Source organism: Helianthus annuus, chromosome 4 (assembly GCF_002127325.2).
Source record: "Helianthus annuus cultivar XRQ/B chromosome 4, HanXRQr2.0-SUNRISE, whole genome shotgun sequence".
NCBI classification, from domain to species: domain Eukaryota; kingdom Viridiplantae; phylum Streptophyta; class Magnoliopsida; order Asterales; family Asteraceae; genus Helianthus; species Helianthus annuus.
In genome coordinates, this window is record NC_035436.2 from 161,653,436 (window position 1) to 161,725,524 (window position 72,089).

General features: G+C 39.0%; 3 protein-coding genes across 3 annotated transcripts; 2 read left to right on the top strand and 1 right to left on the bottom strand.

Moving 5' to 3' along the window:
- Nucleotides 1–5,563: 5,563 nt before the first annotated feature.
- On the top strand, nucleotides 5,564–6,046 carry LOC110933865. The gene is made up of 2 exons (XM_022177066.1): nucleotides 5,564–5,754; nucleotides 5,800–6,046. Exons 1-2 carry the CDS (start codon nucleotides 5,564–5,566, stop codon nucleotides 6,044–6,046), a joined length of 438 nt encoding a protein of 145 aa, XP_022032758.1.
- A 14,783-nt stretch (nucleotides 6,047–20,829) lies between these two features.
- Nucleotides 20,830–21,891, top strand: LOC110933864 (putative F-box protein At3g23260). The gene has a single exon (XM_022177065.1). It carries the CDS (start codon nucleotides 20,830–20,832, stop codon nucleotides 21,889–21,891), a length of 1,062 nt encoding a protein of 353 aa, XP_022032757.1.
- Nucleotides 21,892–22,457: 566 nt separating this feature from the next.
- On the bottom strand, nucleotides 22,458–42,404 carry LOC110933863 (B3 domain-containing protein At4g34400-like). Its single transcript, XM_022177064.1, has 7 exons — nucleotides 42,359–42,404; nucleotides 42,192–42,262; nucleotides 33,592–33,918; nucleotides 33,474–33,518; nucleotides 33,336–33,398; nucleotides 22,807–22,938; nucleotides 22,458–22,718 (listed from the first exon to the last, which is right to left on the bottom strand). Exons 1-7 carry the CDS (start codon nucleotides 42,402–42,404, stop codon nucleotides 22,458–22,460), a joined length of 945 nt encoding a protein of 314 aa, XP_022032756.1.
- Nucleotides 42,405–72,089: the final 29,685 nt, after the last annotated feature.

Genomic DNA, 72,089 nt, shown 5'->3' on the forward strand with positions numbered 1-72,089 from the left:
ATTATTCCTCCTTTTAGTTAGAAGTTATATAATTTGTTTTGGTTCTGTTTTTATTGTTCCCAAGTACTCACTTTATTTATATAATTTATTTGTTTTATTTTGTTTTTAGAAATTATTATTTTTTTCATATTATTTTTTGTTTCGTAATGTGAATTCATTCTATTGTTGATATACACTGGTGTGCAACTGCTTTTTGTTTATATCTGTTTACCTAAATTTTATGATTTATGAGTCCGTATAAAATATTGATCGATGTACACAATTACCACCGTATAACTGTTTGTTACAGTTTATATATGAATCTTGATTGATTAAATATTACTTAACATGTGATCCAACATACCAACTCCTTAATGTAACACTTTTTTTTTAATTCTCAGCAATGCCTGAACGACCAAAGATTGATTCCGTATACAATGACATTGATAAAGAAAACACTCAGGATGGTAAGTTATTTAAAGTTTTACAGTTTTTTTCCTGCTCAATCCTAAAAAACAATAACTTTAAAATTAGCGGGCACATGATAACTAGTTTAACAACTATTTGATTATATATATATATATATATATATATATATATATATATATATATATATATATATATATATATATATATATATTTATGCGCAGTTCACCGAAATGGAAACACATCCACCGACATTGTTAACGGTATAACAATAATTCTTTCATTGTCTATTTCGATTATTTTACGCCTACTTAGTTAGCTAACTATTATGCTCAAATTGTTTATCAATTCTTCCATTTTTTTATTTATGTCTCTTCAAAGTTCGACGAGGCAGAAGACCTTTATCAAGCATAACGAATGGTATTATTTTAACTATATATTTTTATAACAAAATAAAAATTATCCTTTCTTTATGTACAACTAACTATTTTGTTTTGTTTTTGTTTGTTGATTATAATTTTTGTCAATATGTCTACGATTTTCTGTTAGCTGTCCTCCCAATTGTTACTCGAGACGAGGCATCTCATAGAAGGAAATTAAGGAAATTATACTTGGATAATAAGAGATCAAATGGAGGAACTACATCGTCATCCTTGAATATTGTATCCACCAATATTAATTCCACTTCCACTCCGTGTGTTACACAACATCGTCTAGTTTCACCTGATGGTATGTTATTTTAGAGGCTATACATTGGTTTAATTTTTTATATATTATTTTAATTACGTTTAGAAATAATTAACTTTTGTATAAATACGTGACAATGAATTTATTTGGGGTGCTTTAATATTTTCTATTAGTGACTCTGATTCTACAAAACAAGGATAGAGATAGCATGCGATTACCTAGATCTATTATTGACAAAAGAAGATCTACTACCATAGGTGTTACATCCGATAACATAGTCAATGTTATTGGTTGTCACAATTTTGAATCCACTCCTGATGTGGATAATAATGTTACTCCAAGTCCGTCAAGTATGGTAACAAGTAAGTAATTTATTAATTTAATGTTTATATATTTTTTTATGTTTGTATTGTTTTGCATCGATATTTTTGAGTATGCTTTTTGTCAATTGTACTAGGTAACATTAGTTGTAGTACCAGCAATCAGAAAACCAGAGAAAATGGTTTTCGAATTAATATTTCAACTGGCATCACATCAACCACCCGCACATCATCATTGAACTGTAATTTGCCAAGGCTATCATCTGGGAAACGTAAGTTGGTATCCAAACCACGTATTTCATCTCCTATACCAATGATCGACTTGACCAAAGAGGAAACCGTAGAACGAGATCCTTATAAAGTGTTTCTACAGGTTAGGTTTGGTGATAAGTAGTGCTACATAGTGTAAAAATACCCAGTCTTAAATATGTATATCTTATTATTGTAATGAATGTTATATATATATAACTCTAATGTTGTATGTTTTAACAGATTATTTGGATCATGGTGATCAAGTTATTACTTGTGAAGTTTGTTATGCAAAGTTATGGGATGCAGAGAAAGGAAGCGGAAGAAAAGAGGGTGGCAAAATATGTCATATGTTATGTTGTGGTTATGCCAAAGTTGTGTTACTTGATTACAAATCTGCGACACCTTACTATAAAAGTCTATCCATATCCAATGACAATGAAAGCAGGCACTTTTTGAAGAACATTCGACGTTACAATTCTATGTTCGCGTTTACGTCAGTGGGTGGTAAGGTTGACCAGACCATTAATACTGGTAATGCTCCTTTTTACTACAGAATTAGTGGTGAAAATTATCATTCTATTGGTAGTCTTGTGCCAGAAAACGGAGGGAAACCTAAATTTTGTCAGTTATACATATACGATACTGAAAATGAGTTGGCAAACAGGCAATCAGTTTTTAGGTACCATGCGTAAACTAATTTTTTTTTAATAACATTTATTTTAAGTATATATTTACTTACTATTTCAATTTTATGAAACAGGTCTTCAGACGATGCTTCCTCATCAAACTCTTCAGACGAAACTGATAATAAGCTGATACAACAAATCAAAGCAATGTTGGATGCCAACAATGTGCTTGTGAAAATTTATAGGATGGTTAGAGATTGCTTCCAACAGAATCCTAATACTACTTTAAAGCTTCGCCTTATTGGGAAAAGAGAACAAGATGGTCGGACTTATAACTTACCTACTTCCTCCGAGGTTGCTGCTCTTATTGTTGGAGATATTGATAACGCTCTCGAGAATAGAGATATCGTTGTCGAGACACAAACAGGGTCATTAAAAAGAATAAGTGAGTTGCATCCTTCCTATCTTGCACTTCAGTATCCTATTTTGTTCCCATATGGAGACGACGGTTACAGAATTGACATACCCCATAGGAGTGTCATTGATGTTACTAACAAGAAACGTCCGAATTGTACAATGAGAGAGTTTTTTTGCGTATCGTGTACAAGATCGTAGTAACCAGTTTTCATTGATTCTAAATTCTCGACGGTTATTCCAACAGTTCTTGGTTGATGCTTATACGATGATTGAGAGCGAGCGACTTAACTTTATAAGATTACAGCAACATGATCTCAGGTCTAATACATACGAGAATATCCGAAAACTAAGATATAACGGCCAACAAGATTTGTCTAAGGTTGGAAAACGTATTTTCCTTCCATCTTCATTTACAGGCGGGTCACGATATATGATGCAAAACTATCTTGACGCTATGGCCATTTGTAAATGGTATGGTTATCCTGACTTTTTTATAACCATTACCTGCAATCCCAAGTGGCCTGAGGTTCAAAGGTTTCTTAAGGATACAAATCTTAATCCGGAGGATAGCCCTGATATTTTATCGCGAATCTTTAAAATAAAGCTGGATGCAATTTGTAAAGATTTGAAAGATCGTCATTTGTTTGGAAAAGCTTCAGCTGATATGTTATTAAATTTACTTTTTTGAACACGATCTCAATGATAAGTAACAGTTTCTTACCTTTTTGTGTAGTTGTTTACACTATTGAGTTTCAGAAGCGAGGATTGCCTCATGCGCATATGTGCTTATTCATGGAGAATGATTACAAACTTCCAACTGTAGACCATGTTGATCAGTTTATTTCTGCAGAAATCCCTGATATAAACCAAGACCCGGAACTATATACGCTTGTGAAAGACCATATGATTGATGGTCCATGTGGTAACGCTAGAATGAGTTCTCCATGTATGGTTGATAGAAAATGTTCGAAAGGTTTTCCAAAGAAATTTCAGGATCACTCAACCTTGGATTGTAACGGATTTCCCTTATACAGAAGAAGAGATGACGGTTCCTTCGTTTTAAAAAATAGAATTGAGTTAGACAACAGAAGTGTTGTACCTTACAACAAAAAACTTTTGAAAAGATATCAGGCGCATATAAATGTTGAATGGTGCAACCAAACGGCGTCAATAAAGTATTTGTTCAAATATATTAATAAAGGTCCTGATAGAGCAACAGTTGCTGTGGTTCCGAGCAATAATGAAAACGAGGAAGCAGAAAATGATGAAATTAAAGAATATTATGATTGTAGGTATATATCTGCTTGTGAAGCCTCTTGGAGGATTTTTTCAAATGAAGTTAATTATAGGAGTCCTTCTGTTATGAGGTTGCCTTTCCATCTTCCTGGACAACAAACAGTTTGTTTTGGTCCTGATGAAGATATTAATCAGGTGCTAAACAAGCCATCTGTGAACTCATCAATGTTTTTGTCTTGGATGCAACGAAATCAAGATCCTAACGATACTGTTGCACGTACACTAACATATGTACAGTTTCCACGTTTTTATGTGTGGAAGCTTGACAAGCGTATATGGGTTCCGAGAATAAAAGGAAAAACAATTGGCATAATTCATTCCGTTTCTCCGTCTACCGATGAAGCGTACTATTTAAGAATTCTTCTTAACAAAGTTAAAGGACCAACATCGTTTGATGATATTAAAACAGTTAATGGTCGAGTGTACGATACTTTTAGAGATGCTTGCTATGCGCTTGGTTTGTTGGATGACGACTCGGAGTACATTGAGGCCATCAAAGAAGCAAATATATCAGGTAGCGCAGGTTATATTCGCAATTTATTCGCCACCATGTTACTGTCAAGCACTTTATCTAGACCTGAAGTAGTCTGGGAAAGCACATGGAAGTATATGACAGATGATTTTCTGTACAGATTCTCAAAGTATCATCGTGTTTCAGGTAAAATTATAAATTTCATATTATGTTTTTGTTACAGTTACTAAAAATTTACCATTAAATTTATATGTGGTTTTGATTTTTCACAGGTTTATCAATTCCTAGTGAGCAACTAAAGAACTATGTTTTATGCGAAATTGAGAAGTTTTTAACTCGAAATAATTCATCGCTTCGAAGATTTGTATCAATGCCTTACCCGGATACTTCATCTTTAGATAACTTTCGCTGCCGATTGATTAACGAAGAGCTTGCATGAGGTTAACCGTTGGAAGACCATCAGATCTAGATGAATTAGATATATTGAAAATGTCATGCATAGTTCTATCCAAAGCCTCAAATGCATGTTTATGAACCATAGGAGCTTCATCCCATATAATGAGTTTGGTCTGTTGTAGTAATTTAGCTACATCATCGTCAGGTTTAATGTGACAAACGGAATCCTCATTAAGATTCAAAGGTATATGAAACCTAGAATGCGCCGTTCTTCCTCCATCCAACAGCAATGATGCAATTCCGCTAGATGCAACGTTTAATACGATCTCACCTTTTGACCTAATTGCAGCAGACAATGTTTTCCATAAAAATGTTTTACCAGTCCCGCCATAACCGTAAACAAAAAATACTCCTCCATTGTCTCCATCAACTGCGTTCATAATTTCTTCATATACTGAACGTATGCAAGCTCTTCGTTAATCAAATTCACCTGACCTTCATAAACATTTTGTAAATCTGTTCTGTCGTATGCAAGCTCTTCGTTAATCAATCGGCAGCGAAAGTTTTGCATTCACAATTTTAGGAAAATATTACCTGTTGTTCCAAACGGTGGACGACAAGAAATTGTGAATGCCTCATTATGTTCGTCTTATCTGTGGAGGAAGTGTAAGTTGTTGACGTTAACTAGAAACATGAGGTTAACCGTTGGAAGACCATCATCTGAAGTTGAAGAGATCAGTAATTTTGCAAAATGGTTGTTGGACGTTGGTGAGGGAAATGTTGGCGGTTCCAATTATGGAGAAGCAATAATTGAAATACCACCTGAGCTTTTAATTGACAGCATATCTAATCCAATTTCTAGCCTGATTGATTTTGTCTATCCGTAAATCTTGGAGAACTACAATGATCATAATTACTTTAGTACCAGAGCTATACTTGCGCCTAAGAATGAAGTTGTTCACGAGATTAACGACAGATTGTTGGCACTTTTCCCAGGTGAAGAAAAAGAGTATCTTAGTTCTGACAGTCTATGCCCTACTGAAGATGGCAATGTTGATCAGCAAAAAATATACTCACCCGACGTGCTGAATGGTGTTAAAGTGTCTGGTTTACCAAATCATAGGTTAGTGCTTAAAGTTGGTGTTCCAGTAATGTTGTTGCGAAATATTGACTAACGAAATGGTTTGTGTAACGGTACAAGGTTAAAGGTGACAAAACTTTACAGCCGTGTTATTGAAGCTGAGATAATTTCAAGTGGAAATATTGGTTCTCGGACATTCATACCTAGAATGAATTTGGTACCTTCGGACAGAAAGATTCCTTTTGCATTTCAAAGGAGGCAATTTCCAATAACGGTATGTTTTGCGATGACGATTAACAAAAGCCAGAGCCAGTCGTTATCTAAGGTTGGTTTGTACTTAAGACAACCAGTTTTCACACATGGTCAATTGTACGTAGCTTTATCCAGGGTTACAAGACGAGATGGAATCAAGTTACTAATACTTAACAATGAAGGCAGGCCTACAAATAAAACAATGAATGTTGTATATAAAGAGATATTCAATGGATTGTGAGGTTTTTATGTTTATCATCAATTTATCTTACTTCACGTACTTTCTATCATTTTTGTTTATATTCGAAGAAACCTATAATGAAGTATTTACGCATTAAAGTATATTAAGCAGAATTAGGCTTTCTATACGTGTGCAAAATTGTACTGGCATTGTGACTCTTACATTGTTTAACGCTTAAACGTTTGGTCAACAATATTAAAATATTATGGTTTCGAAATAACAGTTTAACGCTTAAACGTATAGTATTTCTATGTGTTTACTTGGTGTTTAGCCACCCGTGTAGTACCCGGGTACTTAACCGAAATAAGTCAACTGTTTTTTTAATTAATTTTGGGAGTTTATCAATTAGCACAACTTACCTTACGAATATTCTATTATTTTTTTATAATTGTTACATCTTCATATTAAATAGAACAAACTATTTTCAAACAAATTATAGAAGATAAAACTTTGTATTCTTATGTTTAAATTTAGGCAAATTTTCTTAATTTAAAATATATAGTTTATACGGAGATTGCACAATCACATACAATTACTTACAATTATTTTATTATTTTAATGAATGTCGAATTTAAAATTACAATTAGCTACATCATTTTGCAAACTTTCTTACTTTACAATTTTAGTTTATATGTAAATATGGAAATTGGTCAATCACATAAAATTAGTTACACTTATTTACCTATTCTAATAAATGTCGAATTTAAAATTATAATTAGGTACATCATTTCCAAACTTACATGGTTCAGAATGGTCCATTTATCTAATTTTGGAGACAATATTTTCATTTATTTTCTTATTTAATGGATTTAATGGATTAATGGATTATATCTTGTGTATCATATTCTTAAAATAAAATATCCTCATTAATTATAAAGTTTACCTTCCAATGCAATTATATATAAAGCACATTTTAGTTGGTCAGATTATTTGTGTTGAGAGAAAAGGTAATTATCTCCAATTCGGAATTTCGGTTTGGTTATGTATCTTTCATTATTTTTTGTTTTTAATTTGCCATTCATCTTCATACGATTCATTTTTGCTCTATTATATGTGAAGGGGTATGGTCCCAGATCTCGCGTCAGCATCGACCGCGAGTGACCATTACCCTTATCAAAACCCCCACTAGCTAACAACCTACCTGTGTCCGGGCGGGAACGCACCGACACAGTGGTTGAATCCAATATGCCCAAGGATGGAGGAGGACTTACCTGGAATATGAGAACGGTATAGTGATGCGGCATGGCACCGCATCTGGTGTATGAAAACGGAAGCGTCCACAGCGATGCGGCCTAGCACCGCATCCAGTGAACACTTCTATCAATACAAGGGAGCTGGATAACAGCAACACTCACCACGGACGACGATGCGGCTTGGCACCGCATCTCGTGTATTTCTTGATCAAAGAGTGAGGAGCCGGAACGTCTACAGTTACCGCAAACAGCGATGCGGCCCGCACCGCATCCTGTACACTCAGCAAGTGGGACTGACACCACAGAGCAAGTAGCACCAATGGCAGCCGCCTGTCAGGTCTACGTAAGCGACAGACTGACGTGGCGACACCTCCACAACCGACATGCCTGACACACCTGCAAAGGTGCAGCATGCCGTCAGTCTATCCATCCACCTCCTCCTTCACTCCTCGGCTATAAATACCAACCCCAAACCAGGTTTGAGGTATCTCTTCAAAACTATCTCACTACTACTACTATCATACTTTGCTTCCCAAGCAGACTACTGATTCTCACACCGGAGAGTGGTAACAAGGAGCACCCCCCACCCCATCCTCTTTGTTACGAGTCACGGTTTGTTTCCTTGTGCAGGAGATCAACCGGCAGGCGATCCAGCCAGCGATCCTCGAAAGGAAGGGATTAACCCTTCTTGACGAGACCAGTGTGTTAACCCTGCCCGGTTAACCATTGTTTCATCATTGGCGCCCACCGCTACTCTTAAGCACTTTTTTGTACCATCCCTCTCCCTCTCAAAAGATCATGTCAGATCGCATACATAACACTACCGGGGATAACCTAAACCCCACCAACCTAGGGAATGCGGGGACCGCTCCCCCAGACCTAAACCCTGGCCACATCGGCACATCAACACAAAGGGGCCATCCCTAACGTTCGGACACGACTTATCACAGTATGCATCTGTGATCCCTCCGGACATGGATCCTCACACCTGGTATGACCAGCAGGCGGCCCTGCTGGGCGCAACATACAGCCGAGCTTGCGCTGAAGCACATATACAAGCCGGACCTACCCGGCACCACATACACCTGCGGGTCGTATTTTACAATACGATGGCAGGGCACCCTCGCGTCCAGCCTCCAGAAGCAGGCGTGAAGACCGCGGATCCTCTTACTGTGAGGCCCGCACAATAAATGAGGACGATTCCTCATATGGGTCTCGCACCAGAGGCCCAATACAAAGCTGCCTGGGCCCCCAAGGCGATAACAGGCGGCAATCCACAGTCCACCGCGGTTCCGACATCCAAAGCCGGCTAGGACCGCTGCCCCAACACGAAGGGTATGGCCGCACCGACCCGGACGACCATACATATTGTGGGGATTCTCATGACACGAGCAGCAGACCGGGAGGACGCAACTATTCTCCTCCCACTCACCCCCGCAACACATATCTCCGCGCTGCAAAACGCCTCGAGAACCAACCCTACAGGCCAAGAGCCGCGGCCGAAAACTCTAAATTCGCCCCAAGAATCGCACACGCCCATGTCACCACCACAAAATTCCCATTCAACATTGGGAAATACACCGGTTCGTCCGACCCGAACGATCACATGAATATTTTCATGGGCGCAGGGTGCAACGGCAGGTGGGACGAACCCACCTGGTGTCATTTTTTCCCGCAGACCCTCACGGGTCTGGCCAGGGCTTGGTTCGATTCTTCGCCAGTTGGATCACTGGCCTCATTTGAGGAACTACATGCAAAGTTCCTCGCACATTTCAGCCAGCAGCGACGTCACGTACGTGATACGCTGGACGTCATGAAGATCTGGTGAAGGGATGACAAATCTCTAGAAGCATTCGTCGTCCGCTACAATAAAGAATGCCTGGAGATAGGCGACGTGGCAGACCAAATGGCACGTAACCACTTCATCCATGCCGTCAGCGATGAACAGATGGTTATGACTATCTCCGGCAAAGACGGCTTGCCGAAGAAATGGGAGGATGTCATGACTGCGGTCAAGACATACGCCCAGACTCAGTGGTCTCTTAAACCGCACCTCACAAAGGCACAGCCCCGTGCGGAAGGTCAAACCTCCCGCTACGAGCCCAAGCGCAACAATAAGCGCAACCGGGACGCAGGGAATCGCGGCAGCGATTCCAAACCTTATTTCCCGCGCACCAACTAGTTTGACGCAAGGGCAACAATTAACGCCCAACGGGATAACCGGGCGTCAAAGAAAGAATCTCGGGACCGCAACTAGACTGAGATCACCAAGTCGCCGAGCGAAGTCTTCCTTACGGACGCGCAGACCTTTGCGACCGGCCCAACCAATGAAGTCCAAAAAAACCAGGATCTCACTCTCTATTGTGAGTACCACAAGGACTCGGGCCATATAACAAATAACTGCATCAGTCTCCAGCTGGAGATTGAGCGAGCCCTAAAGGAGGGGAAGCTGCAACACTTGTTGCCTGGTGGGCAAAAAGCCACCAGACGCATCACTCCCCATGGTGAGGGCACCTCCTCAGGGAAGAGGACCATGTATGTGGCCTCGACCCATATGATCAACGTAGGCAAAGGAAGGCCGCGCAAGGCGGCGAGAAGACCGGACAATGACTGGAAAGACGAGCAAGTCGTCTTCCCAAAAGTCTGAGGCGGTCCGCGAGACAGACGCGCCGTCGTCATCACCGGCCAACTAGCTCATTACTGCACCGAGCGATTATTCATCGACCCGGGCAGTACTTCTGATATCATATATGAGCAATGCTTCAACGAATTCGATCAAGAAGACAAAGATCGGTTGCAAGCAGTGGATTACCCGTTAGCCGGGTTCGCAGGGGAAACTGTCTTTCCCCTTGGCCAAATTACGTTTCCTGTGCGCCTCACCAGCGGAAGGCGCACACGAACAGAAGAGGTAAACTTCAAGGTTTTACCTCATACTTCCAAATCTGACGTGCTCCTTGGGAGAGAATCGCAAGGTGATTTCAACATGATTACGTCTGTACCCATTCCGCAATCGGTTTTCCAACCGAAACAGGGTCGCGATAATCTATGCACGCCGCGAAGTTATGACGTCGGACGAACTGCGCCCGACCAAGATAGCAAGGCCAACCCCCAACAATCAACCAGAAAAATGGGTCCTCAACGCAAAGTACCCAGAGCAAAAGGTCACGTTGGGCCACGCCTTGTCCCCAAACACCAAAGCGCACCTGAAGCAGCTGCTCTTCAGAAACCAAGATATTTTTGCGTGGGCACCCGCAGACATGACCGGGGTCCCACGCGACATTGCGCAACATTTCTTGAATACCTTACCAGGTATCAAACCGGTGATCCAAGGCCAACGCCACCTTGGATCCGCAAAAAACCAGGCGATGCGTGAGCAGGTCGAAGAACTGCTCTCCGCAAGCATCCTGCGGGAAGTCATGTACCAGACTTGGTTGTCCAACCCGGTCATGGTAGAAAAACCATCCGGGGGCTGGCGCATGTGTGTCGATTACAAAGACCTCAACAAAGCCTGTCCCAAGGATTGTTACGCACTTCCGGAAATCGAAGAAAAGGTCGATAATCTCGCACCGTTTCGATGGAAGTGCTTCCTCAATTGTTACAAAGGCTACCACCAGGTACAGATGGCAACCGAGGACAAAGACAAAACGGCATTCCGCACTCCTACCGGAAATTACTGCTATACAAAAATGTCGTTTTGGTTGCGCAACGCGGCCGCAACCTATCAAAAACTGATGAACGACACTTTCCGCGGGCAAATCAGCAAAAGTGTCGAAATCTACATGGACGACCTGGTCGTCATGAGCATGGAAGAGGATACCATGCTCACTGATATAGAAAGAACATTCCAAACTCTGCGAAGCGTCAATATGAAGCTCAATCCAGGGAAATGCTCGTTTGGAATGGAAGAAGGCAAATTCCTTGGATTCATCGTAACCAAAGATGGATTCAAGGTGAACCCGGAAAAAGTTCAGGCGATCGACCGCATGCCATCGCCTTCAACAATGAAAGAGATGCAACGACTAGCCGGCAGACTAGCCGCACTAAATAGATTCCTAGCCAACCATGCAGCTAAATCTTATCCTTTCATCAAGACCCTGCGGAACTGTCTTAAGAAAGAACAATTCCAATGGACTGCAGAGGCTGAAGATGCCTTCCAGGAAATGAAGGAGTGTTTGATACAACTCCCAACCCTAACCGCACCACGCAAAGACGAACCACTTATGTTATATCTATCCGCCGTAGACAATGCGGTGGGTGCGGTACTGATAGTGGAGCGGGAGGGAGTTAAAACACCCATCTACTACATCAGCAAGATGCTCAACGACCCAGAAACAAGATATTCAATAATGGAAAAGTTGGTACTAGCACTAGTACACGCATCAAGACGGTTGCGACGCTACTTCGCAAATCACGTCATAACGGTGTTAACCAACTACAGGATCGGCCCGATCCTTTCCAAACCCGACATCTCTGGGAGGTTAGCAAAATGGGCAATTGAGCTGGGCGCACTCACGCTAAACTACAAGCCGCGCCCCGCAATCAAAGGCCAGGTCCTGGCAGATTTTGTCGCCGAGGTACCGGCAAATCGCATCCAAGAATGCGAACAAGAACAAAACCCTGCACCACCGCCACCTTCTTCAGAAATGTGGGCACTTTTTACCGATGGTGCGTCCAACAAAGAAGGTGCGGGCGCAGGTCTGCGATTCGTCAGCCCCGATGGCCAGGAGCTTACCTACGCAATCCGCCTTGATTTCAAAAGCATAAATAACGAGGCAGTGTATGAGGCTCTATTGGCAGGGGTACGTCTAGCAGTTAAGCTCGGCGTACAACATCTGGAAGCACACGTCGACTCCTTGTTAGTTGCAGGGCAGGTGCGCGGTGACTATACCGCAAAAGGGGATATCATGATCCTCTACCTCGAACAAGCCTTGCAACTAAAATCAAAATTCACTTCCTTCAATATCCGCCATATCAACAGAAGTGAAAACAAATCCGCAAACGCACTGTCACAACTCGCGTCCACCAGCTTCTTACACTTGGCAAAGGAGATACGCATTGAAATTCTGCAGAATCCCTCAGTACCCCTGCGCCAGGTCAATGTCATCCAATACGGTACAACATCCTGGATGACACCAATCATTGCATACTTGCAATCAGGTGTAACTCCCGAAAGCAAGTCAGAGGCACGCAAATTGCAATACAAAGCGTGCCATTATCAAATGGGAGACGGTATCCTATACTGTAAATCATACCTGGGCCCACTCCTACGCTGCGTCGACCCCCAAGATGCCACATATCTCATCAGAGAGATACACGAGGGAATGTGTGGCATACACGCAGGACCACGCATGGTAGTGGCTAAAATCATGAATGCTGGGTATTACTGGCCTGGCATGCACCTGGATGCCGTCAAAGAATTGCGCAAGTGTATTAATTGCCAACGGCATGCCCCCAAAACCTTGCGCCCCAAGAACAACTTGATCTCGGTCACCACCGCATGGCCCTTTCAGAAATGGGCAATTGACGTGGTCGGACCATTCCCAGACGCACCAGGCGCAGTCAGATTTATCATAGTAGCCGTCGATTATTTCACAAAATGGGTAGAGGCAAAACCACTTGCCTCAACCACTGCTTTGATAACAAGGAAATTCATTTGGGAACACATCATCTGCCGTTTCGGTCTACCAATGTGCATCGTCACCGATAACGGCACCAACTTTGCTGCTGACGAATTTCAAAAATGGCTAGAAGAACTACATATTGAACACATATTCTCCTCCGTGGCACACCCGCAAGGGAATGGCCAAGTTGAGAGTATCAATAAAGGTTTAGTCGAAGGCATCAAAGCAAGGTTGGGAACAGCCAGGCGTGGCTGGGTCGATGAACTCCCAAGCACCTTATGGGATCACCGAACAAGCACAAAAACAAGCAACGGGGAGACACCCTTCAGCCTGGTCTATGGCTCAGAAGCGGTAATCCCCACGGAAGTAGGGCTTCCTTCACCTCGAATGTTGGCTATCAAAAGAATAGCCAACAACGAAGCATGCCGACTTGACTTAGAACTCCTAGAAGAAAGGCGCGAAAACGCTGCCATCAATGAGGCCAAGTACAAAACCAAGCTTGAAAAATACTACAATTCACGCGTGCGGGTTTGTACATTTAACCCGGGAGACTACGTCCTTCGCGATAATGAAGCATCTAACGTTGAGCGCCCAGGAAAACTTGCCCCCAAGTGGGAAGGACCCTACCTCATCAAAGAGGTTTTGGGCAAAGGCGCGTATAAATTACAAACGTTAGAGGGCGAAACTATCACATGTACATGGAATGCACAACAGCTTAGACGCTGCTACATGTGAGCCATGTTTTTTACATTTCCATGTAACCTACCGGGCCGCAGGCCATTTACAAATAAATAAACGAGCGATTCAATACAATATTGTTTGTTACTACTATTACAAACGCGTGTTCTACTTTGCGGTATCCGCAAAAACAGATTGGCAAAATCTTCATTCGCGATACCCACACAAAGTGCAAACCACACACAAATATTGTAATAGGCCAGCAAAATGCAGAACATTAAGTGTCTATCCGGCCAGATAGACAAGTTTTTACAAAACTTACACAATTCCTGAACCCTAATAAGGCAAACAATGGAATTGACTCGTACTCATATGACGAAGGTATATAGTATACTCGACCCCATTCACAAATGGGTAGAGTTCCGGATACACAAGTTTTTACAAAACTTACACAATTCCTGAACCCTAATAAGGCAAACAATGGAATTGACTCATACTCATACGACGAAGGTATAGAGTATACTCGACCCCATTCACAAATGGGTAGAGTTCCGGATACACAAGTTTTTAAAAAACTTACACAATTCCTGAACCCTAATAAGGCAAACAATGGAATTGACTCATACTCATACGACAAAGGTATGGAGTATACTCAACCCCATTCACAATGGGTAGAGTTCCGCATACACACGTTCAAACATGCAAGAAGTAAAAACACTTGTACAAATTGAGCAACAGTTAAACTTATACTCAAAAAATTCATGCACCCACGCGGTGCACAATGGATTTACATAAGTTCTAACGTATACAACGAGGAAAACAAAAAAGGGCACGCAGGCCAACCTAGTCCTATTTTGTACCACTGGTACCCGCGCCATCCTGGCCGCCACCAGCAGTATTTTCCTCCTTCGCGTCGGCATATAGCATCCGCAACCGGTCTACATAGTCCGCTGCATCTAAGCATTCATCAAGCTTCTCAACAGAAGAGAGAGACATGTCATAAAATGATGCAACGGCCGCCTCAAGACGCGCTTCGGTGTCCATATCACGAAACCCGGACCGTTCATTAGTGTAACCGCCTTGAGACAAAACGTTTATATGGCCGATACAATGGTTATAACCAGCTTTATAACCAGCATCAGGGGCACGCTGCTTAATCAAGTCTATACCAATTGTGGTCTCAGGCGCGTCCATGATAGCTTTAACAATCTGCAACAAAAGAACAATAAGATCATCACGTGCTAATCCAAGTAAATACAAAGGCACGAGATACTTACATGTGCAATACCGTGACTCCGCATCCACTCACGATCAGCCTCAAGCTGGTTAAACGACAAGGTCAGGGCGTCCCTAGCCTCGACAGCCTCGTTAGCCCGCTCCTCCGCTACAGTCACGTGGGCAGTAATGTCCGCAAGCTTGGCCTCGCGAGTCTGAACCTCAGCCTTTCAAAAGCAAGAAGCAGTTTGCACAAAATTAGTAAACATTCTCGAAAGGCAGAAGGAAGAATAAAACAGGAAAAGCAAACCATACCTGGAGGCTCACAACGGCCTGGTTTAAGCGAGTGCGGTCAGCATTCGCTTCATCAAGGGCATTGGCAAAATGAGCCCCCGCCTTCTTGGCCTCTTCAAGAGCCTTCGCGGTCCGGGCCTCATCCTCCTTAGCCCTGCCTGCAGCTACCTTGGCCGCAGCCTTCTCTTTGGCCAAAGCAGCGTTTGCTGCCTTCAGATTGGCCAACTCCTGGCGAGCACGAAACAGATTTTCATTCTGTTTAGCCCAAGATTCTTTCCATGTCTTGCGCTCATTGGAAAGTGTTTCTTTCCAATTCTTACGCTCCTCAGAAAGTAACTTGGCAAGAGAACGCACCTGTTTAAGCTCGGTGGTTGCAGCCCACTCCTCAGTCTGCTTATGCTTCTCAAAAGCAGCCTTATCTTTTTCAAGCTGCTCCGCACCTGCGCGAACAGCTCTAACCAACTTCTCCGCCTCAGCCCGCATCCGTGCAGCTTCTTCCTCCCTCCGACTCAACAACTTATAGTCCTCCATAATGGCGTTCGCCACTATGGAACTTCCCACAAGCATGGTGGAAAGTTGGTTGATGCGAAGTTCATGGGATGCGGCATGAGTGCGGTCAAGTTCAAACTGGGTGCCCAGGCCACCCAAAATTTCCCTACAAGCGGAAGGATCGTTGGAAATATCATCCCCCTGCATAACAGTCCAGGGGGGTCGGTGATAACTTGTACTTCGATCATGTGTGTAAGTGCGGTAATAATACTCCAATTCAGACTCTCCAGGCTGAATCGGAGGCCCATCATAACCCGCACCACCAGAAGAAGAACCAGTAACCTTCTCACCAGCAGGAGACTTCTGCGGCCCAGCACCAGATTTTTGCTTCCCAGCATCAGAAAACCGTAGATCCAAATTATCAGCATCATTTGGAGAGATCAAGTTGTTAGAAGAATCAACGGTATCAAAGATCTGGGTCGCAACCTTCTCCACAGCCTCCTCCGCCCGCACGGTCGGATCGGGCACCACCTTGACAAAAGGTGCCGCAGTTTCCTTCAGTACCCCCGCTTCCGCAGCCGTGGTACGCGGGGGAGACGAAGGAGCGTCAAAGATAGAAAAATCTTTGTCTAGCGGTTCTACAAAACAAAGAAAACAACAACTATCAGAAAACAAGTATGCATACAAAACACTTACAAAAGTTATACACTTACCAGCAGCAACCGCAGACTTCTGTTGTGTCGGACCAGCCCTTTTGGACTGAAGCTTCTGATGTTTCACCTCACCAACACCAGCAGTTTTCTGCTCAGGTTGCCTCTTCTCACCCGCAAGGGCGGAACCCGCAGCAGTCCCACCTGCAGCCGCACCACCACCTGGAACACCCCAAACCCTCAAGGGTGTCAGATACTACCACGTAATCGGTATATCTGCGGTAACAAGAACGAGAGATACCTGCAGCCTGCGACACCAAAGGAGGGGCAGCAGAACCCTCAGTTTTCTCCTTACCGCGACCCCGCGCGGGTTTCTTCAACTGCTTGTTCTCCACATTTTTCTTAGGGACAGTTTCAAACTTCCCCAGATCCCCAAGGGTACCTGCATTTAAACAATCAAGCAAGCAGATTACAAGGGTGAACTTTAAAAACAAGAGAATCTTAGAAGATACCTTCGCCTTCTGGCACGGGTGCATTCAATATCTCACGCGTAGGAACGCGGAAATTGCCAACAATTTCCAAATTAAAACCTTTCCGTTCCTCACACGCAATCAACTCAACCTTCCCTTCAAAGTCCGGCTCAAACATCCTCCATAAAGGAGCACCAGCTGATAAAACACATGCAAAGTCAGTAAGAACAAGTAAAGGGAACAAAGAAACCACACAAGGGTGATAATGCTTACCACCACTTTTTTCCCGCACAACAGGCCTTGCCTTCCGATCCGGCCTGGTGAGCATCATTCGCAACACCCACAACTGATTGTTATCCAATTTCTTGAGTTCAGTAGGCCGTAGCCTAGAGAACCAATCCATAGTCTTTGCGGTGGCAACAGGAATATCTTCCCCAGTAACACCCACATTAACGTCCCGAAACGTCATGTTGGCATACACCGCACAGTCTTTAACGTAAAAGAATTTCCGTTTCCACTGGGTTAGGCCTTTGGGAGGTGTCATCAACTTCAGGCTCCCATGCTGTTGATTAAAAGAAAAAAATCCGGTGTTCACAGTTAACTGGTAAAACCGCCGGAAGTTCTCAACGGTGACGTCCAAACCATGAGCACGGAAAGTGTACTCGAAGTTCCTGATCCGGAACATCCCAAATGGACTCAGTTGGGAAATGTGAAGGTGATAGTATTCTAACACCTCGGCAACAAACACGGTCACCGGCAATCGGAGGTTGCCATCATTAAAAAAGTCGGCCCACAGGGTGATATATCCGGCTGGAGCATCGGCACCGGTGTCACCCTCGTGTGGGTAGGTGGCACCCCACTCCGACGCCATTTGTATGGTGGTCATTAGGATCTTAAAATGACCCTTGGACCACTTCAGTATCGGTAACCCACCACCGGGAGCACCACCATCATCGTCTTCATCTTCATCAGCTGCTGCCACCGGCTGTTCAGGGTTTTCACCCTCCACATCGTGTGGATTTGATGGTTCAGCCATAAGAAATGTAGAAAAAAAAGGAAATGAGTACTAAACACTCAAAAGACCTCACCGGAATTTCAGAACACCGTATCGGAGAAGACAGAGGAATCTTTTCTCTTAACGGAATTTTTTGAAATTTTGAACAAGTGAGGGGAAACCACGAACGGTTTCCCCTTATATATCGATCGCAATTAATGCAACATGGAAACTGAATCATCACGTTCAAAAAGAGCGAATTATGCGGCAACACGTGTCAAGCGACGCTTCCACTGACAGTTACCACGCGCGCGTGGCCGCACACGCGCCTGACATAGGAGACGTTTACACTCCTGCTACAGTGCATTTAATGACCTCGGGCAGTGCAAATGTCCTTTCATTTCAGCACATGCCAGGAAATCTCACCAACTTCCACCAACTCACACGTGCGCTCAGCCACGTATACAACAAAAAGCGACAACATTATCCAAACACAAGCGGCATGTTGTTTCTCTGGTATACCGCACCATAACCCATACCACATGTCGTTTTTTTTACATACCCCTCAAAATAGCTAAAAATTATATCCTTCCATGGTTAAAGGGGTATAAACATGTCCGCACATACCCATGAGCACACGTGGAATATGCGGAACTGACATACACGAGCCCGTATAGGTGTGTCAGATACTCAGAACCAGCGTTGTTCTTTGGACTGAACCGCATCTCAGAAACAGGTAAACCGCATTGCCTTCATTCTCTTCAAGCTTCAAATCCCTCCTGTCCGTTCACAACCACAGAGGGTGCATAAACAACTTCTTCAACAAAAAGAAGGAGGGGAATGTACGTGCACGCACATCAGCAACCCTGACTCCTGATCCTTCAAGAGCCACATCCGAGCAACACACTCGGTTCAAGCGAGTATGAGGTGACAAAACCGCAGACACTCATGAGTCGCTGAGGACACACCCATAGCTCCGCAAATGGTTGCTACGGAAGAGCCACAACTAAGTCATCACATAGATGAACGAAGCTACTTCAAGGAAAACTCCTCGGTATTGGAGCGTGAAGGAAAGTGGCTAAGGAAGAGATGCGAACGAGATCCCCAATGATCATAAGAGATTTCGTCAAACAACAAGCGGCCAAATAGCGGTAACAAGTCTGCTTATGACTTTGTTACCCTACTTGTAAGACGGATAGAATAAACAATGGTGGGCATTACCATGCCTATGACCATGTTTATTTGACCATTATCCAGATTCACATTGTTCGACCAAACATGGCCAACAATGAAGCAAGTATCCAACATTGTTCACCCAACCGTGGCCAACAATATCAAGCAACGAGGTAACCGCAAAGGACGTGCGGTTACTTGAGAGCTAATTGGAAGAACATGAACACCCCACAAAAGGGATCATCATTACATGTCCAATCACTACTGAAGACCACTCTCTTCTTCATTCACCACCCTAAAGGTTGGTTCGAAGTTTATGCACATCTTCAACCACCATCTCAGAGGTTGGTTCGAAGTTTATGCACACCCCTAGCAAGGTCTCAAGGTTGGTTCGACACACCAACAGGTGGCACCCAACCCGAGGCTGAGAAGTTCGCATCAAACGAAACATTCTCACCGGTACGGAAGAGGCATCACATGACCTTTCCAGACCTCCAGCTTGATTTACAAAGAGCAAAGACCATCTACATGGCCTAGGATCTTCTCCAGACTCCAAACTACCTTCTAGACACCATAGTCCAGTACTCCTCCCACATGCAACTTGCATATGGCAGCAACACTAGACTGGGGGGACTTGAAGGGGTATGGTCCCAGATCTCACGTCAGCATCGACCGCGAGTGACCATTACCCTTATCAAAACCCCCACTAGCTAACAACCTACCTGTGTCCATGCGGGAACGCACCGACACAGTGGTTGAATCCAATCTGCCCAAGGATGGAGGAGGACTTACCTGGAATATGAGAACGGTATAGTGATGCGGCATGGCACCGCATTTGGTGTATGAAAACGGAAGCGTCCACAGCGATGCGGCCTAGCACCGCATCCAGTGAACACTTCTATCAATACAAGGGAGCTGGATAACAGCCACAGTCACCACGGACGACGATGCGGCTTGGCACCGCATCTCGCGTATTTCTTGATCAAAAAGTGAGAATCCGGAACGTCTACAGTTACCGCAAACAGCGATGCGGCCCGCACCGCATCCTGTACACTCAGCAAGTGGGACTGACACCACAGAGCAAGTAGCACCAAAGGCAGCCGCCTGTCAGGTCTACGTAAGCGACAGACTGACGTGGCGACACCTCCACAACTGACATGCCTGACACACCTGCAAAGATGCAGCATGCCGTCAGTCTATCCATCCACCTCCTCCTTCACCCCTCGGCTATAAATACCAACCCCAAATCAGGTTTGAGGTATCTCTTCACAACTCTCTCACTACTACTACTATCATACTATGCTTCCCAAGCATACTACTGATTCTCACGCCGGAGAGTGGTAACAAGGAGCACCCCCCACCCCATCCTCCTTGTTACGAGTCACGGTTTGTTTCCTTGTGCAGGAGATCAACCGGCAGGCGATCCAGCCAGCGATCCTCGAGAGGAAGGGATTAACCCTTCTTGACGAGACCAGTGTGTTAACCCTGCCCGGTTAACCATTGTTTCATCAATATGTTTTGTATATCATTCATGCAACTTGGTTGCTTACTTCACAAATTCGAGTACATAATTCTCATCAATTGTTTCTTATGAAATATTTTGTAGGATGGAACGTCTTGAATTTCAAATGTTTGCTAACCAAATCCTATCAAGGCTACCAACAAAGTGTGTTGCTCGATTAAGATGTGTTTCCAAACAATGGCGATACGAATTGTCGTCACATTTGTTTGCGATTATTCACTATCACCGTACCGCTAAATATGAAGATCGTGAGCTTATCACGTTGACCAAGTCATTAATTGATCTTCATAACTTGATTAGTGGAAAGGTAGACATTTCTTCACGGAAGATTATTTCCTTCCCCGTTGACACCCGTGTTTCAAATCTAACAGTTCTTGCTTCTGAATATGGTCTTTTACTGATGTCCATCCATTTTCTACCGAACGAATTGATTCTTTGGAATCCGACAACTAACCAATTTTTGAATTTGTGTGATAAGAAACCTAAACATTTTTTTGATTTAAAGAAAGATGCAGTTGGGATTTATATTGATTCATCTAATGATGTTAAAATATTACTTCTCCAACGTCGTAAGGATGTTGTTGTACCGCGTGTGTATTCTCGGAACACATGTGAATGGAAAACTCTAACTTTCTTGAAAGGACCAGATTACGGTTCAAGTTTATATTGGTTGTCTTCCGGAACTTTATGCAATAATGTTTTATATTTTCCATCTCCACACTATTGGACGCCTGCTAAAAGTTATACGATTGCTTTTGATGTGGATTCTGAAACTTTCTCGAAGATTGCCATACCACAATGTACTGATGTTATTGGTCGCCAAAGCAGTTTTTTCAAAATCCGCAACACACTTCATTTGTTTATTGTTGGAAACACCCCTGAAAAAAATGTGAAGCTATTTAAATTTGAAGACGAACTATGGTCAGAAGTGTCGTCTTTTACAAACATAAATTCAATTTCATTTGATTCATGGCGTAACAAATTAGCTGAGAACAAAGGTGACACTTGGTCTTTTGAGATCGATCGTTGTGGTATTGTTGAGATACAAATTGGACTGGAAGATTTTCAATACATACGAGACGTTGAGACCTTTCGAGGACTATACAAAGTAGCATCGTTTGAAGAGACCGTTGTCTCACCTATTTAGTATTTATAAGTTGATGTTACCGATATTATTTTGATTTACTATCGATATTAACACTTTATTAAAGTGTCGTATTTCCAATTTCCAAATCATTATAAAATAAAAGATTTAAATATTTAGTCATTTCATAATTGTAATTAATGATATATTTTTTTAATTCTGTATTTATGATTTAAATATTTAGCAATCCGAACGAACCTATAATAAAGATTAAGAAGATAACATGTATTGGCGTGTGTTATATTACATTTGTACTACCGCTTTACTTGCAACTTATATAAGCAATCCGAATCACATATAAACAACCACAACTTACTTTCTAAATATATCTATTTAAACATTGATTATCAACAACTGTTTATACACGAAACCAACTGTTAATTACATTCAAAAATATGGTACGTGGTTCGATGATATAATACTAATTGTCTTTAACCTTAAACTACCTATGAACAAAATAAAACATGATAACTAACGATTGCATGTCCAACAAAGAGGAAACATAAAATCAGTAGCACAAAATAGTCATGATTTCTTCTACACAAACACCTACATCATTAGAATACCTGTTAACCTGCGTTAACCCCATCCACGTGTGATAAGATCAGTAGATTTCCTGAACTTACAAATGTGAAATGCAATGTGTCACCAAAACGAAGTCCATTCTCCTTCATGAACATCGGCCAAGCTTCGATTGCATACCTTACACCATCTCCATTCTTCTGGTGCCTAAGATTCATATCGATGGTTTTTCCATTCATGTTCGTCACTTTTAACTCATGCACTTTATTTCTGAATCCGGCAAATCTTACAACATTAGCAGGCATTCTCTGCATTAATGTCGTTATTAACACGTAAGTCACCCTTATGCATGTCATAGTATTTCTGTTTATTATTAAGTAGGTTAAAAAAACATACCATGCGGTTTTCTCCCTTAATTGTGAATTCATATTTACCACTTTTCTCAACAGAATTTGTCCTTGCAACAACTTTTCGTTCAACATCCAAAATCTTCAATTCATGACCATATCTCTTTCTTTTTTCATTTACCTTATTTTTTAACACATCCATTATATTTAGAATAATATCTAAATTTATACAAATATTGATCACTAAATATTTTTAAGTTATGCTATACGTACCAAGCGCCTGCCAGTTATCTGTCCAACTGTTGGCACTTTTGGCATTTCGACTTCTTTTCCGCATATCAGCTCCTTATTGTCATCCGCATGACAATATGCCTCAATGTCACACCCCCAAAATGCCACCTAGGGAGTGTCCCTGTCAGGCATGTGACAAACCAATAATGAGCCACTAATCATATTGAACCAATCACAAGTGTTGAATAAAATCATCAATTATTACTGAAAAGTACCGTCAATAAGTTTAAATGAAAACCAACATGTCAGCGGAAGCAAATAAAAGAAAACATAGTTAACTGTTTCAAATTAAATGTATGAAATCAATAAACCCATCATTCGTATCCAACCAGCACGACCCATGACCACTCCTGCTACTTCAGACAGCAAGTTTCCAAATCCATATAATCTAACGACCTGCGAGCATGCAACGAGTGTATCAGACAACGCTGGTGAGTTCATAGTTTTACGAAAACGTTAATTACCAAGTGATTAGTTAATCCACTGAATTCAATTCTAAAAGTAATGTTGAAAACAATGTTGATAATACCCCAATACAAGACGGCTTCTGATTATTTTGCCCTTTCTCCGATGCTCCTATCAAAGCATTGGTCATGACTAGGTCATTAGTTCAACACCCGTCCTCCCAGGTACGGGGTGAGGTTGCCAAACCTAAGTAGCGCTACTAACTAATACCATGTTACCTTCCCGGTAACCAAACAACACGGAGGGACTTTAAAGGTGATAGGATGAGTATATTATCCAACATTCCCGTTTTTACCCAAAAGACTTATCCCTTCCCAGGATACCCACTGACTGTCCCAACCACCGGGACGCATGCTCAAGAGAGATGAACTCACCTTTGATTTGCTCGGTAGAATTAATTACTCGTTTATCAACAGTGGTCAACCAAATCCTATTAGGGTTACCAGCGATAGTCAGTTTCACAATTACACTAGTTACAACCCCTGGGTACACATTGCACAAACAGCAACCAGTATAGCACGTATCACCACACAATTCATAACAAGTATTCTGCCCTACACGTACTCGCATTGCAAGTTAATTCCATACATGTATGTTTCATTTTATCACTTCATCACTAATTTGCCACTTACATGAGAATAGAACCCAAACAGTTAATACATAACCCGAGTGTTAGCCTTTCATCCTACCCGGCCCAAATATATCAGACCCAATTAAATCAGCGATTCATTCTCTTCTACGGCCCAGTACGCAGCCCAACCACTTAAACTTAATAAGCGTGGTGTGTTTTTGACCTGGTGTCAATGTGCGGCCAAAAGATCTAGACCCATTCAAGTGTGAGTTCTAAATTATATTTGTTTGGGGCTGCTTGCTTAATCCTATTGGGCCGCCATTCTCAGTGAACCCACATGCAAACTGAATAGTAAAACATATAATTATGAAACATATAATTAGGATGTACCATGAAACTTGGTTACAATTGTACCGAACATTGCATTTAATACTATGAATATAACAAGAACCCTAATCGATAGGCAAGCAGTTGACATCATCATTGTTCACTATCTATTTAGTCCAATCCGATTTCAATGAAATTCACAAACTATCATAGCATTATATAATAACATATCATTCGGCCACTATACAAAGCATCAGATTTCATCAACTAAATTCACATCAGACAGATTATGGTATCCCTTATATACAAATTCCCAACCAAATAAGTCACTTGAACCCATGTGCAGGTCTCCAAGTTCCACCAACAAAACATTATCTAATTATTTATTTCACCTAATATTGAAAACATTGCTAAGATATCACATAATCGATTGGATCAAAACCACTGCACATGGCCGCCACTTTTTATTCAAGATTATCAACTTACATCAACCCATTTACCTTCAAAACCATTGGACCGTTACAGCCTACCTATATATATCAGAATTGATTATAATCCCACATTAATAACATGCACACATCGAACATGCAGCTCACATACTTATTCCATCATATCAGTTCCTTGTCTATCCCCATTCATGTGTGACGGTTTCTACAGAATACATACATACACACATATCTATGGCCATAAATAATATATTCAGATTTGCACATATGTCTAGCCATACGAACACATGCTTATATAAGCTTGTATACATAACATCATCTACATAATTCTCACATCTTTTATGTCTACTGCTATATGTGTACGTGTGTATATACATCCATATTCTATTATCATAAGAAAATAATCAAACCCTATGCACTAAAACCATTAACCAAAAAGTTACAATATCATGCGATTCATGTTTAGCAAAGAATGGGATCTAATAACATAAATGTTACACTAACCGAGAGCTTGACTAAATTAAGTTGTTGACTGAACAAGATGTTGCGTTGAAGAGGGGGGGGGGGCTGCTGCTGAAGCCGTGCGATCAGGGAAGAGGAGGTATAGGGTTTGTTTTCTTGAGATATAAGATTTGAATGTATTGTGTTAATAATCTACGTATCCCTTATGTGTTTTTATCCCCTAATAACCGACCCCAAAGAATAACAACCCATTGGTTTAATTGGGCTTCACTCGGCCCAATATGATTTTGGTGTTAAGTCCTATCGTAACCATTGGTGCATTAATTAAATAGATCTTGGGGCGGTTTAGACTTAACCTAGTTGGGATTATACCCATGCAAGTGGGCTGCTAAAGGTTTGTTTGTTATTTGCAAGTTATGAGAATATAATCCTACGTACTTACACTAAAGGTATATATGCACCAAGCCATAACAGGCTTCTACATGGGTTTGTATTGGGCTTGGGCCGATGACCTCATGTGTGGCCCAATATGTGGATAACTTGATAACCGGCCCAATGTAAAGTGTGTATATAGGTTAAACATTCGGCCCAAATACATGGAATACCAAGGACGACCCAATCACAAAGATAGCCCAACGGCTTGCCCAATTATACCCTGACACGTTTACGTTTAGCAATTTATCGAAGCAAGCACGCGTAAAAGAAGTAACAGGGAATGTTCAGGTTGTCACATCATCCCCCACTTGAAAGAAATTTCGTCCCGAAATTTGACAAGAAAATACAGAGAGTGAAGTGAGAAATCAAGATTGCTGCTGGTTTTCCTCAGGTGCCACATCATCCCCAACTTGAAAGGAATTTCGTCCCGAAATTCACCAGTTTCATCGGAATTGATTCTGCAGATTCGTACGATTTCAGATACTTAGTCTCGAGTTCCAACGAACTCTCATAATTGGAATTTGATAGTACTCGCAAACCTTAACCTCCTGGGGCATGATTTCAATAGGCACCTCGACAACTGCAACTTGACGTTAGACTCAGACTCTAAGAAGGTATCACAAGCGTTTTGTCGGACAAACCCTGCTTTAGACTCGTGACATAAATGACATCATGAACGTTACCCAATTCGTCGGGTAACTCGAGTTTTAGACGACGTGACCGATTCTTTCCAGAATTCCAGATAACCCAACGTAACGTAAATTAAGCTTGTCACGCTTCCCAAGCATGCCACCCCTTCCCAGGGTGAGACTTTCAACACAATACGATTACCTCCAGCGTTTCCCAAGTTTATCAGCTTTCCCGACAGTCACGCGTTGCCGCCAATCGTCTCTAGTAATTAAGTTGTCAACCATCTTAGTCTAACAAGAAGGTTGACCTTATCATCTATGTCCCGCACGAACCCAGCTTGGGAATTCTCTTCCTTCAGTGCTTCGACTTGGACAGGGCAAATCTGATCGTGTAGGCTAGAGTCGATGGTGAGTTGCAAGTTCATACGCGTTTAGGTTCCATAGTCATATTTGCTCAGGAGTTTCGTCCAGCAATGCCATCACATAATTAACTCTCTCAAAACAAAGGTGCACGGGAGGCCTCTTGTGATCGGTCTAAGTGGTGCAATTGGTACCGTCCAGGTGATGCTTCCATCTTAATTCCAAGGACCATGGCTTCCACCGCAGGTCGTGAATCGAGCAGTTCTTCCTGTAAGTCCACCGCGTGGGCCATCTCCTTCTCGTGCTGCATTGATGTGTAACTGGGACTCTGATTCGAACCATCATGGTATACGCCAGATCATCAGTACCCTCGGATAGAAGTGATGCTCAATGCGTTGTAGGTTAGCCCTGTTTTATTTCCCATGAATTCACAGCTCCCCGCTATGCTAAAGAGGTTGAAGTTGCGCCATCTTCGAAAATCTCATGATGAATCTGCGATAGTATCCAGCGAACCCAAGGGATTGCTGTATCCCCAAAGGAATCCGAAATTGCCTGAGGTCAATCTGAAATTCCACCTGACGATGTGGAGGTAAACCAAGTAACTCTTCAGAAAACACGTGAGAATATTTTACGGACAACTGGAAGATCCTCGATCTTCCCTTCTTCAGGTTGCGAATCGGTGACGAGAGCTAGAATAGCAGGGTAGCCCTTCAGTAGACACTTCTGGGCTTTCATGACTAAGACGATGCCAACAATGCGATGATCTTGAACTGATAAGGATTCCCCCACTAGGGAGAGGGATACGCACGATTTTCTCTTTACAGAGAATTTCCACTCAATGACTACGTCAAAACTTACAAGAATATCGGGAAGTGGGTCAATGTCGAACACTTGACCCATGAGATCAAGTTTACAACTAAAAGGACATGAGAAGCTTTTATCGATTTACTATCAGTTAATTCTACTACATGCTTATTTACAAGAGGGGTGGGAGTCAATCCTATTTGACAACTGAACCCTAAAGGCACATAACTCCAATCGAAACAAGAGTCGAACAAAACAGAAGCAAAAAGATCATTCAAAGAAGACGTACCGGCCTCAGCATTACCCTTCATTGCGAGTTTCCCCCAGCGCCAATAGTAAATACTCTTCCACGTGCTCCGTTCCCACCATTGTTCCCATTGTTGTCATTCCCAGCATTGTTGTTGTTGCCAGCATTCTGATTAAGCTGAGGGCAATCCCTCTTAAAATGACCCTCATCACCACACTGAAAGCACCCCTTCTGATTTCCCCGATTCTGTTGTGGCTGTTGCCTCTCCTGTTGCTGTGACTGCTGCTGCGGCTGCTTTGGAAGCCAGACCCGGCAATCTTTAGCCATATGACCTACCTTGTTGCACCTATGACATACTCGGGTGCACGGTCCGCGATGGTGGAACATACACTTATCACACTTTGGTAGCTTTCCCACGTAAGAACCCTGATTTGAATTGTTGCTCCGATTCTGGTTCACAGAAGACGACTGGCTGAAACTACGGTGGATGCTGTTGTCTGCCCTTTTCTGAGATTGGTTGGCACTGGTTGCTTTGTCAGCATCGTTCCACTTTCGCTTGTGATCACTAGCAGGTGTGGTAGCTGTAGCAGTCGAGGTAGTAGCAGAAACGCGTGGCGGCAAGTTGCCACGTTCGACCTCTTGGTCAGTAATCTTATGTGCCAAACGGACGATACGTGGCAGATTGTCTAGGTTTGCAGCAGTAACGTACCCCTTAACAGCTGGTGCTAAGCCCTTGAGATACAACTCAATTCGCCGAGGTGGGGGTCGAGACATGTTAGGGCACAAAGTTGCTAAATCATTAGACCTCCTAGTGTATGCTTCAATCTCAGATCCCTCCATTTTCAGATTGTAGAACTCGTTCTCCAGTTTCTGAATCTCATCACGAGGACAATACTCCTCTCGCATCAACTCCTTGAAATCATCCCAAGTAGTGGCATTCGCCATCTCAATACCCAACATCTGAACCTGGGCATTCCACCATGTAAGGGCACCATCCTCGAGTGTGCCAGTAGCATACTTCACTCTGTCCCCAGCTGGACAGTTACACATTGCAAATACCGATTCTGCCTTCTCAAACCATCGCAGGAGTCCTACAGCCCCTTCAGTCCCACTGAAGGTCTGTGGCTTACAATCCATGAACATCTTGTACGTACAAACAGGTGGAGCAGGTGGATTGTTTTGATTCGCAGGTTGACCTAAAACGAAAGAACGTACAACACACAGGTAAGATTCGAGTATACGACACAAGGATAGAAAGTAATTGGCACTTATCGTACCAGCCTGGTAAGCCGCTAGGGCTTCAGCTACACGAGTGTTGATCAAGTTGGTTAATTCGGCCTGCGTCATAGCAATGTGGCCACGTCCATGGCCTCGTCCGCTCATGTTTCTAAACAGGAAGAGGAAAGATTTAAAATGCAAGTTCGAGTAGGAGTCAAGTATTACTATGACCTCTATAGACTACTGAGTTCTAACATAACACCAATTAGCCGAGCGGAACCCTTTTCACACTCGGTAAGCCTCACTGGGACTCACATGCACCTCACGTTATTATCATGTGTGCACCCATAATAATAAGGCGATTTGCATGCCTATCTCAGTGACTCTTAACTTGCGCTAAAAGGTTCCCCACATTCAAATAGCAAATGAAAGGTTTTACAGAATCAAGGATCACAATAGTCGAAGGGTAGTGTCACACTAACAGTTCACATAACAGGGGTTGGTAACATAAGGGCTCATACTGCTGTGCCAAGTGTGTATTCACGTGTAATATCATACGTAAGTGTACACTAGATATACTATGCAATAATAAATGAGAAACGAACCTTGCAGTCTGGAGCTGAGTGTCATGGTCGATTTCGGTCCTGTTCGGTTATAGTCTGGTTTTATGAAAACGTTTTAAAACCAAGTTCACTATAACCAGTGGCTCTGATACCAAACTGTCACACCCCCAAAATGCCACCTAGGGAGTGTCCCTGTCAGGCGTGTGACAAACCAATAATGAGCCACTAATCATATTGAACCAATCACAAGTGTTGAATAAAATCATCAATTATTACTGAAAAGTACCGTCAATAAGTTTAAATGAAAACCAACATGTCAGCGGAAGCAAATAAAAGAAAACATAGTTAACTGTTTCAAATTAAATGTATGAAATCAATAAACCCATCATTCGTATCCAACCAGCACGACCCATGACCACTCCTGCTACTTCAGACAGCAAGTTTCCAAATCCATATAATCTAACGACCTGCGAGCATGCAACGAGTGTATCAGACAACGCTGGTGAGTTCATAGTTTTACGAAAACGTTAATTACCAAGTGATTAGTTAATCCACTGAATTCAATTCTAAAAGTAATGTTGAAAACAATGTTGATAATACCCCAATACAAGACGGCTTCTGATTATTTTGCCCTTTCTCCGATGCTCCTATCAAAGCATTGGTCATGACTAGGTCATTAGTTCAACACCCGTCCTCCCAGGTACGGGGTGAGGTTGCCAAACCTAAGTAGCGCTACTAACTAATACCATGTTACCTTCCCGGTAACCAAACAACACGGAGGGACTTTAAAGGTGATAGGATGAGTATATTATCCAACATTCCCGTTTTTACCCAAAAGACTTATCCCTTCCCAGGATACCCACTGACTGTCCCAACCACCGGGACGCATGCTCAAGAGAGATGAACTCACCTTTGATTTGCTCGGTAGAATTAATTACTCGTTTATCAACAGTGGTCAACCAAATCCTATTAGGGTTACCAGCGATAGTCAGTTTCACAATTACACTAGTTACAACCCCTGGGTACACATTGCACAAACAGCAACCAGTATAGCACGTATCACCACACAATTCATAACAAGTATTCTGCCCTACACGTACTCGCATTGCAAGTTAATTCCATACATGTATGTTTCATTTTATCACTTCATCACTAATTTGCCACTTACATGAGAATAGAACCCAAACAGTTAATACATAACCCGAGTGTTAGCCTTTCATCCTACCCGGCCCAAATATATCAGACCCAATTAAATCAGCGATTCATTCTCTTCTGCGGCCCAGTACGCAGCCCAACCACTTAAACTTAATAAGCGTGGTGTGTTTGTGACCTGGTGTCAATGTGCGGCCAAAAGATCTAGACCCATTCAAGTGTGAGTTCTAAATTATATTTGTTTGGGGCTGCTTGCTTAATCCTATTGGGCCGCCATTCTCAGTGAACCCACATGCAAACTGAATAGTAAAACATATAATTATGAAACATATAATTAGGATGTACCATGAAACTTGGTTACAATTGTACCGAACATTGCATTTAATACTATGAATATAACAAGAACCCTAATCGATAGGCAAGCAGTTGACATCATCATCATTGTTCACTATCTATTTAGTCCAATCCGATTTCAATGAAATTCACAAACTATCATAGCATTATATAATAACATATCATTCGGCCACTATACAAAGCATCAGATTTCATCAACTAAATTCACATCAGACAGATTATGGTATCCCTTATATACAAATTCCCAACCAAATAAGTCACTTGAACCCATGTGCAGGTGATGCGGGCCCAAGCGTGGAAGAGCGGGCCATCCTGTATTTGGAGGCCCAAGATCGGGTCACTAAAGGGGCTTCACTGAAATGGCTCTAACTCGGGCTACGGGGGTCCGTTTGGGGCATGTGACCAGTCAAACGAACGGGAGAACGAGCTCTATCTTGCTGCAAACGCCCTACGGCGGTTTGGGTCATCGTTCGGGCCGAGAAAACGCTTATTTCTATTATTTTTTCCCATTTTTATGTTTTTTCAAGTATTTTGGGCATTTTGTTTTTGGGCTTGTGTTTGGCCCGTTGTCTTTTTTAGGCCCGTTTCGAATTTCTGTCATTATTTATATGTCCCTTTAGTCAATGAAACAATCAGACTTGAATTTTGAGAAAACTTATTTTTCACTTCAAATTCCGTGGCCTTTGGGTTGCAATTTGGGGGTTGGGGAAGAGACACACAGGTATTCGTAGAATCAACGTGTTGATCTTCGTTTTTCGTATCACTCACTACATCAGCAGGTCTCCAAGTTCCACCAATAAAACATTATCTAATTATTTATTTCACCTAATATTGAAAACATTGCTAAGATATCACATAATCGATTGGATCAAAACCACTGCACATGGCCGCCACTTTTTATTCAAGATTATCAACTTACATCAACCCATTTACCTTCAAAACCATTGGACCGTTACAGCCTACCTATATATATCAGAATTGATTATAATCCCACATTAATAACATGCACACATCGAACATGCAGCTCACATACTTATTCCATCATATCAGTTCCTTGTCTATCCCCATTCATGTGTCACGGTTTCTACAGAATACATACATACACACATATCTATGGCCATAAATAATATATTCAGATTTGCACATATGTCTAGCCATACGAACACATGCTTATATAAGCTTTTATACATAACATCATCTACATAATTCTCACATCTTTTATGTCTACTGCTATATGTGTACGTGTGTATATACATCCATATTCTATTATCATAAGAAAATAATCAAACCCTATGCACTAAAACCATTAACCAAAAAGTTACAATATCATGCGATTCATGTTTAGCAAAGAATGAGATCTAATAACATAAATGTTACACTAACCGAGAGCTTGACTAAATTAAGTTGTTGACTGAACAGGATGTTGCGTCGAAGAGGGGGGGGGGCTGCTGCTGAAGCCGTGCGATCAGGGAAGAGGAGGTATAGGGTTTGTTTTCTTGAGATATAAGATTTGAATGTATTGTGTTAATAATCTACGTATCCCTTATGTGTTTTTATCCCCTAATAACCGACCCTAAAGAATAACAACCCATTGGTTTAATTGGGCTTCACTCGGCCCAATATGATTTTGGTGTTAAGTCCTATCGTAACCATTGGTGCATTAATTAAATAGATCTTGGGGCGGTTTAGACTTAACCTAGTTGGGATTATACCCATGCAAGTGGGCTGCTAAAGGTTTGTTTGTTATTTGCAAGTTATGAGAATATAATCCTACGTACTTACACTAAAGGTATATATGCACCAAGCCATAACAGGCTTCTACATGGGTTTGTATTGGGCTTGGGCCGATGACCTCATGTGTGGCCCAATATGTGGATAACTTGATAACCGGCCCAATGTAAAGTGTGTATATAGGTTAAACATTCGGCCCAAATACATGGAATACCAAGGACGACCCAATCACAAAGATAGCTCCAACGGCTTGCCCAATTATACCCTGACACGTTTACGTTTAGCAATTTATCGAAGCAAGCACACGTAAAAGAAGTAACAGGGAATGTTCAGGTTGTCACACTCAACCTTTTTCCTTTCATCTTAAGCTGTTAATACAACTTCTAACGTTAGATAATAATAACCAACAATTATTAACTAAGTATGTCTACATATATTAATTAACTAATTATCTATTGTTATGTTTTAAATAATTACATCATCTTTTGTTTGTTGGTTTGTCGCTTCTCTCATCTGTTTCTACCTTCGACTTTTCTTTTCCAGCAATGTTTTTATTCACCCATTCTTTGCTACTACCTTCATGAATCTGTGTATGATAGTTATTAAATTGACAAAGTCGGATTGTAATGTATTTTAATCTACATAAATGTAAAGTTAGTACCTCAGAAATCATCTGATCTATCAAGTCATCATCATCACATAATGTCTGTTAAACAATAAGATACGTAAATAAGTCATATTTATTAGTAAACTATTATACTTTAGTTGAAAATACTTACAGACTGAACGTTTTTGTAGTATGTTTCTTTAGGTATTTCCAGCAGAGAGTCATCTTCACTTTCTTCTTTGTTGGTCAACACCACCTCAACTCCTCGACGATAAATTTTTAACTCAAATATGTTGCTGTCCGTCTTCATCAATAACAGTATATCATCATCTTCTATCGCAAGATCATGAAATAATTTCGGACAACCTTTTGTGAAAACATAATTATCATTGATTTTGTCCGTCTCAACTTTCCAAATCTGACCTGCTGCATATATGTTATAACAATTGTTTACTGGCGTGTAAGAGTAACATTTTGTGACATAAGCATCTGGAATCACCTGAAAAGTTATGTAGCATTTTATTATAAAAGATAGATATGCAAGGTTTTATATTACAACTATAATAAAAAACAAATTGATTCATACATATTAGTATACTTACTATTATCTTTAAAATGCCGTAACGGTTTACTGTTAAAAAAGATTCACCACACATGTTCTCGAAGAAACAATCGATTTGAATATTTTTATCTTCCATTATCCTTAAGCGCAATAACGTCTGCTTTGTCAACTGAAGATCTCTTACCACATTACTCCATCCGTCAGTTATAACAGATTCCCCGCTTATACTTCTCAAAGAAACTGGCCAACTTCTTTGACTTTCATGATGTATCATTAATTTAGTTCTTTGCCAATAATCACCATATACACTCTTAACAAATTCTATTGGCACCACCCGTCGTTAAATTTATGATTTAGATCATATATAACACAATTTATATATACTTTTTTGTAACATTTGTAGCATACCAGTTTTAACGAGGATTGCTCATCTAACACAGCTACGCATGACGAACTCATTTTTATATACCTGTAACATAGCAACAACTGTTTTAAACATTTAGTATTCAACTTGAATGCATACTTATATGTTTATAGCAATATCAAAATTACGTCTTAAGCAATACTATATACACAGTTTTTTGTAAATATGCCTTTATATCAATAATCCTAATTCATAATTCAAATAAAATCTGTATATGTAGGCTTTAAACAATAACAAAGCAACTGTTATCAGATAAATATATTTGATTACAAGTAAATGAATACTCAATTTAGTTGATCAATTTATAACAAAATACATATTTTTTCACAAAAAGATTCACAAAATATATTAACCAAATAACAATGTTTAACCGAAATTCTATACTTTCAAACACATGCAATACAAATCTGATCCCTCTTAGAGACACACAACATACACAACATTCAATTTTATAAAAACCTAAAACCAGATTTCATGTCTAAATTTTCATTTATAGCCACAAACAAACACCTTATGAGTCAACAAAAAATATGCTCAATCTTATTTTTTATGTGGTACTTATAAGCTATTCAATCATCCAAATAACAATCTCAATCAAGAAATTCTATTTTTCACAAGAAGATCGACAAAATATATCACCCAAATCAGATAATTAACAGAAATTCTATACTTTTAAACACATGCAATAGAATCTAATCCCTCTTAGATACACCCAATATAAATAACATTCAATTTCATGAAAACCTAAAACCCTATTTCACTTCGAATTTGTTAATAATTGCTGGAAAGAAGTCGGTAAAGTAACTAAAAGTGAAGATTGTGGTTCAAGTGATCGGAAAATAAGTATGTAAATCAAACCATATAATGTCGTTCAAGTGATCGAAACTTAAGTCGGTAAAGTAACTTTACCAATTTGTTGAACCGTCGATTGTATTCTTCTTGAGCTTTGTGAATGAAGATGATAACAGTGTTGAATGAACTTGAAGTGATAGGTTATGATTGTATTTGATTTGATAATATATAAATATACATTGATCTATTTATTTGCTTTGCTATATCCGTTTGTTTTTTAACAATACATTAACTATTTTTTTTCCACTATTTTTTTCCATTATTTTGTTCACCGAATAAGGGATCGCTGCAAACTTCTATTCCACGCCTGGTACCTAGATGATGGAACGCTTATTGGAGATGCCACCCAAGTGGCTAATGCTTTAGATATAATCAGAGCTGAGGGTCCTTCCTTAGGGCTTCAACTTAATATAAAGAAAACTGAAGTTTTCTGGCCAACCTGCAATGGTGTAAAGGTTCAGGAGGGCTTATTCCCTCGGGGGATTGGGAGGCCGGTGCTGGGTGTGAAAATCTTGGGGGGTGCTGTTAGTCGTGATGCAGAGTTTATTAGTAGTATGGCTCTTAAAAGAGCGAACTGTGCAGTCGAGCTGATGAGGTGCCTTAAACGCCTACGGGACCCACAGAGTGAGCTCCTCTTGCTTCGTTCTTGTATGGGTGTTGCTAAATTACTGTTTGGTCTTCGAACGTGTCAACCTTCTTTGGTCGGGGGAGCTGTCTCTGTTTTTGATGAAGGCCTCCGGGGGGCATTAGAGGATATTGTTGTTTGTGGAGGTGCCTTTTTTGGAGATCTCCAGTGGAGGTTGGCTTCTCTCCCGACCCGGTTCGGAGGCTTAGGAATTTGTACGGCCGAGGATGCCTCTTCATATGCTTTCGTGGCTTCAAGGGCCCAATCTTGGGGTTTACAAGACCACATACTCCGAGAATGTGGTGGGGATGTTTTAGACTCTGATTACAGGAGTGCGTTGGACCTTTTGCATAGTTCTCTTCCCGACCTTGATATTGGCGGTTTCTACATTAAAGACACCGCCCCTCCTAAATCCCAGAAAATTCTGGCGAATGCCTTATATGGCGAAATTGTCAAGAGGTTTGAAGAGAAGTTTGTTTAATCCCCTCGGCAAAGAGCTGTGTTTGAATGTCTACGTGCCCCACATGCTCAGGATTTTCTGTCTGTCGCACCTATTGAAGGCTTGGGGCAACACATGTCGGCTGTGGAATACCGTGCTATCCTTAGATACCGACTGATGATTCCTTTGTTCCCAGTTGACGAGCCATGTCCGGTATGCCGCAAAGCGTGTTTGGATTCTTTCGGCGAGCACGCGATCCACTGTAAAGAACTACCAGGGTTTAAATATCGGCATGATTGGGTGAGAGATGTGTTATGTGATGTTCTTAAGCGGGCCGGGATCTCTGCCAAAAAAGAGGCTCCAGTAAATTTCCTGACTGACCCCTTAGAGGGGAGGTCCACTTTACGCCCAGCGGACATCCTTGTGTTTGGATGGGAAGGGGGAAACACGCTTGTGTAGATCTAACTGGAGTCTCCCCCCTTGTCGGGCTCAAAGACAAGGGTTTTGTCGTAGGGCAAGCGATGCTCAAGGCAGAGGCGAGCAAAGTGGCAAAACATGAGAAAGCCTGCCTGGAGAATCAACATGTGTTTGTCCCGTTTGCGTTTGATACCTTTGGTGGTCTCGCTCCTGACGCTGTACGACTTTTGAATCGGGTTCAAAAAGTCGTTAATAGTAATTCTTCGTCGCCAAAGGTTTCAAACTTTGTATTTAGTAGAATTGGTTTTTCTATTCAAAAGGGGGTGGCGGCGCAACTTGTTGCCCGACTACCTGCCATTGCTTTGTAATTGCCCTTTTTCGTGTGAAATAATATTATATTTTTGATTCAAAAAAAAAATATTTTACATAAATAGATACAGGCTTTTCATGTGTTAACTTGATATTATGGAATTTTTTTAAAGTTTTAATTCTTATTAACACATTAGAAGATATTTCAAATTTTAAACACATTTTGTGGATTCGGCTGACGTACAACTTTTTGGCACAATGTTTGTTAGTAGCTTTACTAAGATGTATTGGTGTGTGTTATCTATGATTCTACGTTCATGTGTTAATGTATATTTAGATGTCAACACTGCCGGTTCAAGTCTTATTGGCCAAAAGTCATGAAAACATCATGAAGTTTTACTTAAGAAAAACTTAATATGTAACGAACATTAGGGAGATGTAGTATTGGGATTTGGTCAACCTTTTGAAAATATTATATACAACCCGTGATTAAAATCGACAACTCATGACACACTATAATCCTAACAATATATTCATATTTCTTAAAATCTAATAAGAAATGTATTCGTCAATTAATTTTTATAAGATATTATTCATCATAATATTCACGAACCTGTAATAAAGTATTTACGTGTTAAAGTATAATTTTTTTGTTGTTTAGCCACCCGTGTATTACACGGGTACTTAGACTAGTAGAAAGTATAAATAGAAATAGATGCACCGGTGCTTTTGAGACTAATAGGACCAATACTTTTTCTTTTCATCACTAATTATGGAAGAACATCCATAATAAAAGTTTCGCAATATTTTGCTATGTTGTTCTTGATAGTTTTCTTAAACGAATTGATGTTCAAGCATTTGTCAAAAGCACCTATCAACAGATTGTTACTAAACAAGATAATAAAATCGTAGAACTATCTTGATCCATAAGCGCTAAAAAAAACCCACAAAACACCCCCATTTTAGCAGTCATATAATATTTCTACAAGTGCTTTAAAAACACTTATTTCCTCTCTATCACTACATATATCCTTATAAATCCTTACATTGCAATATCATCACCACTTTGTAACTTATTTTTCATTTTGCCTTTTTATACCCAATGAAATTATTTATAAAAGTATAAATAACTTATTATAATAAACTAATACCTTGTTAGTAAAATAAATTATATAAATTAAAGTATTGTATAAAATAAATTAAACTGGTGTAAAATATAGAAATTCTTTTTTTTTTTCAAAATTAAACCATTGCAATTTTTTTGTTATTTTAGCCAATTACCACATTTAAAAATTTTAAAATTAAAATACATGTAAAGTATAATTCGTTAAAGTACATGATGTATGAGTTATTAATGCATTGAAGAAGGTTAATACAAAAATATTTAAAAAGTTTTTATTTTAATTATTTGGGCCCGCCATCTCGAGTGGTTTCGGCCATTGAGAATGGAACATTGCCTACGAGCAAACCCCTCCACGAACGGTTCTATAGATCGTCAATGCAGATAGTGTATGATCAAATATTATGTCTATAAAATTTGATAATAGATCGTCAATGCAGATAGCCTACGGTCAAATATTATGTCTATAAAATTTGATAAGCATGAATATTGTGTTTATATGTATTTTAGTATAATGGATCAAATTGAAATCTCAATGTGGTCCACATTGTTATCTTTTGTAGGTTGATAAATAAATTTTGAACCCATCCCATGTGATGTAGGAAGACTTTTGTGCGATAAAAAAAATTATTTATAGTTCAAATACGATTTTTAGTACTAACGTATGCGTAAACGTGATCAAACTAAATAATAAATATATATTTTGAGATTGGTCTAGTAGAAACATCAATATTTTGACTAACACAACAAATCATCTTTTTTAATGCCATATATATACCGCAAACATTTTTTTTCTTTTTTAAATCCATAGATACCGGTGGACCACATAATTGCTACTGGACCACTTTTAATTGATACCTTCAACCCAAATAATTATTATTAAATAACCATGACAGATTTATAAATATGATTATCAATAAATTAATTAATAGAGTGCGGTTTATGATGACAAAGAAAAGATGAATGCGAATGGTTCTTGTCTATCAAGCTCTTCATACTTCATGAGAATTATTTGCAACTCTATAAAATTGATTTAATATTCAGTTTACTAATATATATTTGAGAAATTTATGTATAGTGAACAAAGATTTATAAAACAAAGGTTTAAGGCTTAATGAGATGCTATGAAACTTTTATTTTAGGATAATGGATTTTGTGTTTTATTGTTTTAGGATGATTAATCGGGAGGTTAATAAGCTTGACCCATATGAAATTCAAACCTAGAGTCACAACCTTCAGGAAAAGGTTTAGATTTATTTTAATCAATATCTATAAATACATTTCTCTTGTAATCCTAAGCTTGTCCATAGAATACTTGTTCTAGTTGACTATAGTTGTGGCTAATCGAGCGAACAATTTAACGCATGTGGATGACGGGGGTAGTCCCAAAAGTACGACCTAACACATTACCCTCCTAAAAACAAAGGATACTTAACTTTTCTACCCAAATAGAAGAAGGATCCCGCTCCTAAAGACCATGGTGGGACATGGTCAAGCCCTATATATAAAATGGATTGCCAAAGGTAAACCACACTTCACTTCTCACTTCATCTTCTCTACTTAACCTTATCGTCACTGGTAAGCCCTATAAATACGCCGAAAGATGATCACATGAGACATCCTCCTTTGGTGAGACTAACGGTTTGTTCATTCTTAGCAGGACGTTCCATCTAATCAGGGCCACCCGCTACAACCTAATTGCTCTCACTCCCGCCTATATTTCCATTGTAGCAACATGAATCAAACGAGTCCTTGATTTGGGAGCTATCCGTTTGTTTCTTGGATTGATGCGATGGAGTTATGCTTGGCATTTTCGAAGTCTTGTAATGCTTAAGTGATCCAAGCATTGAAGTTAAAGTACTACAAAAAAAAGTATACAAAAATAAAGCCCATCCTCTTATCTTTGGACTAGGAGTAGATTTAGATTAACGTTATAACATCCTACATGTTAACGTATTATATTTTTCGGTATATAAGAAATCTTCGTTAAGATATTGCAAATGTAACTTCAACTAAAAAATTTGGAACTGTTGGACCTAAAATGTCGACAAAACTAAAGTTAGGGTGAAATGTGGAAAATACCCAACCCTTTAGCAAATCTAATCTAATCTAATCTAATCTAATCTAATCTAACTACTATAATAAAAGAAATCACTTTAGAGACACTTGTCATCATATTAGGCCATCTCTTATAGATAATTATTATTTTAATTTAATCTCTTCTAATTAATTATATATAATCCTCCTACAAAATATTATTTAATTTAATATCTTATATTATAGATAACTCTTTTACTAAATATTATTAGTTTAGTATCTTATGAATAATTATTATTCAGTTTAATCTCCTTCTCATTTATAATATTATTTAATTGAATTAATTATATTTGAACGTTTTGTTTAGTTTGGTATAAAATAAATTTTACGAGACTTAAAATAAAATTAACTAATATTATTTATCATTTATACATTTACGAAGTTTTAAATAAATGGTTAAATTTATTGAGACTTCGTTAACAAATTTTGCAACATCAAAATAATCTATTTTTATCACAAAAACCAAACTTTGTATTGATATATTAAATATTTTTATTTTCACTGTATAAAATTACATTTACTCGACCCATGTGACACATTAGGTTTTTTATGATATAACTTTTTATTATTTGATATATAAAATTAGATTTACTCATACACGGGGTTTTTTAAGGATATATATTTTTTATTATTTAGTATAGAAAATTACATTTATTCAAACCGTTTAATGCGCATATTTTTAAAGATGTAATTTTTTTAATTGTTTGGTATATAAATTACATTTATTCAACCCGTGTAATAAATGAGTTTTTTAAAGATTATTTTATTATTTGATAAACAATATTACATTTATTTAACCCGTGTAATACACGTGGTTTTAAAGATATAACTTTTTTTATTTTGTATATAAAAATTACATTTATTAAACCTGTACAATATGGTTATTATAGATATAATTTTTATTATTTAATATATAAAATTATATTTAGTCAACCCGTACAATAAATGAGGTTTTAAAGATATAATGTTTTATTATTTAGTATATAAAATTTATTTATTCAACCCCAGGGGCGGATGTATGTAGTAACAAGGGGTAGCCTCTGCTACCGCTTGGTCGGAAATTTTTTGACGTTTTTAGTGTAAATTTTGGAAAAATTTGATGTTTTTTCGATTTCGTTACCGCCTATTTATAAAACGTTACCGCTTAATCGGAATCCTAGATCCGCCACTGTTCAACCCCATGTAATACACGGGGTTATAACCTAGTGTTAAAATAAATGGCACTTAAGGGACATGTTATGTCATTAATCAGTTAGACCATGGATATAGGAATTGTACCACGACAAAAATGCTCCAAACTGTCTCGCGTTGGTTTCTCCGTCATTTTTAGATACTCGTCGTTGATGTCGGTAGTGTTTCCATAAGCAAGGATTCGTAACGCCGACGTACACTTTTGGATACCGGTAAATCCAAGTGCCCCTCTCGCATCCGCTTTTTGTTTAAAATAATCGTAGTTGGCTTCCAAGTCGTCGACTATGCGTAGAAACAACCGCTTACTCATTCGGAAACGACGCCTAAACAATTCGTTCGAAAATGCCGGCACCTCATCAAAATAATATTTTATCAAACGATCGTGTGTCGCGCGTCGGTCTCGTTCAATATAACCTCTTTTATTTTATTCTGCTTGGGGGCGACGACAATGTAGTGGTAAATCAAAATAATGCCCCCACCATGGGGCATTATTCCACTCCTCTAACAACGGAGATTGTTCAAAAACATTGATATCATTGCATGACCCGACAACGCCAAAGTAAGCCGACCAAACCCAAAGGTCCTGTGAAGCAACTGCTTGAAGAATAATAGTGGGTCCTTTTTAGTCACCTCGTGTGTGTTGGCCTCGCCATGCAGTTGGGCAGTTATCCCAACGCCAATGCATGCAATCTATGCTCCCGATCATACCAGGCAAACCATGCTCAACATTATGTACCTCGTAGATCTTTTGAAGGTCATCCCATGTGGGCGTTCTAAGATAACGCGCACCATACACATCAATTATACCTTTATAAAAAAACATAGATAAACATAAGCTTCAAAAGAAAATTGTAAACGTACTGGTCGTTTTTTTTTTAAAAGAGTAAAGTATAGGAATTGTACCACGACAAAAATACTCCAAGCTGTCTCGCGTTGTTTTCTCCGCCATTTTTAGATACTAGTCGTTGATGTCGGTAGTCTTTCCATAAGCAAGGATTCGTAACGCCGACGTACACTTTTGGATCCCGGTAAATCCAAGTGCCCCTCTCGCATCCGCTTTTTGTTTAAAATAATCGTAGTTGGCTTCCAAGTCGTCGACTATGCGTAGAAACAACCGCTTACCAATTCGGAAACGACGCCTAAACAATTCGTTCGAAAATGTCGCCGCCTCATCAAAATAATCTTTCATCAAACGATCGTGTGCCGCGCGTCGGTCTCGTTCAGTATAACCTCTTTTATTTTTTCTGCTTGGGGGCGACGACAATGTAGTGGTAAATAAAAATAATGCCCCCACCATGGGGCATTATTCGACACGTGTCATCCCAGTCAGCATGGGGCATTATTTCATAAAGTGGTGTAGTGGGGCATTATTCCAATAACGCCCAAACAATCATTTCCCAATTATTTTTTTTTTAAATTTTAAATACTTCATTAAATTAAAAAAAATACAATACTAGAAATGAAAAAATTAAAATCCGATTAAATTAAAAAAAAACACTAGTTTTCGTCTTCGCTTTCTTCACCCTCGCCAACTTCGTCTTCCTCGTCCTCCGTTTCTTCCTCTCCCTCAGGTGGTACATACCGAACCGACCATGCGTGGTGTACCAAATCAACCATTAACTGGGAATGGTACGGTGCGTAACGCAACTCTCGCGCATTATTCTCTCTTTCTTCCATTGACGCCTGTGGATGCTCCTCTCGAACGGCTTCTGGCACATAATTCTGGCATATCGCCTTTCCTTCGTCTTCCAAAATCATGTTGTGCATGATTATACAAGCCTACATAGCATCTCTCATTTTTTGCTTGCTCCACGACAAAGATTTCTCAAATATTGCCAGCGTTGTTTAAGAACCCCAAAGCATCTCTCAATGTCTTTTCGTGAAGACTCTTGAACCTTTTTAAAGTATGCTCTTTTTTCATCAACAGGATCACTATACGTCTTCACGAAAATCGAATACCTAGGATAAATTCCGTCGCTCAAATAATATCCATGAGGGTAGTAGTTTCCATTTGCGTAAAACGACACTTTTGGAGCTTTGCCAGAAATCCACTCCTCTAACAACGAAGATTGTTCAAAAACATTGATATCATTGCATGACCCGACAACGCCAAAGTAAGCCGACCAAACCCAAAGGTCCTGTGAAGCAACCGCCTGAAGAATAATAGTGGGTCCTTTTTGGTCACCCCGTGTGTGTTGGCCTCGCCATGCAGTCGGGCAGTTATCCCAACGCCAATGCATGCAATCTATGCTCCCGATCATACCAGGCAAACCATGCTCAGCATTATGTACCTCGTAGATCTTTTGAAGGTCGTCCCATGTGGGCGTTCTAAGATAACGCGCACCGTACACATCAATTATACCTTTATAAAAAAACATAGACAAACATAAGCTTTAAAAAAAATGTAAACATACTGGTCGTTTTTTAAAAAAAAAAAGTAAAGTATAGGAATTGTACCGCGACAAAAATGCTCCAAGCTGTCTCGCGTTGTTTTCTCCGCCATTTTTAGATACTCGTCGTTGATGTCGGTAGTGTTTCCATAAGCAAGGATTCGTAACGCCGACGTACACTTTTGGATACCGGTAGATCCAAGTGCCCCTCTCGCATCCGCTTTTTGTTTAAAATAATCGTAGTTGGCTTCCAAGTCGTCGACTATGCGTAGAAACAACCGCTTACTCATTCGGAAACGACGCCTAAACAATTCTTTTGAAAATGTCCGCGCCTCATCAAAATAATCTTTCATCAAACGATCGTGTGCCGCGCGTCGGTCTCGTTCAATATAACCTCTTTTATTTTTTTCTGCTTGGGGGCGACGACAATGTAGTGGTAAATCAAAATAATTCCCCCACCACGGGGCATTGTTCGACATGTGTCATCCCAGTCAGCATGGGGCATTATTGCATAAAGTGGTGTAGTGGGGCACTATTCCAATAACGCCCATCCCAATTGTAACACCTCGAAATTTTTATGTCTAATATATAAACGACACGTGTCACTTTCGACAAAAGTATGGTAAACCCAGATTTAATTAAATATGTAAGGTAGGATTTTTTGCACACGTCGACATGTTAATTTACACCTCTGAGCAACTCCATTATAAATCCCAAGACCCTAACATGATTAACAAACATTTATACCTTAATCTGGTGATTCCTAATAATAATGATGGAGGTCCAAATTACTAATATAAGTCCTAAGAAAATAATTGCCATTTAAACCTTTGTCCATGAATTCTATCATTCAAACCAATAATCTTCATGATGGGTAGGCACCCCTGATCAAGCATGGGTTAAAGGGCCTCATACTGACATTTTCCAGACTCAAAATCATGCACTACAAGTTGTCCGTTCGAATCATGAAAGGTTAATTTTTTTTGCTTCTGGTAATGGCTTACGGACCGTAAGGGTCCTGCCTTACGGTCCGTAAAGCGCGAAGGGGTAAAACATTTTCTCTGTCAATGGCTTACGGACCGCAAGGGCCCTGCCTTACCGTCCGTAAGGGACGCCCAGCGACAGAAAGTTGGCTGTTGGCTGTTATAACAGTTTAACCGACTTACCAAGATATTTTCAGAGACATGGGCGACCCCTAACCTTTCCTAGACACTAGGAAACACTTGTAAATGATCTGGATCACCCCATAGACCTACTTGTCACCATCTTGGACGATTTGGAACACTATAAAAGGCCAATGTGTTGCAACCAAGTTCTTCACACCTTCATTCTGCTTTTCTGATCATTTCTAAGGCTCAAGCATTCTCTCTAAGCTTCCCAAGTCGTGCATAGGACTCTTGTAAGTATGTTTAACCCTTTGTGGTTTAGTTTTTGCTTAATTATAGCTTAAAAGTCAATCCGTCGTAATTAACGATTGACTTAGCGGTTAATCACAAATGGTCCAGTGATTAATCGAAACAAAGGTAGTTATATGTTGGTAATCATGTGGGCTTTAAACCCTCAAAAGGGCACCCTCTGATTCCCACTCTAACAAGTCCGAATGTCGAGTCAAACTTGCTTAGAAAAAGTCAACAGAATGCTATTTTGCGATTTTATGCATAATCAGTAATGTAGATAGCGTGTAACCTGATTTAACACTCATATAACATGATAATAAGTATATTAACTAGTCTAAGCTTGTTTGGTCCGACCATTTACTATTGTGACCCGGTTCGGAACCGAAAAGTCGCAAAGCTTTGACTCTTGCTTTGACTATAGTTCTGACCTGTTATGGTATGATTTAAATATGCCTTAGGACTCTCTTAGGACCAGGTTACATGATGGTATAACCCTCTGTGACCGGTTCATTGGTTGTCCGAGTCTTTAGCACATTTCCGTTAAACGCCTAAAAGTCGACCATAACGCCCTTTTAACTTTAAAACGAGAATTGTGGACATGTGAAGGGACAATAACATTAGTTACTGATTTCTAAACATGTCCCTAAAATTTCACGTCAATCAGAGGTCTAGAATGGGAGTTATGCTAAATAGCGCAATTATGGAAACTTTAGTAATTAAACGGCGCAATTAGCATAAAGCCTATCTAAACCCAAGTTTCGACACCAAACTTTCTACAAAATGATGTAAAATAATATTTTGAGATTTTAAAGATTTTTAATCATTTTTAGCCTGCTCATAACCTGCGGTTATGGCATCGGTTCGGTAAATACCGAATATACTCTTTTTGGACATAACTTGAGTTCTACAAGGTATTTTGACCCGATTCCAGTTGCTACTGATTTTAAATGATAAATAGAGTATTTTGGACTTTATAAACTGTTCGGAAAGCTCAGATTTCCTGTAGAACTCAGAAACCTCTTTTATAATCTTTAAAAAGACCGGAATACCCCTACGGGGCATATATTGGATTTAAAACTCGTTACGGGCATTATGGAAGGTATCTTACTGATACCACAACCTCTTTAGAGCATATTAACTTAGTAAACCTGTGTAGGACTCTCACGGTTACCCGTTACGCCTTTTGCGCGCACGGTTCGGTTTATGTAACTAGTTTACATAAACTAGCCGAAACGGGCCAAACCTTATCGTTTATACCTCAAAATCCAGAGTGTGGTTATTATACCCATATAAAACAGGTCTTCAAACTTGTTGGGTCCAAACCACATTCCATTCCCGGTTTTCGCCCATCACGCGACTAAACCGTATATATCCTTTGGAACTGACCGGTCTAAGCTAAGGCTAAATTAAAGACCCGTTAGGATTCTAATAGGTTGTTTAAACCTTCGTTCTAGAGTAGGAGACCAGTAAAAGATACTTGCATTTGTTTATAAAGGATATTACTTGCTCAGGTAAATACTTTTAACTTATTTTCCGTTATACGGGCTTGGGTTACGGTATTTAAAATACCGCTTGGTCGGGCAATTGACCCCAACTCATTAGTAGTTGGGTATTATCAATGTGACCCGTTTAAAAATTTGGTTTTGTTGGCTTTACGCCTTTGGGAGCTTAATGACCATGTCCCGGATATCCTTGGCAGCATTTTACGAAATGGCCACGACCATGACACGCGGGTGTAGGCGTACACCCGACAATGTGTCCATAATTATAAAGGTATAGCCGTTGGCTTTCCCGCCACGGTTTTATGCTACGTGGTGTGTCTATTAACCTTAAACCCGGCACGACCCGGGCGACCGAACGCATAGTGAACATGTAATTCTTTTACAAGATTTGATTGATAAATTATCCCAAGTTATAAAGAGTTTGTGCCTTGTACATTCAAATTAATTTTATTAAACATTTTTACAAAAGTGTCGGTTGAGTGTATTTACTAGTGTAAACTGACGTATTTTCCCCAAAAGATTAAATGCAGGTTCTGTACGAAATAAGCTGGCCACTCCTTAAGCATCGTTAGAGTCTCGCAAGCTTGGGATGCCATATCTGTTGAACAATATTTATATTTTTATTTTGATCCCTCTGTGGATTATATTCAACTATTTGTGATACTTGGATATTACATTTAATGGTTGGAATATATCTATCTTTATGCTTCCGCTGTGCATTTAAATATTGTGGTTTGACTATATTGTTGCCAACTACGTCACGGTAATCCCCCACCGGGCCCACTGGTGAAACACGTGGAAATCGGGGTGTGACACCAATTATTTTTTTTAAACTTTAAATACTTCATTAAATTAAAAAAAATACAATATTAGAAATAAAAAAATTAAAATCCGATTAAATAAAAAAACACTAGTTTTCGTCTTCGCTTTCTTCACCCTCGCCAACTTCGTCTTCCTCGTCCTCCGTTTCTTCCTCTCCCTCAGGTGGTACACACCGAACCGACCATGCGTGGTGTACCAAATCAACCATTAACTGGGAATGGTATGGTTCGTAACGCAACTCTCACGCATTATTCACTCTTTCTTCCATTGACGCCTGTGGATGCCCCTCTTGAACGGCTTCTGGCACATAATTCTAGCATATCGCCTTTCCTTCGTCTTCCAAAATCATGTTGTGCATGATTATACAAGCGTACATAGCATCTCTCATTTTTTGCTTGCTCCATGCACGACAAGGATTTCTCAAATATTGCCAGCGTTGTTTAAGAACCCCAAAGCATCTCTCAATGTCTTTTCGTGAAGACTCCTGAACCTTTTTAAAGTATGCTCTTTTTTCATCAATAGGATCACTATACGTCTTCACGAAAATCGAATACCTAGGATAAATTCCGTCACTCAAAAGATCTCAAATAATATCCATGAGGGTAGTAGTTTCCATTTGCGTAAAACGACGCTTTTGGAGCTTTGCTAGAAATCCACTCCTCTAACAACGGAGATTGTTCAAAAACATTGATATCATTGCATGACCCGACAACGCCAAAGTAAGCCGACCAAACCCAAAGGTCCTGTGAAGCAACCGCCTGAAGAATAATAGTGGGTCCTTTTTGGTCACCCCGTGTGTGTTGGCAATGCCATGCAGTCGGGCAGTTATCCCAACGCCGACGTACACTTTTGGATACCGGTAAATCCAAGTGCCCCTCTCGCATCCGCTTTTTGTTTAAAATAATCGTAGTTGGCTTCTAAGTCGTCGACTATGCGTAGAAACAACCGCTTACTCATTCGGAAACGACGCCTAAACAATTCGTTTGAAAATGTCAGCGCCTCATCAAAATAATCTTTCATCAAACGATCGTGTGCCGCGCGTCGGTCTCGTTCAATATAACCTCTTTTATTTTTTTCTGCTTGGGGGCGATGACAATGCTTGACATATCTCACCGCTAGTTGACAAGCACTCGTAACCGCCTCTTGCTCAAGCTCCTCATCGGTGGAACCATCGCCATCCGCAAAATACTCGTTGTAGTAAAAATTTACCATGGGTGAAGAACTAGGAGAATCCATCAAGTTTTTTATAAAATGGTTGTGTTTTTTAGAGAGTTTTTGAGATAGTTTTGGTTGAAAATGAATGAGTTTATATATATATATATATATATATATATATATATATATATATATATATATATATATATATAGGTAAAAGGTTGAAAAAAAAATCAAAGAAGTAGCCGTTATTATCTAGCCGTTGGATACTTTTGATTGGTCCGGTCAAATCGAGCAAAGCGTTTTAAATAAAACGCCATTTTGATTTTTTTTTCGAAAATAACGCCCGGAAACGCCGGGTGTAATGGAGTGGGGGGCATTATCCGGCGTTTTTTTTGAAATTTTTTTAAAAACCATGCCCCACTACGGGTTGTCTAAAATCCACAAGTTAAGTATCTAAAAACGAAAATCTAAAATCTCATATTATAGAGTTCGATAAGACGGTTACAATGCCTTTTAAATGAGGTCAATCAGAATCCGTTTGATACCCTTCTTATGACTTGTTATTTTTAAAAGACTTTGCATTTTAAACTTGTTTATACATTCGTTCTTGGGGAATTTTTACCAATCGTGTAACTTTATAAGAAGCTATGTTATTGTTCGAAAAGAATTAAAATAACTACCAGAATTGACTTGGATAGAAATTCAAGATTAAATAGCAAAGCAGAATTTGACACAATGACGATTTTGACTCCTAAAATGACAATTTGATGAACTTCAGCCTGTAGTTTTAGGTTTTCTTAATTGAATTACTAAACTTTTCTATATTATAATTTGTCCACAATTTTTTCCCCATAAACTGTTATACTTTAAAATAGGGGTGTTCAAAGTTGATTAACCGTGGATTCAGTTAACCGAGGGTTTGGTTAATTGAAAAGTATTAATCATAACCATAACCGATGGTCAGTTAACCTTGTTCGGTTAACCAATGGTTATGGATCCGTTTCGGTTAATTATCCAATGTCTATAGAATTTGTAAAATGTAAACTCATGAATTACCAATGGGTGCTGGTGGTCCATTGGCAAAGGCAAAACTTTTAAATACCTTGGGAGAGGGAAGTCTTGGGTTCAAGTCCCATAGATGACATGGAATAAAAGAAATTTGCCGTTCAAAAAATAAATAAATAAAAAATAAACTCATTAATATAAAACTTGCAAAATTATATAGATACCACATGCGAAGTTGGTGGAAGCGAACAGTGTGTTATCCGGTGTCAGGGTCTCGGAGGTCAAAGACAAATGGACGTGGTCTTTGGAAGCCGATGGGAATTTTTCTAAGGCTTCGATCAAAGGGTTGGCGGCGAAGGATCAGGAGCAGGAAGGTTCGTTTCCTTACAGTAAGTGTACTTGGGTGCCTGAGAAGTGTAATATTTTTGTGTGGAGATCTTTGCTTGACTGGATCCCAACTAGACAATCTCTAGTTAGGCGTACTATCCATATTGATTCGGTCGATTGTGTTATTTGTGGGGATGCGGTCGAATCGGTGGATCACTTGTTTATGGCTTGTGAGAAATCCATGAGGGTGTGGACTCGATTATGTGAGTGGGCGAATATTCCATCCATATTTGCATATTCTTTTGGTGATCTTGTGGAGCATCATAAGAATTGTCCAGGAAATAAGAATTACAAAGAGGTCATTAGGGGTCTTATCTTTGTTGCTTGTTGGCGCATATGGAGAGCGAGGAATGCGAAGTATTTTCGAGTAAGGAAAGCAGTTGGGAAGAGATTTTTGGGGAGGTTAGGTCTCTCGGTTACTTTTGGTTTAAAAATAGATCGAAGCATTGTAATATTGAATGGATAGAGTGGTGTAAATCCCCGTTGTATATGTTCTAGATTGGGTGCAGTTTTGGTGGTTTTTGGTGCCAGGCTGCTTGTTAATTGTCACACCCCGATATTTCCACGTATTACCAGTGGGTCTGGTGGGGAGTATCGTGACGTAGTTGATATCATTATAGTCAAATACTCACAGTTTAATGCACAACGGAAGTCTAGAAAGTAAAGTAATAATACAAACCGAAACACAAAGTATAATGAAATATTATACAAGCGGTTGTATGATTACTTTACTTTCTAGACTTTCGCTGTGCATTAAACTGTGATTATTTGACTATGATGATATCAACTACGTCACGATACTCCCCACCAGGCCCACCGGTAATACGTGGAAATATCGGGGTGTGACAGGTTGGTATCAGAGCCAATATTGAGGGAATTAAACACTAGCCTTTTGTGTTTAATCTCAATAACACAGTTGCGCATTCCTTGACTTCCGAGTCTAGGCAAAGGACCTAGGATTAATCCTAATCTTAATTGGTTTTTGTATTTTGTTATTTCTTTTGTTTTGACAGGATCAAAAGCAAAATGCCGCCAAGAGTGAGGGGCCGAGGAGGAAGAGGAAAAGCTCTAATTTTGACTAGAAACAACCATGAAGCCGGACCATCACACCGGCGCACACCATCAGCAACACTCAGCTATAGTCCTCACGAAGACTAGAGAACCTACTTGGAGCCCGCGAGACGCTCAGTCTCATTCAGTTCCTCACCGTCCTACCACCATTCGTTCGGGCCGCATCAAGATGAGGAGCCTCATGATTCACATCATTCTTTCATTCCTCTGCAACGATCGGGTTCGCACCATTCATTCCAGAACCCGACACCATATTTTCAAAGCCATTTCGACCCGATGAACCAGATAGAAGAACCAGAGGGTCCAAACCCTTTGGGACCGGCTGATCATTTCCCTGAAATCCAAAACATGGATGTGGACGAAGATCCAGATCCTGAGATGCCGCCATCTGGGACGCCCACGCATCCCATTGATATATCTAGCGGATCATCCTTCCATGGTTCGCCTTACAGGCTGATATTTGGGCCAAAAGATGGGCTTCATACAAGTGGGAGTATACTCCCCCTCACCGCAACTCACCACCACACCAGCAAGTCCCTTATGAGGATCCGCATTTTTAGGCGGTCACGCCGCCACCACCGCCAGCGCCAGAGCAGCAATTGCCTCCAGAACCACCGAGGCGAAGAAGAGGTGCACGGATGTCCGTGCCTGGGGGTTTCAATTTCAGCACCCCCCAACACTTCAGCAACAGCAATTACCCGCCGCTCTTTGAAAACCCGCAAATGGGTGGGCCTTCGAATGTAGTTTCTGAAGTCGATGTTGCACCAGTCGCACCAGGACCACACATGGGTTATGAAAACCCAATTCCTTCTTACCCAGGTGCAGCTGGGTACAACCCATTCGAGCAGCAAGCTTATTCGAGTTACAATTACAACAATGCCCCTGCCGTTGACCCGTACCTCGAGGTAGCAAACTACAATGCTCTCTACCCTGGACCCTTTCCAGCTACGTACCTAACTGGGTACCCTGCATATGGGTATCAATACCCACCGCTTCCTCAACCTCAGCAGCAGCTGCCGCAGCCACCGCAAATTCAACCACCGCAGCAGCAAGAAATCCTCCAGAGGTTACATGAGATGGAACAAAGGGTAGACTAAGAGCGTAGGAGCCGCCGCGGTCTACTAAAGGGTTTGGCAAACCCTATTAAGGGAAGAAGAAGAGAGATTATTAGAAATCCTTATTTATTGTTTTGTAATTTCATTTTCAATTAAGTCCTTGCGTGAACATTTCATTTATGTATTTGGTCCCTGCGTGGACTTGTCTTTCCTTATTTTAGTCCCTGCGTGGACAATGTTATTTCTTTAAAAGACCGTTTAGGGCATTATTCTAATTCGTAGGATTTTATTTATGAGAAATTTCCTTTTTGAAATTACAAGTTGGCATTAAACATAAACATATACATATATTGTAAATCAAAATATTAATTCAATTTTTGTTGATCTGCTATAACACCTGTCTCATTTATTAAAGATTTTAAACTAAAATAAGCAATTTTAAAACCAAAATGCATCATTTAGAAACTTAGTTATAAAAACTAAGATTTACATAGTGTTCTAGTTTAACAAGCTAACTAGTTTAAGTATTCAGAACATTTAGTTAGTGTTTACAAAATGAACATTTTGTAAAACATGATTTAATTAGCGCGGAAGCTTCAAAAGTTGTGTTCGGTTCTTGATTTCTTGCTTGATCGGCATCCAGAATGAGACGAATATCACCTAAGGTCAAAACCACATCAATTGTTTGTTTTGACAACATTATAACATGTATAAATAAGTTCCGATATCATACAAATAACAAAAAAAAAAATCAAATTTTTGGTCTGTCGCGCCACGCGACAGACTTCATTTAATCCTTCGCGTGCCGCGAGCGGCCTTGCGTGTCGCGCTCGCAACTTAACACCCCAGCGCGTGTCGCGGGGAAACATGTTTTCCAGCAGGTCCGTTTCCTGGACCTGCATATCTGCCCAGCACCAAAATTCTTAAAAATTCTAACTTTAAAAGCTCGTAACTTTTTACCTACATGTCCGTTTTGCATGATTCTTTTTCCTATGCGTCCGAATTAAATTAAGGATCCGTTTGTCATCTTTGTTAGCATCAAATTCCGGTTTATAAGCAAATAGCTTTTAAATCCCCCTTTTTTACAATTATTCAACCTGTTTTATCTATCAACATAATACATGTTTATTAGCAATGATTGTATCTAGTCCTCTTTACCCATTCCCGGACTTGTCAAATATTAGCGTTTTCGCTCCCATCACATGGTTTGCGCATACGATATCATTGTGCTTATTGTCTACAATTTTAAGCATGCACAATTTACTAAAACTAACGAATCCATATTTCTAAGTTTTTGACCCAATCCAAGGGTTTACTAAATCAATTTTAGCGTATCCAAAACTTGGCTTACGCATCAATACTTCGTTTTATATAGTGACGTTCAGGTCACTTAAAACCATCAATTTGTTAGTTTATTCTATTTTGACCCGTTTGGTTGTCGAGTGAGTTACATCACTTCATTGACATTCTAAACACGACTATTTTCACTATATCATCATCCAACATATCTAATTACTATTTTGACCCGTTTGGTTGTCGAGTGAGTTACATCACTTCATTGACAATCCAAACACGACTATTTTAACAATATTATCAACAAACATATTTAATTAACTATTTTGACCCGTTTGGTTGTCGAGTGAGTTATATCACTTCATTGACATTCCAAACACGACTATTTTAACTTTATCATCACCAAACATATCTAAATAACTATTTTGACCCGTTTGGTTGTCGAGTGAGTTACATCACTTCATTGACATTCCAAACGTGTTCTAACCTTTATTTTGACCCGTTTGATTGTCAAGTGAGCTTCTTCACTTCAATGACATACCAAACTCGTATATTACACTACAACATCATTAACATAACTATGACCAATGTTTATGCATAATGTAACAAAACCATAAGTTACGTACCTTTAAAGCGCTCCCTTCAAACGTGTATTACCACCGGCTTGTCCGCTTGACGTTCCTGTTTCCTTGCCTATAGAGTTCAACCACAAGTCGTTTAGAACTCTTTTCATATTACATAACGCATAATTCGCCATAATATACAAGTATGCGTTTTAGTTCAAATTCCAACATTTAGCTTTCTTTTAGGCATTTCTACAAACACCTAAAGGGCGTAATTTCATACAATTTACATAGGGGTGCAAACGAGCTGAGCTACTCGCGAGCTACTAGAGCTCGGCTCGAAAAAAAGCTCGAACGAGCCGAGCTTAAACGAGCTCGAGCTCGAGCCTGAGCCTAAAAAACAAGCTCGTTAATTAAACGAGCCCGAGCTTCGCTTATCGAGCTCGAGCTAGCTCGCGAGCCTAAACGAGCTTTCTGTTTATATATTTTTTATTAATATATTAAACATATATTTATAAAATAATAATTACCATTTATATAAATATAAAAAATAACTTAATTATATGTATAATAATAATTATAATTAATATAAAATAATTAATAAATACTAAACGAGTCGAGCCCGAGCCGAGCTCGAGCTTGAAAAATTACCTTCGAGCCGAGCTCGAGCTTTAGAAATAAAGCTCGAATCGAGCCGAGCTCGAGCTCGAGCTTTCATATGTTAAACGAGCTCAAGCTCGAGCTTGGTCGAGCTCGGGCTCGACTCGGCTCGTTTGCACCCCTAAATTTACAATCAAGTTCATGACTAATTATTTAGCCAAGATTAACATCAATTAGGTAAGTTCATGTCGAATTTTCACATCAACAAGTCTGAAATTACTTCATAGAACTCAAAATACACTAGAATGATAATCATAATCCTAGTGTTTGACATGTTTCTACAAAACCCACTAAACACCTATATTGGTGATTATGGATTTTCATATTGATGAACATAATTCAACGAACTAATGGCTAGGGTTTCTTCCTAGGCATGATTTCAACCCAAATTCACTCAAACAACTATCATGCAAGCTCAATTTCGAATCATAAGTGTTCATCCAGAATTTTAGATGGAACAAAATAGTAAAATTTTTACATACCTTATGATCCCTTTACGGAGGTGATCACTAATTTGTGCTTGGTTTTCGATTTGGGCTTGATTTCCCCTTTCAATTTGGTGAATTTTTGTAGTTTTAGGGTTTGAACATGAGAGCCTTTCTTGGCTCTGGTAAAATCACTGACACACACACACGTATGTGTGTGTTTTGTTTTATTTATTTGTTTTAATTTAAACTTGTTACAATTGCCCATGTTTAGTCCCTCCACATTTATAGGTTTCTAATTTGGGCTAATTTACTTCAAGCTTCCTTATTGTTTAGAAATTTATGATTAACTAGGTTAGTAAATCCTAGTTACATTATCATTCGGTAGAACCAATATATATACCATGTGTAAATAATTATCAGTTCCTAATATTTACCGGGTTTATTTTTACCACTTACGATATTCTACCCTTTTATTTTCGGTTACTTTAATATAATTAATAAACCCGTTTTTGGGGTGTTACATCTGCCATTAAATATTAAAAATATTAAAGGTATAACCTAGCCTATATGTCATGTTAGACATGGCCACAATGGTAAAACCTTTTTAAGATTCAAAATCTTTATTAACATCTGAAAACATGTTAGCATTCCTGGAAATGTGATTCAATAAAATCACACTAGTCATCCTTATATTCGATTTTTCCAATTCCTTATTCTTGCTTGATAATTTAAACATCCATTAGTGATCAAGTGCATACGGGCCATACTTATTGTCCTATAAGACAAATGACAGTTGTAGTCTATGACTCCCTGTCAGAAAAGGTGATGAACGATGTTCGAGCCTTAATGCCTTGATCCTATAAGATCATGGCTTATAAATTAAAACTGTCCTTGTGACAGGGCCTTTTGTGCCACTTTAATATCCTTAATGATTTATAACTGGGATAAATTATAATGAAAAATTTAAAATAAATATGATTATTAAATTAACCAAATATGGTTTATATTTACCATGGTTAATGAATCATCGAAAATGATGATTCCTTAATAAACCTCTGAACAATCTATTGTAAATTGTTTTATAGAAATTAAGCTTCAACATGTCAGAATCAGAAGAGGTTAATAGTCGTCCAAGGGAGATAAATGATACCACCAGAATAAATGTAGCTGGTGCAGATCTTCAAGCATTGATAGACAATGCTGTTACCAGAGCCATTGACAGGCAGTTCAAGGAACCAGGTAATACTCGTACAAAGACTCAAACTGTGGCTCATAGTAAGCCCCCTTCTAAGACACATGAGTCAAATAAGGACAACTCTCGTCACTCATCAAATCGGAAGAGTCTCCCATCTAAACAATTGTGCTTAATCAGGAGCCACGTGTCAAAGCTTGTTCTTACAAATACTTCATCTCTTGCAAGCCAAGGGACTTTACAGGAGAAAAAGGAGCCATTGATTGTATGACATGGCTCGATGAGATGGATACTGTAGTTGATATCAGTGGTTGTGCGGAGCAGGATATTGTGAAGTTTGTTTCACAATCTTTTAAAGGTGAAGCTTTGGCTTGGTGGAGGTCGTTAATCCAAGCCACAGGGAAGATCCCATTGTATAACTTGTCTTGGGATCAATTTGTTGCACTGATCAAGGAAAACTTCTGTCCTCAGCATGATGAGAAAATCGAGACTGACTTCTTGACTTTGGTCATGAAGAACTTGGATTGTTAGGCGTATGTTACAAGCTTCAGCACCATGTCCCGATTGGTTCCTTATTTGGTCACACCGGAACCAAAGTGCATAACACGTTTTATCGGAGGCCTGGCTCTAGAAATCAAGGGAAATGTGAAAGCATCTAGACCTACCACATACAGGTCAGTGGTTGATCTGTCTCTATCTCTCACACTCGATGCAGTCAGAAATAAGTCTGCCAAAGCCTCTGATGAAGGAAAGCGGAAGCGGGAGGATGAGAGTTCTCATTGTTCCGATAAGAAACGAAAGGGGAACTCAGAGCATAGGAGGAGTCCTGGGTTTAAAAAGGACACCCAACAGACAGGGGAGAAGCCCAAATGTAAAGTCTGCAAGAAACACCATTTTGGAAAGTGCAGATTCGAATCGCAGTCGCAATCGCAATCGCATTCACAACCTAAAGTTTGTGGGCTCTGCAAGTCCAAAGAGCATAGAACTTTGGATTGCAAGAAAATGAAGGATGCAACCTGTTATGGTTGCAACGAGAAGGGGCACATAAAGACCAATTGCCCGAAGAACCTAAAGAAGCCTGAAGAGGCTAAAAAGACCAATGCACGAGTCTTCCAAATGAATGCTCAGGAGGCTGTGAAAAAATGACAATGTTATAATAGGTACTTTCCTTATCAACGATGTATATGCTAGAGTTTTATTTGATTCTGGTGCAGATAAGTCTTTTGTAGACAATAAATTTTGCAAACTGTTAAATCTGCCTGTTAAAACTCTAACCATAAAATATGAGGTAGAATTGGCCGATGGTACCATAGAGACTGCTTCAACAATTTTAGATGGATGTTTCATATCAATTAGGAATCACTCTTTTCCGCTGTCCTTGCTTCCGTTGAAATTGGCAGGATTCGATATAATAGGCATGTACCGGTTATCATTTAGCCAAGCCCAAATTGTATGTGATAAGAAGCAAGTGCTTATCAAGACTCCTTATGGTGAGCTATTAACAATTTAGGGAGATACACAGTATGGTTTGCTTAAACAAGTATCTATGCTTAAAGCATCAAAGTGTTTGAAGAAAGGTTGTGTCATTTACATAGCACAGGTGACTATAGATGAACCAAAGCCCAAAATTGAAGATATTCCTGTTATTTCTGAATATTCAGATGTTTTCCCTGAAGAACTACCTGGTTTACCTCTGGACAGGCAAGTGGAATTCAGGATCGATATCATTCCTGGAGCAGCACCAGTTGCAAGAGCACCGTATCGGTTGGCACCAACAGAAATGAAAGAATTAAGAACACAGTTGGATGATTTATTGGAGAAGGGTTTTATTCGACCTAGCTCGTCCCCTTGGGGAGCGCCTATCTTATTTGTAAAGAAGAATGATGGATCAATGCGTCTATGCATTGATTATCGTGAGTTAAACAAAGTTACAATCAAGAACAGGTATCCATTGCCTAGGATCGAAGATCTATGCGATCAGCTTCAAGGGGCAAGTTACTTTTCAAAGATCGATTTGAGGTCTGGTTACCATCAGCTGAAGGTCAGAACTGAAGATATGTATAAGACTGCATTCAGGACTCGATATGGCCACTACGAATTCTTATTGATGCCTTTCAGGCTTACTAATGCACCTGCAGCATTCATGGATCTCATGAATCGCGTCTGCAAGCCCTATCTAGACAAGTTTGTCATTGTTTTTATTGATGACATACTTATTTATTCGAAGAATCAAGCTAATCATGAAAAACATCTCCGATGTATTCTTAAACTTCTGCAACAAGAGAAACTATATGCAAAGTTCTCTAAATGTGAATTCTGACTCCGAGAAGTCTAATTTCTTGGACATGTAGTGAGCGAGCGGGGTATCCAGGTGGGTTCCAGGCGTTGGGTCTAGCAGGATATTACAGGCGTTTCATTGAAAACTTTTCTAGGATTGCTACACCTCTAACTTCGTTAACTCGCAAGAATGTAAAGTTTGACTGGGTCCCAAGCAACAAGAATCTTTTGAGATCCTCAAGCAGAAATTAAGCAATGCTCCTGTGTTGACATTGCCAGAAGGGATTGAAGAGTTTGTTGTTTACTGCGATGCCTCACATACAAGTATGGGTTGTGTGCTTATGCAGAGAGGCAAGGTTATTGCCTATGCTTTATGTCAATTAAAAGTACACGAAAAGAACTACACCACCCATGATTTAGAATTGGGTGCCGTTGTATTTGCACTGAAACTTTGGAGGCATTATCTATATGGAACAAAGTGTGTGATTTATTCCGATCATAAAAGCCTTCGACACTTGTTCAATAAAAAAGATCTTAACATGAGACAGCGTCATTGGATGGAGACTTTAAAAGATTATGATTGCGAAATTCGCTACCATCCAGGCAAAGCAAATGTTTTTGCTGATGCCTTAAGCAAAAAGGAATGGATTAAACCGATAAGAATCAACACCAAGAGCATCAAACTAAAGAACAACTTGAATGAAAAATTATTAGCTGCTCAGAAGGAAGCTGTGTTGGAAACTAACTTTCCGAATGAAAAGTAGGCATAACTGCTGAGCAATTGTCTTACGGCAAGGATGGAATCCTTAGATTAAATGGTAGAATCTGGGTTCCAATCCATGGAGGATTTAGAGATGTGATCCTTCAAGAAGCTCATAGTTCAAAAATTCAGTCCATCCAGGCAATGATAAGATGTACCAGGATCTAAAGGCAAATTATTGGTGGATATGTTTGAAGAAATCTATAGCCACTTATGTGGCTAAATGTCTGACGTGCGCACAGGTTAAAGCTGAGCATCAAAAGCCGTCAGGTTTGCTGCAACAGCCTGAACTTCCCACCTGGAAGTAGGAAATGGTGACTATGGATTTTACAATAGGTTACCAAGGACGAAGCACGGGAATGATACTATTTGGGTTATAGTCGATAGGCTGACCAAGTCAGCTCACTTCCTGCCTATTAAAGAAACGCACAGCTCCGATAAGCTAGCTTAGCTGTACGTGGATGAGATAGTGTCTCTCCACGGAGTGCCGGTATCTATTATCCCCGACAGGGATACTAGATACACGTCTCATTTTTGGAAAAGCTTTCAGCAATCCCTAGGCACTCGTCTAAATTTCAGCACTGCTTATCATCCTCAGACAGATGGCCAAAGCGAGCGTATGATTCAAACTCTTGAGGATATGCTTAGGGCGTGTGCTATTGATTTGGGTGGAAGTTGGGATGACCATCTTCCTTTGATAGAATTTTCATACAACAATAGTTATCATTCAAGCATCCAAGTCGCGTCTTTTGAGGCCTTGTACGGAAGGAAGTGCAGAACGCCAGTTTGTTGGGCGGAGGTTGGAGAAACCCAATTGTCAGGACCTGATATATTCCTCGAGACGACGGATAAGATTGTCCAAATCCGTGATCGTCTCAAAGCTGCCAGGGATAGGCATAAAAGCTACGCGGATAAAAGGCGTAAACCTCTGAAATTCGAGGTAGGTGATAAAGTGCTACTCAAGGTGTCACCCTGGAAAGGGGTGATGCGTTTTGGCAAGAAGGGCAAGCTGAGCCCAAGATACATAGGACCATTCGAGATCATCGAATGTGTCGGAACTGTAGCCTACAAGCTAAATCTACCTGAAGAACTCAGTGGCATTCACAATGTGTTCCATATCTGCAACTTAAAGAAATGTCTAGCCGATGACTCGCTATCAATGTCACATAAGGACGTGCAGATTGACGAGAGCTTGAAGTTTATCGAAAAACCTTTGTCGATCGAGGATCGACAGGTTAAAAAGCTTTGAAGAAAGAGTGTGCCGATTGTGAAGGTAAAATGGGATGCCCGTAGAGGCCCAGAATACACGTGGGAAGTTGAATCCACGATGAAACAAAAATACCCTCATTTATTTCAATAAATCTCGAGGTCGAGATTTCTTTTAATGGGGCGAGGATGTAACACCTTGCAAAATCATGTCCAATATAATAAATACATGTGTCATGAACTTTAAACATGTAATGAATTGATTTCGAGGGACTAAAGTTGATAAACGAAGAAAGTATGTGTGTAGAAGGATCCAAAGTGTCAACATTTGAAAATTTTGCCTTTCAACAACCCTAGGCGATGCTTATACTCTTAAACGAATAAATTGTGAAACGTATGAAGCCGTTTGTGAAAGAAAGTGGAAGATTACAAGACGCAAGGGTTAAACGTGTCAACATGTTAAATTACTACCTCTGAGTGACCTTTTAACGAACTCGAGACTTTGTAATAATTAATTACACTCTCAAGAACAAGTGACGAAAAATTCACGAGGTTTCGATATCGTTTGATATTAAATACGTTAATTTCGCAAATAAAGGGTTAAAAGCATCAACGAGGCAAAACTAGTGTTTTCAGTTATCGTTTAACGAAACCGGACCTAAAGATGTTTGGTTATATTCTATAGATCATCAAAATATAAACTTTATGGGTTAAAAGTGCTTAAAATTGAAGTTATGAGGTTTTAAAGGTCCAGGGGTTGAATCTGCCAAGTTTGAAACTTATTGTGCTAGTTAGCCTAGGGGTGGCGCTGCGCCACACCAAAAAACCACACTGCCGTCGCGCGACGCGACGGCCTAAAATGGGCAGAATCCATGCACAGGTGCAGGTTCTGCATGTTTCTTCCCCATTTCAGCTTTAACTCGAAACTAGGGACTGTTTGCTGGTTTTTAATACCATCAAGGACACATGTTAACATCTGAATTCATCATATAACACCTGGAATGATCAGGAGGTGCTCTCAATTGCTATAAATAGAGGCATTGGGGCAGTCTCATTCACTTGCAAGTTCAAATTTTCATACACTCTCAATCTCTAAAGCCTTGGAGCATTCTCTGGAGCATCCTGAGTATCAAGGAAGCTCTCTTAAGTCTAATCTTCGTGCTAAGGACTCTTGTAAGCGTTCTTAGCTTCTGTAGTTAAGATTTTATTAGTTTAAGGTCCGAAAGTCAAAGTTAGTGTAATTATACTTTGACTTAGCGATTAATCACTAACGGTCCAGCCATTATACGAATTGATAGTAGCTATGTGTTGGTAATTAAGTAGGCGATAAACCCTTAAAAGGGCACCTTCTAATTATCACGTTATCTCAGTCAATTGTCGGGTCAAAGTACTTAACCGAAAAGTCAAACGAGTCAGTTTTATAAAATAAATCATAACTGATAATGTGGAAGCTATAAAATACGTTTTATCACTTAAATAACTTGGTAAATTATATAAGAACATGTTTAGGCATGTTCAACCCGACAATTCTGAGTTTAGGCTCGGTTCGCAACCGAGAGTCGCAAAAGTAGACTTTTGCTTTGACTTTCAGTTCTGACCCGATTTAGCTTAGTTTAGCTATGCCTTAGGATTCCTTTGTGACCATATTATGTGTTAGTATAACCCTCTGAGATTATACTACATGGTCCCTTAGAAATCTGAATCATTTGCATGTTTCCGTTAAATGCTTAAAAATTGACCATTATGCCCTTATGTTATAAAAACGAGATTTTTGAAAATGTGAGAGGACAAAAAGTTTTATTATTGATATATAAGTATGTCCTAAAAATTTGACATCCGTTTCTGGTCTCAATTAGAAGTTATGCAAGATATCGTAAAAATGAAACTTTTTGTTAATTAAATGGCATTTTCAGCATAAATCATATTTAAACCCAATTTTTGGCACCAAACTTCCTACCCGCTGTTATGATATAATATTTAGGGATTTTTGGAAATTTTTGTCAAATTTTATACTGACCATAACATAGAGTTCTCGTATAACTTGGTAATTGACGATAATGCCCTTTTCATTAAATAAATGAGTTTAACACATAATTTTCATACCAAACCTTTTTCCTACTGATATCATATGTTAAATAAAATATTCTAGGCATTAGAGACTGATCAAAACTTTAGAATTTTATAAACATCTTGAATACCGTCAATTACCGACTTTTACGCTAATTAAGCACATAGTATGGTTTAAAACCATATTTAACGCCTAAGACTTGTTACCTACTGATCTTATAAATAAATTTTTATACTTTAACAGTATGTATAAGTCTTGAACTTAGATTTCGAAATTTGACCCTAAAAGCATATGTGAAATGACCAAAATGCCCCTATGGTGCATAGTTTGGCCATAAATGATAAACCTCACATATGTATGATATCTTACTGATGTAACTTGATAAAATTAATATTTATACTATATATTTTAGACCAGAACCTCAGATTGCTATTTAACCTCTTTTATAAACTTTAAAATGACCAAAATACCCTTACGGGGCTTAAATTGGTTTTAAATTCGTTTTGAGCATAACGGAAGATATCCTACTGATATCAAAACATATTTTAAGCATAATAACTTATAGGACTTGTACATGACTCATTCGGTTACCCGTTATGCATATACGCGTGCGGTACAGTTTATGTAACTAGTTTACATAAATTAACCGAAACGGGTCAAACTTTATCATTTTTACTTCAAAATGCAGAATGTATTTAGTTTACTCATTTTATACAAGTCCTCATACTTGTTGGGTCTAAATCACATTCTAATCCGGTCTTCGCTTAATCTTTCATTTTGAGCCGTAAACCTTTCTTAAAAACTAACCGGTCTAAGTTATAACTTAAATAAGACCCGTTAGGAATCTAATAGGTTATTAAAAACCTTCGTTCCAGATTAGGAGCCCAGTAAAAGCTACTTGCACTTGCTGATTAGAATATACGGCTGAGAATAAGTTACATTTTAGCTCAAGTAAATACTTTTAACTTATTTTCCCTTATACGGGCTTGGGATACGGTAAATTATTACCGCTTGGTCGGGTATTGAATATTTAATCAATTAGTGGTTAAATCATTGAGATAACCTGTTGTAATCTGTTTTATTTGATACAAAGCATTTGGGGGTTAATATGACTGTGTCCTGGATATCCTCGGCTCATTCATTGGAAATGGCCACGACTTAAGCACGGGGTGTAGGCATACACCTGACAGTTGCGCATGTAAAACGGTATCTCACTCGTGAGGAAACTTCTTGTGGGCTTATACTAGTGGTGTGTCTATTAATCTTGTCATGGCTCTTCTATTCCGGGCCTCGAACGTACGACAAACATGTAAAACTGTATACAAGATTATTTTAAATAATTGTCCCAAGTTATAAAAGATTTTATGCCTTGTGCATTCAAACCAATTTTATAAACACTTTTCAAAAAGAGTCAGTTAATTGTATTTACCAGTGTAAACTGACGTATTTTTCAAAAAGATTAAGTGCAGGTACTACACGAAATGGGCTGGAAAACTCCTAAGTATTAATTAAAGAGTCTTGCAAGCTTTTAATACTTAAAGTCTGTTGAACAATATTTACTTTCTGTTTTAGATCCGCCTGTGGATCCATTTACAACCGTTGTGTAATATTTTAGGAAAATTGGTTTTTAATAAACCAACCTTTGTCCCGTTGGTAAATAATAATCTTACCTACGTAATTGGTATACAATAATCCTACCTATCAACATGTTGGTACTCAATAAACTTCCGTTAATTTTTCTTAACTGAAGTTAGTTTTTAAGTTTTATTTATTACACAAACAGTCCCTGTAGTTGTAATTTACTAGTTTTAACTATTTTAAAACAGGTAAATTACAGTCCCTTGAGGTTTTTTTGTTTTATAAAATAGTTAAAACTAGTAAATTACAACTACAGGGACTTTTTGTGTAATAAATAACACTTAAAAATTAACTTCAGTTAAAAAAATTAACGGAAGTTCATTGAGTACCAACATGTTGATAGGTAGGATTATTGTATGCCAATTACGTAGGTAAGATTATTATTTACCAACTGGACAAAGGTTGGTTTATTAAAAACCAATTTTCCAATATTTTATTATACTTTCAATTTGGTTTGTATTATTACTTTAGACTTCCGCTGTGCATTAAACTGTGATTATTTGACTATGATGATATCAACTACGTCACGATATTCCCCACCGGGCCCACCAGTAATACGTGAAATATCGGGGTGTGACATTAATAATATTACCTTTCAAAAAAAAATATAGATACCACATGCATATTGGTAATGGGCCCTATGTACTTAATAAAACAAACACTAATGGACCCTCAATTGGACTAAAATGTTAAAAAAGTTTAGTGGACCGTGAACTTATAAATAATATTACATTAAGAGAAAATTATATGTATATATATATATATATATATATATAGTGGGGATCTTACGGAAAGTGTGTTTTTCCTAGAAAGTCTAGGAAGCGATCTAGGCCATCCAATGGGTGTGTTTAATGGTTGAGATCATCTTGGTGACATTTTGGTAATATATGTTTCTTAAAAATAAGATTATTTAATTAATCAGGGATAGATATGTCATTTAGTTTGTTTTAAATATGAAAATAACTGTCATTCCATAAACCACCCCACATTTCTTGCGATTTTCTCTCTTTCTCTCTCTCTCTCTCTCCCCCCTTTCTCTCGTCTCTCTCTATTCCTTCTATCCTTCATGAAGAAACACAATATCAAGAAAACACATCGTGACAAATGTCACCCATCGTAATAGCATGAATGGTAAAACACAGCATCAAGAAATCCTCTAGCATTACCAGCATGAATGCTAAAACACAACGGTATTAAATTGCTGGCTGTTAAAACACAATGTCAAGAAATCCTCCAGCATTACCAGCATGGATGGTAAAACACGACGTCAAGAAATCCTCCAGCATTACCAACATGAATGCTAAAACACAACGGTATTAATCTGCTTGCTGTTAAAACACAATGTCAAGAAATCCTCCAGCATTACCAGCATGGATGGTAAAACACAGCGTAAAGAAATCCTCCAGCATTACCAACATGAATGCTAAAACACAACTGTATTAATCTGTTTGCTGTTAAAACACAATGTCAAGAAATCCTCCAGCATTACCAGCATGGATGGTAAAACACAGCGTCAAGAAATCCTCCAGCATTACCAACATGGATGCTAAAACAAAATTGTATTAATTTGCTTGCTGTTAAAACACAATGTCAAGAAATCCTCCAACATTACCAGCATGAATGATAAAACACATCGTCAAGAAATCCTCCAGCATTACCAACATGAATGCTAAAACACAACGGTATTAATCTGCTTGCTGTTAAACACAATGTCAAGAAATCATCCAGCGTTACCAAACATCATTCATATTATGGGATCTATAAAAACATTGACTTTAACCCTCTAACTGTTAAAACACAGTACCAAGAACATGCTGATAGATTCCAGATAAAGTTTAATGATCAGCGATGAATCTTGTGAGCAAGAAAACGAAGGAATGATTGATATTTACGTGAGATCAGAATTCGAAAACAAAAATTCTGAAAATTATGGAGGAAATCGGTTTCATTCGTGTACATGGATAGTTAGTTATTAAAGATAATTTCCTAAAATAAAAATAGACTGTGAAAGTACATAATTTCCCTTCTAGTTAAAATCCTTCAATGTCGCGTGTCGCATTCTGATTGCTTCCTAGACTTTCTTGGAAAAATCCACTTTCTACCCAACTCCTCATATATATATATATATATATATATATATATATATATATATATATATATATATATATATATGGGAATGTTCATTTGAGATGAAATTTAATGTGAGAAGAAAAAGGGCATAATGGTAAAATATTAAATAGTTTATAATTCCTCCCATTAATTATGTTATCTCTCATTAATAAAGCAAAAAAAACATTTTATCCTACACATTTCTAAATTTATCCTACATATATCTTACACTTACCGAAATTTACCCTACGCATATATAAATTTATCACACATTTAAGAATTTATCTTACGCATACTAAAATTTATCCTACACATGTCGAAAACTGTCCTTCACCCTAAATTATTTTATCTTGAAAGAGTATATTTAAAAGTGAGTTACAAGTTTAATTAGTTAGCTAATTAATTCCAATTAGAAATTTACCTATATGCCCTTATTAATAACATTAAATACACATATTAAATGAAGTAAAATAGAGCATTTCTATTGGTTTAAAACTTATTCTTTTTATTCTTACAAAATTTTTTCTTCTCATTTAAACCCTAAAAAAGTGGGGAACCGGGGAACACTCTTAAAAATTTAACTTAACATGTTAAAAATTAAGTTTTTTAAAATCTTTTTCGGTGCTTCTCCTTATATATACTTGTAGAAGCATTTTTAATAAAAAAAAACAAAAACTAACAATTTAAAAAAAACAATTAAAAAAGGCTAAAACTTATTTTTTAGAGAAATTGTTTTTTTATTCGACTAGTTTCTCCTCCTTTTTATAAAGAAAAACGCTGAAATTTTTTTTAAAAAAATTGATTTTTAACATGTTTAGTTAATTCTATAAGATATAACTGTTTTTTAAACATTTTTTTATATTTTTAGTTTTTGATTTTTTTATTAAAAATGTTTCTACTTGTATTTATAAGAAAAAGCGCCGAAAAAAATTAGAAAAAAATAATTTTTAACATGTTAAATATAATTTTTAAGAGTGTTCCCCCGTTAAAAATTATTATTTTTTAATTAGAAAAAAACTCTTGCTTGAATGCTATTTATAATAATGGAGTCCAAAATAGCATTTTACACTTGTGTTGATCCCTTCATGCCATGCATATATATTCATCAAGAACAAAGCTCACATGACGACATATCACTGTCATCAATCTCTTTTTCTTGAATATTTGTCCATCTCATTCAACAAAAGATTATAGAGATAACCACCTCAGAGAAGAATCCATTCAGTGAAAGCATTGCCATCTGTGGTTTTTTTTAACTAACTTTTTGGCGTTTTAAAGTGAGTAGTTTCTAGAGAACATGGCGTTTGTTTTTCTGGGTGTGATCAATTCATTGTGCATAGACCCCTCTCTTATAAGAGTTTTTTGGCGCGTAGTTTAGGCGGGATTTTTTATTATAATAAATGATAGTAATAAAGTATCTGTCTTTTCAGTTACTGTGTGTATTTACTGTTTTGTTCAGCTTTATCAGTTCTAGGGTGATAGACGTCCCATCTTCCAAGTTTGGCGTTTTTTTAAATGGCGTTTATGCAGACCAAGATGAAAAAATACAATAACGGGGAAAATATTAAGCAGGAAAAATATTTTTTATTATTTTTGGGATTTTGTAAGCAATAACTTTTTGTAGTATTTTTTTTGGCGTTTCGCAACTAAATAGAGAAATATATCATTTAATTATCTTAAGAAAAAAAAAAGATTACACAGAAGAAAACTACGAAAACAAAATTAAAACTCTTCGTCAGAAGGTACTTTATCCGAGAAGTATCCATCACTTTCATCGTCTTCTTCCTCGGAGTCTTCATCTAGACCTTCATCCCTGTCATCACTTTCACTTTCATCGGCTTCTTGTTCCTGAAGATTTTTTGGTCCTGACAAGTTGGTCTAGTGGTTAGTCACTTGGTTTCTCTCCTTGAGGTCCCAAGTTCAACTCCCACTAGCATCACTTTAAAGGAGATTGGTGGTGGCAATGAAGTTTAGAACTAGGCCTCTCTAGAGGTCGCCAGTTTGAAACCGAGCCGAACCGGGTTTACCGCAGTGGGCCTTCGGGCGGCGGGTTTTCCCCGGAACTGGTGGCTTGGTGGCTCGGGTATGCATCCAACTCTGACCGTTATGGAGGAGGGGATGCATTTGCTCGATTGAGAGCATCCCAGGATGCTTATCCGGTGATTTAGTTGGCCGTTCAAAAAAACTAACGCCATTTTTGAGTCCATGTCTGTGTTCAAATAAGTGGTGTTGTGCAATTCTTCCATGAACCCAAGCCCCTGCTTTGTCATGATGTTTTCAAGCAGGTAGTCTTCCTGCTCCCCGCTATCGTATATAACTGTCACCATGTCTGTTTCATCATCAAAATGCCATGATGTCATAACTGGGTCCGGCTTTCCATCTGCTTTGAATGGTCCAAATTTCCTTGTTAATGTTTTCATAAGCTTATGTGTTTCATGGCATTCGTTATCCAGAGCGACGCTTAGAGATAGGATACCCCTCTGTACCTCTTCTTCCATCTTCAAAATTACCTTGATCGTCCTAACATACACCTTCCTTCTATTGTCAAAATGTAGGACGAATCGCCTTATTTCCAGAGTGTATCTCCACCAAACGATGGTTGCCATTTTTGGCGTTTTGGTTAAACTTGGCGTTTTTGGTAAAAGAAGTTTTTGCATAATGATAGATTGAAGTGATTATGGAAGCGATGTTTAACGTCGTTTATATAATGATGTTTTTGGCGCGTAATTTAGGAGGGAATTACTTCTAATAAATGTTAATAACTAAATTTCAGTTACTGTGTTTCCCCTTCCTGTAATCTCCAACGCGTTTTATCACTAATTTTTGGCGTTTTGTATTTAATAGCGTTTTATTTTTTTGAATGGCGTGTTATCATTTTTTGTTGGCGTTTTGAATTTGAGCGATAAAAGACCCTTTTACCCTTAATGAAGCGCGTCCCACATAATAAAATTGATGTTATTTACGAAAACGCCACCGCACAATCTAGTCCATTGATTGTTTTGATATGACGATCTATAACCGTTCTCACACTTTCCCTCGTTTTCTCTAAATCCTGACCATATATATATATATATATATATATATATATATATATATATATATATATATATATATATGGGGTCAGGATTTAGAGAGAACGGTGAAAAGTGTGAGAACGGTGAGAACGATTTTGATGGTGACATGTGGCATTGATGCTAAATTATACTAAGGGGTAATATTGTCAAAAAACCCACTCAGATGAACTAGGTGTTCAAATAAAACGGCATAAAAACAGCCAATTCAGAAAAACGCCATGAAAATACCCAGTTAAAAACGCCATAAAACACCTAGTTCAGAAAAACGCCATGAAAAAACTCAGTTGATCAACGCCATAAAACACTCAGTTCAGAAAAACGCCATGAAAATACCTAGTTAAAACGCCATAAAAACACCTAGTTCAGAAAAAAGCCACTAAAATACATAGTCTAAAACGCCATAAAATACCCAGTTCAGAAAAACTCCATAAAACCCAGTTAATTTTTTTTTCGAAAAGTATATCAATAGTATACTCTTTGGAAAGATAAAAAAAAACGCTGAGTTTTATGGTGTAATTTTTTTTGAAAAATAATCACTTATAAAAAGTTATTGTTGTTTAAATATGATGGGGGAAAATGCATGTGACTAGCATGTGCACCTTTGTTTGGATCTTCCTATTTTACCCATCCTGTAGTTCCAAGGCCCCTATCATTTACACAAATACCACCGCATCAATCTCAGCCATAAACCACTAAGATCTTGTGGCTGAGAATCGTTCTAACCGTTCTCACACTTTGAGGCGTTCTCTCCTGATCCTGTTCCTATATATATATATATATATATATATATATATATATATATATATATGAGTGAATTTCAAGTTTTGTCCTTTATCTTTATAGTGAATTTCAGGCGCTGTCCTTTATGTTTAAAATTAACGAGTTTTGTCCTTTATGTTTTCATATCTATCACGTGTTGTCCTTTTGGCATAACTCAGTTTGATTTTTCAGTTAAATGAGGTCACGTGCATATCATGTGAGGGTAGTTCTGTCAATTTATTGCTCACCCACCTACCACGTGCAGACTCTCCCCCCAATATGATCCCTAAACTTATTGTCTTCCCCCATTTTCATCCTTCATCATTCTCTGCATAATTGAGGCGATCCTTAGGGTTTCGATCGTTAGGGTTTTGCCACACAAAGATGTCTGAACAAGAAGGGTGGTACATTCGAGAATCGCAGTTCAGAGATTTTGAAGTTGTTGAGTTTTATGGTAAGCCCTAAATTCATTCGATCATACTGTAAACCCTAAGCCCTAATTTTTTGATTAATACTGATGATTTTGAAAATGTGCAGATGGTTTTCCTCATCTACTCAGCTTACGAATTCATCATGGTGGTCGATTAACATCTTCTCCAGGCCGTGTGTATGTTGGAGGTAAGATTGATCACGTTGACTTGATTGACATTGATAAGTTCTCTGTTCATGAGCTTGATCTTATGCTGGATGAATTAGGCTATAATAGTTCAGAACCAATGTTGTACATGTTTGTAAATCCTAAAAAAAATTAGACAGTGGTCTTGAACACTTGAGCTCTGACCGAGATTGCTTGAACTTGGCTACATTTGTCGAAGAGCACAAGATAATCAATGTTTATATATCACATGGGTTGAAAAATATTAAGGAGGTATTTTCTCCACAAAAGTCTACAAGTAAACCTATCACTATAGAGGAGATTGATGAACCTGGTCCATTTTCCATTGTTCCTTTAAAGCTAAACTTTGTGGGATTAGATGAGGGCTAAAGTAGTGGTATTAGGCATAAGGTTGTGGATGAGAATGTGGAATTAGATGAGGGCCACAGTAGTGGTATTAGGCATAAGGTTGTGGATGAGAATGTGGGATTAGATGAGGGCCAGAGTAGTGGTATTAGGCATAAGGTTATGGATGAGAATGTGGGATTAGATGAGAATGAGTGTTTAGATGAGTATCACTGTTTTGATGAGAATGACTGGTTTGATGAGACTGAGGATGAACCTGATGGGAATAAAGAGAACCATGAAAATGAAGAATCAGATAGTGAATATATTGTTGATGAAGTCAATAATATGACTGAGCATGAGGTTGACATGTCTGATTACAATAGGTTTGTGGATTTAGATGTGGAGGACAATCTGAATGATGATCCAAAGATGCATCCAGATTTGGAAGGTGATATTTTAGATAATGAGCAATTTGAAAGTGGGTCAGAATCTGATGAATATGATACCAGCAGTAGGAGACAACATTTACACAATCTTAGAAGGGCAAATGAAAACAGGGCTAACTTCTACATAGGCCAGTTATTTGGAAGTAAAAAGCAAAAAAGCTGATAAAGAAGCATGCAGTTGAAACCAGGAGAGTAATTAAGATAGTTAAAGATGATCACTCAAGGGTTCGGGCAGTTTGCCAAGGTCTTAAGCCTGATTTTGATGTTGATGTTTATGACAATGGTGTCCATGCTGATAGGCAACCAAAAGGTAAAGGGGTTGGTAAGAAAAAAAAGCAAAGGTATAGGGACTGAAAAGGCAAAAAACAAAGGAAAGGGGTGTAAGGAAACTTCAGGGACTGATAAGGGCAAAAGCAAAGTTGAAGGATCTA

What these genes read in the sequence shown, in the direction of transcription:
- LOC110933865 (XM_022177066.1), top strand. Translation starts at nt 5,564, where the DNA reads ATGAGGTTAACCGTTGGAAGACCATCATCTGAAGTTGAAGAGATCAGT. An exon ending in CTGATTGATTTTGTCTATCC is followed by an intron (nt 5,755 to 5,799) that starts GTAAATCTTGGA and finishes CTTTAGTACCAG; the next exon opens with AGCTATACTTGCGCCTAAGA.
- LOC110933863 (XM_022177064.1), bottom strand. Translation starts at nt 42,404, where the DNA reads ATGGCGGAGAAAACAACGCGAGACAGCTTGGAGTATTTTTGTCGTG. An exon ending in ACCTTCAAAAGATCTACGAG is followed by an intron (nt 33,919 to 42,191) that starts GTACATAATGTT and finishes ATAACTTTTCAG; the next exon opens with GTGATTCCAGATGCTTATGT. An exon ending in CTGGAAAAGAAAAGTCGAAG is followed by an intron (nt 22,939 to 33,335) that starts GTAGAAACAGAT and finishes TTAAAAAATAAG; the next exon opens with GTAAATGAAAAAAGAAAGAG.
- LOC110933864 (XM_022177065.1), top strand. Translation starts at nt 20,830, where the DNA reads ATGGAACGTCTTGAATTTCAAATGTTTGCTAACCAAATCCTATCAAGG.